Here is a 51,959-nt window from a genome sequence, read left to right as displayed (position 1 = left end):
GGAGGACAATGATTTTAGGATAGATTCGTTTTCATTAAAATATAATAAGATAGATTTGGTATGGAGGGCAATGATTTTAAATTTCCATTATATTTTTTACTTTGCATATTTTTATTTACACTTATAATTTTATCATATTTTATATGTTTTTATTATTTTATACGTGTATCCCTGAACGTATCGTATCTTGTATTTTGGAAAAAATACATATCGACATATCAGATACGTATTGTATCCGACACACGTATCAATATTTGTGCTTTATAGCTTAAAAGAATAAGATTGGAGGAGTAAATCAATTGAAGCCTGTTTTAAACAAAAGAATTGAAACGGAGAATTAGAAGCAAACCATAAAAAGTATTTACTTACTGAGAACTTCGTACGCTGTAAGTCTTTGTTTGGGATCTGAATTCAACATTTTACTTACAAGATCTCTTGCAGGTTCTGAAATTGAAGGCCATGGATCGCTTGTAAAGTCAATGTGACCTCTAAGGATTGCATTAAATATACCATGTTCGGAATCTGTCAAACAAATTGGATTCAGTTTCTAGCTAGAAATATGTTAGGTAACCCTAGCAAAGAATAATATTAGAATTCTAAGAAGCTAAAATATGAAAATAAAGAGATAATAATTTTATTCATACCCTTGAATGAGAGTCTACATTGCTTAAATAGTAGTCTAAATCTATTAATCTATGAATTGATAATTCTAATCTAAATCTAAATAGTAATCTATGGATTGATAATTCTAATCTTAATCTATTTATTTGAAAAGTAAATTTAAAATATAAATATAATCTTCTCCTAAGATAGTCTTTAAATTTAGGAGGAAGTTTTATATCTCTTTCAGGTCTGATAGTAATATCTTTCTTAGTGAGTGTAGGTCCAGACGGCCCAACATTGCTCATCCCTTTGTGAGCAACCTTGTCCTCAAGGTTGGGGTGTAAACATGAGGTCACCTTGCTTGGATTGCCTTGTAGAGCTTGATCTGATAGGTGAAAGTGAATCACCTCGGAGTGGTCTATGTTGTTAGGCACCCAATCGTTATCCACTGGTAATGTAGGCTCAAGTGGTTGAAATTTGTCAGTTGGGTGTTCCATTAGCATAAGTAAAAATTGTTTTGGTTGACAACGATGCCCTGTGATATATTTCTCATCACAATTATAGCATAGTCCTTGAGTTCTTCTTTCTTGCATTTGAGCTATAGTAAGATGTTGGATGGGCGATGTGTTTGTAGTTTTAGTGGTTGTATTAGGAATCCCTATTGTTTATGCATGTGAAACCGCTACATTTGGTGTGATGGGAGCCAACTAGAAGCCTTAGATGTTGCGATTTTGCTCTCTATTAATTTTGTCAGCCATATTGCATGAGTCACAGAAAAAGGTTGTTGTATAGCTAATTCCCTTGCAATTTCTGGATTCAAGCCAAATAAAAAACAATTCAATGTTATCTTTGGTGTTAAACCCACAACCTGATTAGAGAGTCTTTCGAATCTAGCTTGATATTCAATAACAGTACTAGTTTGACTTAATTTAAACAACTCAACTTGTGGATTTTCAAATGTCGAATGGCCAAAACGAATGAGTAGGGCTTTTGTGAATCCCTCCCAACTAGTAAATTGGTTAGTATTAAACATTCACTTATACCAACTTAACGCATTTCCTTTCATTGAGAATGCCACTAAGTCCACATGTTGAAATGGGGCTACTTGGTATAAGTTGAAATATTGTTCGCTTGAAAAAGCCAATCTTGCGGATCTGAACCATCAAAATGTTGTAAATGTAGTTTTGGAGGGTTAATGTTATGTGGTGGTGGAAAATATCCAAATCCATATGTATGGGGGTGTGGGGCTCGTGGTTGAGACACATGAGGAGGTGGTTGTGGCTGAAACTGTGAACTAGCAGTGTTTAATTGAGCTACTATCTCTACTAACCCAATTAACACATTTTCCATCATCTCTTGTCTATCACACATGGAAGAGAGTTTTTCCAACACAGCTACGTTGGAGTGATCATCCATGTTGGATTGCATGGAAGAAGAAGGTGAGTGTTGTGGTTTAGGAGGCATGGAGAACATCAATGAAAGCACCAATGTTAGGGTGTAACCATAACAAAGAATAATATTAGAATTATAAGAAGCTAAAGTATGAAAATAAAGAGATAACAATTTTATTCACGCCCTTGAATGAGGGTCTACATTGCTTAAATAGTAGTCTAAATCAATCAATCTATGGATTGATAATTCTAATCTTAATCTATTTATTTGAAAAGTAACTCCAAAAGGTAGATATAATCTTTTCCTAATCTATTTATTTGAAAAGTAAATTTAAAATATAAATATAATCTTCTCCTAAGATAGTCTCTAAATTTAGGATGAAGTTTTATATCTCTTTTAGGCCTAATAGTAATATCTTCCTTAGTTAGTGTTAGTCCAGACGGCCCAACAAAATATAAATACCAGAAGAGCAATATTTAATTTGCTTTAAGCTCCAATGATTCTTCATAAATTAAATTGCACTAAGCAATAACACTTATATGGAAGCGATATGCCGTTCAACAACTACTATGCAACCATATCATGGTCATAATTGCCATTGTATTTTTTGTTGTTGAAATTTTGCATAATTTTAATGCAATGTAAACATAAGAATCATCTCTAATATTAGAGAAAGAAACTCTTGTTTTTTCTTTTGTTTTTAATGATAAAAATATTATTTCATTGTAATTACATAGATAAATATATAGCAGATTATATTTCTCTTTTTGAAGTATTTATTTCTCCACTGGAGAGGATTCTTATTCAACCCAACAACTACTACCATACAAGTGTATAGTAATTTATTTCTTCAAATTAACGTTGAGCCAAAACTAATTGTTGTTTTAGGAATTAGAGGATGGAATCTAAACCTGCCCAAAATGGAGGAACACCACACAGAAGAATATATAACATGACACCAACACTCCATATATCAACTTCTGGCCCATATCTCCTCTTCAAGACCTCAGGTGCAATGTAATATGCACTACCAACTATGTCCTTGAACATCTCTCCTGTTAAAAAGGTTCAATTAATTCTCCATTAGAATGTACTGCATTTGTATATATAGATGGCAACATTATTCAAGATTTTCCTCTAGCAACTAGGGGTGAGCAGGACCCAGCCCTACCCACTTACCCGGCACGGCCCGATCATGATCGGGTTCGAATAGGGTCGAGTCTGATCGGGTCTAGGCCGAGTTTGGGTTCCAAAAATAGACCCAGTCAATATTTAGAGTCGGGTAGAGACCAAGCATGACGCGGCCCGTCCCGCCCCAGGGTCACTCGCTCATCATGTTTGTATGTGTTTCTACTCAAATGTGTATAGAGTAATTATACCCTTTTGGTCAAAAATATTATTTATTCTTTAATTTTTCCATAATATATACATGATTAATAATACATATACACATATATCATTTTATATATCAAACTACATATTCATAATAATAAATAATACTGAGAAGTCTTTATCTAAAATGAGTATGCATTATATTTAATTGGGTCTAGAGTCGGGTCGGGTTTAAAGGATGACTCGGTCGCTATTTAGGGTCGGGTTAGCTTTGGGTCTAGGGTCGAGTCCGGATTCAAAAAAGTGACCCGGTCAATATTTAGAACCGGGCAAGGACAAGCCTTAACCCGTCCCAACCCGGCCAATGCTCACCCCTACTAACAACCAAGCATATTGATCATTTGAAGGTTTAATACGGGATAAAGATAATGACAAAAACAAAATTTTAAGGGTCTAATTTTTATTTTATTTTTAAATTAAATAATTTAAGAAAGGAGAGGAATCACATTCAATTATAATGGAGTTAAACAATAGTGAAGAGACAAGCTTTTTTTTTATTGTTTTTTTATGCACTTTGCCCTCAGAGGATCCTCATCCAAAACAAACGAGTAAAGAGAGAGAACCTTGCTTGTAGAAAATAGAGAGACCAAAATCTGTGGCCTTGAGGGGTGCATTCTCGTCCTTGCTCAACAATAAGAAATTCTCAGGCTTAAGATCTCTATGAATGACACCCATTGAATGAAAAGTGTGAACAATCTGAACTATGGTTCTCAACAATGAAGCTGCAGCACGTTCTGTATAATGTCCCTTAGCAATAATACGGTCAAAGAGTTCACCACCGGCACATAACTCCATCACCAAATGAACCGATTGCTTGTCCTCATATGCACCTTTAAGCTCAACAATGTTAGGTTGACCCGTTAAATGATGCATGATTTGCACCTCTCTCCTCACATCCTCTATGTCTTCCTTGTGCACAAGTTTCCTCTTTGCTATGGTTTTGCATGCAAATTGCTGACCCGTTACCTTGTTTGTACACAAATGGGTTATACCAAATTGTCCTCTCCCTAACTCCTTCCCCAAGCTGTATGTGGCTCTCACATCCTCCATTGGTCGGCCAAGGACAGGGCCTATGGCCGCTGTCCTTGACTGAGTTGATGGAGGGTGTGAGGCCGATGAGGATGGTGGCTTTGATGTTGATGGTGGGTTTGTGGATGACTCATTGGTGTCTCTATGTTTGATGCTTTGTTGGTTAGTATCTCCCTTGTGGTCGGCGGTGGCAGTGTTATCCGCGGCCGCTACCGGTGCATCGGTGGTGTTGCCGGAGCAACAATTGCCCATGCTTGAAGGGAGGGTGAATATAAAATGTCAGAATGGTGAAGGAATGAGAAAAAAAAAGATATAGAATGGGATTGGCAAAGGTGGCGAATATTGGGTTTTGGGGTCGAAAGAAAGTTTGTTTGGAGTCAGTATCATAATTAGAAGAAAGTTTAACTGCAAAATTTTAAAATCAAATAAAAAGGTAATTAATTGAGGGGTGCCAAGAAAGGAAGTTTGGTTGATTCACAGCTTAGAATGTAGATGAAAATAGAGAAATGTATTGACATGGAGAGATTGTAGGAGGGGTTAGAGGGTGGGTGCATTTTGGACAAGGATATACTCTCCTAAAGCATTTTCCAAATTCTGTCCCAAATCCATCATATTATGTCATATTAGTTAAAAAAATTAAGTATTTATGACTTAATCAATTTTGTTTCATTGTGATTGGGTAAAGACAGATTTCGAGACAGGTTTGGGGACAGTAGATCCCAATACCTAAAGCAGTAGTCCCTGTGGCATGGATTTACTTGATAGATAAAGGTGGGACAGACATCACTTGTTTCCTGTCTACTTTCTTGTCCCGATCCAATAAAATAATATCATTAAATTAAAAAGAAATATTATAAAAATATAAACTTAACATTTTATATTACTTGAATAAAACTGATTGAGTCGAGACATATTTATTTTCGACAAAAGATCGTTACCGATAACTGTGACGAGGGAAAACAAAACAGGTATTTGTAAATTAGAAATGAGTAAAACTTACTACTAAGTGCACCTTGAGTGAATTTTTTTAAATTATTTACGATTTTGGTTTAGATTTGAGAGTGTATTTCAGATGAAACGGTGAATATGGAATGTGAGTTTACTTCATATTTTCCCCCTCTCATAACTGAGTTGTTGTAGTTGGCGAGTGTATTTTAAATTTGTTTTTTTGGCTCCAGTGCTTCAAAAGTCGATACCTCTATACTTTGTATGTTGCAAAGGAAATATCCCAGCTCAAGCGAAAAGACATACTATAAGGTATAAGCCAAAACCAAAGGGCGAAAAAAAGACAGTAGGATACATTTGCATTAATTTTTTTGGTATTACCAAGGGTATTTCATCACCTTGGGTGAGGAACTAATATCTTTCGGGATATCTGAGTGCCCCTCCCAACAAGTATTACTCACAGAAATCGAACCATCAACCTTGGAAATTCAATAAAATCTTATACTACTAAACCAACGCCTCGTTGGCAGAGATTTGCATTGATGAGTAGGGTTTCTCTCAATCAATGATTTCTCAAAATTAAATGAAGAGTGGAATAATTGAATTCCACGTGTGCCATTAAGATAAACACAATCCCACCATAAACGTCTATGGTGACCTCTCCCTTCTTGTAAATAAAAAATTAAAATACATTCGCCAACCACAGCAAAAAATAAAGTGAACTTGTGTTCTATATCCACCACTTAACCTGAAATCAACATTCTCATTTACGATTCCTCAAAAATACATGAAAATCATAAATAATTTAAAAGGTGTATAAAGATTATAATTTTTTAATTAAAATATGCATGCATGGTAAATTGCTGTTTGCAACGTGTGGTTATGAGTTTGTAGTCTATATACATGTTAGCTTGTACCTAGTGTGTGCTTCCGAGCTTATATCAATGTGAAAGTAGTTATTCATGGAAAAAAAATGTGAAAGTAGTTAATTGATTAAATAAATGAGTTTGTTAATATGAGTTCACCCCATTTTATGAAAGATCATGTTAGTAATGTGTATTCAAATATTTGGACAAAAATATCATTCGTTAATTAATTCAATTAAACTATGAAGTCACACACAAAGGCGGATCTTTGTTGTCACAGGTGGGGGCAACTATCCCCCCTCAATTTTTTTAACAAATTTGTTAAACTGTTTTTTGTTTTACTTTTTAGCTATACTAAAATGATATGTTCATACTAACAAGACATTAGTTTAGTGGTGTAAGGCTCTGTTAGATTTCCAGAAAGACCAAAAGGTCTAGAATCGATTATTGGGCAGGCGAACCCTAAAAAGATTAGTTCCTTACCCAAAAAGATGAGGAAATACCCTTGATAATACCAAAAAAATGACGTGGTCATGAAAATACTTAATGAGCTCACATTTTTCTTCAATAGACAATTTGAGTTCATAGTGATTGTGCACTTATAAAACAGATAAGGAATTGAGGTATATTAATAATATAATTTGTTCAGTCATTCTGAAAATTACATATAAGAAATCAAGTTCTCTTACATGTGTAGATATTGATATTACTTATAATACTATAACTTCATTTGAGTTCGTAATAATTTTACACTTATAAAATATATTATGAGGGTTTTGTCTTTATCAAAGTTTGGAACAAAAGTCCTAAGACATAATGATTTTTACAAATTATTTAATATTGATAACATATGTATTTTTGTGCAAAAATTATACTCTATGTATTCAATGAGTAAGATAAGATTAACTTGAGATGTAAATTTCAAATTTTATTGTTGATGTTTTAGTCATTTATGTTTGAAAAAGTCTTAATCATTTCCGATTTAAGTATAACTTTGACAATATGAGGAAAATAAATGCATATTATTTATTTGATTAAGTTTATCGTCTTATCTTAACTATTATGGTTTATCTATTACAAATTTTTTAAGCAACAAAGACAACTAAACAAAATTATATAGTAAGATAGAAGATAAATTTATTACAATCAACATCATAATTTATATTGAAAATGAAATAGGTGAAAATTTTACTTTTATTTCAATCGTCGAAGAGTTTAAAACATTTTAAATGAATCTATGTTTTTCTTTAACTTCTTTAATTGTTGATTATTGTTATTTAAAATTAATATGTTATTTTGAAATTTTGATACACTTATGTTTATTTCCTTATTTATTTTTACTAAGTTGATCTTAGTTATAGATTGTAATAAAATATTGTTGATTCTCCTAAACTTTACATCAAGATCCGCCACTGACTCACACATATTTTATTAATAAATAGACTAAAATAGGATATCCTCCCACCCAAACCCTTCATATCTTTTGAGTGAAAAACATTTCAAGTAAAACCAACTTATTAATATCATGTCTTTAATGATGTTTTGATGGATAATAAAGAATTAAATTTGGGAAGCATGATATGTTAATATTTTTTGGATGAAGAATAAAACAACAAGGAAAAGAAGCTAAGATCTAAGTCTAACGAAGCCAAGAGCATCAACAAGAAGCACATGACAAAGCTGGGATGGACAATGCTCCCGAAGCACAAAGAGATGATCATTAGTAGCACCATACTTAGCAAGCCAATCTGCACCTTCATTACCCTCACGAAGCATATGAGTCAGAGTTAAATTCCAAGGGAGAGAGATAAAATTATTGATTATGCTAATGATTGCAGCATGAGGATGAAACCTGTCGACATCTTTATCAATTAAAGATAAAACCAATTGAGAGTCCGACTCATAAATAATATCCCTGAAACCTGAATCCCAAGCCAACTTCAAACCATGAAAAATTGCAAGTAATTCAGCATGAAGATTAGTAGCAAAACCACAAAAACTTGAGAACCCAAAAATCCACTCACCCACATTATTCCTGATCAAACCACCAAAGCACATTGATTTTGATGCAAAGATCAATAGGAGGAATCCAATAAACCTCTCTTGGAGTTTTATTAGAAATCTGGTTGCCAAAGGAATGAAGAACTAAATCATGAAAATAATAAATACAGTTAAACAACAATCAATCATGACATGTAGAATCTGAAACAGTTTCAGCATTCCTAACCTTCGAAATTCTCCAACAAGCCACAATAAAGAGAGAACCATTAGTATGTTTACTGAAAGTGCTAAGCCAATCATAAAAATCCATAATAAAGAACTGAGCATGGTTAGAGGGCTGAAGAGAATTCCAAATTCGAGTAGCATGAAGACAATCTCTAAGGGCATGAATTCCATTCTCATTAACAGCACCACACCTTTCACAAGAAGGATCATTAGTGATATGTCTATAAACACGAAAACAATTAGTAGGGAGACTACTATGACTAGCAAGCCACAAAAAATACTTGATATTCTCAGGGATAGAAAGCTTCCAAATCCAAGACCAAGTATGTTCAGAATTAGAATGATGAGTAACATGAGGTTGAGTAAGCCAAAGATAGGCCAATTTAGCAGAATAATGTCTTGTATTAACATGTCCCTAAATAAGAACATCATCCAAGCTATCATCAATAAAAAGATTTTGCATTTTTAATTTAACATCCATCGGAATTTGAGTGGCAAGCAAATTCCAATTCCAACAACCATCAAAGAAAACATCTTAAATTTGTAAATTAGAATCTTGAAAATTAACATAAGGAACTAGTTGACACATAAAACCATCATCTAGCCATTTATCATACCAACGAGATATAGCACCCTTCCCAGTTCTACACTTGAAGCCAGTTTTAATGACATTAACATTTTTAACGATAGCCTTCCAAGTAGGAGACATACCTGAAACAAGAGTTGCATCAAGAACAATGGACTCTTTCAAGTATTTAGCCGTAAGCATTTAGACCCACATTTTATCATGATGATGAATAAGACTCCACACCTTCTTACCAAGCATGGAAGTATTAGTCTCCCTAGTTGTGCGAATGCCAAGACCACCCTTATCTTTAGCTTGAGTGATATATTTCCAATTGACCCAATGATTAGAGTTTCCTCCCCAGATAATATGTCTAACACAAGTATCCAATCTGTCACAAGTACCTGATGGAAGCCAATTATTCTGCATAGAATAAATAGAAATAGAAGCAATAACATATTTAGCAAGAGTAACACGACCAACTCTACTCAACAACTTAGACTTCCACCCAGCTAACTTGCTTCCAATCCTATCAGTAAGAAAAAGCAAAGTCACTCTTCTTCACTCTTCCCGTCAACATAGGACAACCAAGGTATTTGCCCATATTAGAAGTATAATCAAAGCTAGTTATAGAGGAAACTCTATTCTTTTTAGCCCTCAAAACATTTTTTGAAGCCAATAATCTTGTTTTCTACACATTCGAGACCAGAAGCCTTACAAAAAGCTTCTAAAACTTCCTTAACCAATCTAGCTTGGGCTGATGTAGCTTGAGTGAAGAGAATGCAGTCATCAGCAAAGAAAAGATGAGAAAAAGTAGGAACATTTCTTGAAATCTTGGCAGGTTTCCATTTGCCATCCTGAACCTTCTCTTGAATAAGCGTGGCTAATTTCTCCATACACATAACAAAGAGGTAAGGAGACATAGGGTCTCATTGATGCAAACCTCTATTAGGTTCAAAATTCTGTAACCTTTCACCATTCCATTTTAAAGCCAAAGAAGAAGTGGTAACACAGTTCATGATTAAAGTAATGATAGAATTCGTAAAACCAAAATCCTTTAAAGTAGATTAAGGAAAATCCAATCAATTCTATCATATGCTTTCTCAAAATAAATTTATAAAAGAAGATATCCAAGTCCACCTTTCTTTTTGTGCATATGATGAACCATTTCTTGAGTAATAATAGCATTATAAGTTGTGCCACGATTAGGAATAAAACTGCTTTGAAGAGGGCCAATGAAACTATCCAAATGAGGGCGAATCCTTCTAACCAGAACTTCGGAAACCAACTTGAGGAGAACATTACACAGACTGATTGGACGAAAGTCCTTCAAACATGTTGGCTTATCAACTTTTGGAATAGGCACAATCAAAGTATCAACAAGGTCATGATCAATTATACCATTCCTAAAAGCTACAACAATCATATGATGGACATCACTACCAACAATGCTCCAATAAGTCTTGTAAAAAATTGGTTGAAAACCATCAGGCCCTGGAGCTTTATAAGAAATGTATAGAGAATAAAGCAGCTTTGACCTCCTCAAGAGAAACCAGTTGCAACAACGAATCATGCAACTAATTACTAATCCTGGAATTAAAATTAAGCACCAAGCTATTAGGATAACAAATATTAGTGGATTGGAACAGATTTTTGAAATAATTAGAAGCGGCAGTTTTCAGCATGTCATCATTCATACACCAAATACAATCAATATTCAAACCTGAAGTTCTATTTCTTCTCCTACGAATAACAGTCTGAGCATGAAAGAATTTAGTATTTCTATTACCAAATTTGATCAAATCCTCCCGTGATTTCTGATACCAGAGAAGTTCTTCTTGAGCCTAGACATGATTGTATTAGTATTGAAGCTCTCGTTCAAGCCTTACCATATCAGAATAAGGATGAATATCAAGCTGTTTATGAACACCAGCAAGACGAGCCTGGATATTCTCTTCTTTTTGAAAATGTTGTCGAAGACATCTTTATTAAAAATGACCGCTCCTTAACTCTAGCCATCTTCAAAATAGCATTTCCATTGGAAGAATTCCAAGAATTCTTAATCAACTCTCCATAATCAGGATGGGAAATCCAAGCACACTAAAAATGAAACAATTTTATTTTCTTGCTCTACACCTTGCTACAACTGAGCAAAAGAGGATTGTGATCAGAATTATGTGGAGGGAGAAGTTCCAAAAGAGCATGAGGAAAAAGAAATAGCCACTCCATATCAACCATGCATCTGTTCAGCCTCTTTCTGACATGACCACTGTGATGCACATTTCTTCTCCAAGTAAAAAAACCACCCACAGTTACAAGATCCATAAGGTCATAGTGAGACATCAAATAAACTAGTAAATTAGTCAGAGAGGTGCAAAAGTTACCACCCATCACTTCATTTGGGCTAAGAATCTCATTCAAATCCCCAATGAGCATCCAAGGACCATTGATTCTAGCATGAAGATAAATAAAGTGATTCCAAAGAATGCTCCTAGCAGAAAAAGTAGGGGAAGCATGAACTGCTGAACAAAACCAAGTAGTATTCCCTCTCGTAATTGAAAAAGTAATAGCTTGGAAACAACTATCAACTAGGGAGAATTGAAGGTTATCATTGGCAGAAAGAACCCAAATCCCACCTGCATGACCTCTAGCTTCTTGAACATGGATGAGATATAACCCAAAGATGACCAAAAAGGATCCACCTTAATAAAGGGACCATGCATCTCATAAAGAAAGAAGATAGACAGATGGTGTAAGTTCACTATATCCCTTATATGACGTTTCTTACTTCGGCTAAAAGCACCACGAATATTCCAAGAAATGATAGATAAATCTTGAAACAAACCCATAAACAAAATGGGGTAAAAGTGAACCAACATAGCCTAAAGGCTATGTTTTGTACTGCTGTTGAGAGTCTGGAACAAACTCTTGGTCCATAGCAAACCGAGTTGAGCAGCCTTCTTCGTCAATAAAATCTGTTGCCTTAGCATTTGTATTGTGATCATGCTCATGAAAAGCCATATGCTTAGAATCAGTCTCAATGTCATGATCAAAACAGAACGGATTTGTCACGATCCATTGGTTGGTTGAAACGTTGTTGATAGATAAGCCCCCAACCTACTTGACTTTTTGGACTGTGACTGCTGCAACAATATTATTTTCAAACACTTCAGTATCTACCTCACTTCTTTGTCTCTTATTTTTTTTCCTGAAGTCAAGACTAGCTTGTTCCCCTTATTCACACTAGGTGGGCCCTTAAGGAATTTTGTTTGGCTATCAAATGGAACTTGAGGACCAATCTTAGTACTATGAGGTTTCTCTATCCTCCCATAATTATTGTAGCCAACCTTTCTTTTGAAACCAGAAAATTGCTTCGGTTTTGCATGATTACTATTTCTACGGGATTTCTTTTTAACCATGACCCAATCACCTAATAACTGCTCCAGATTCTCCTCAATAGGTTTTCACCATTATCACCCATGTTATTCACCATAAATCTCTCCACATTTAAAGCAGTCTTAGTAACTGCTGAGTTGTTAATCCCTGGTGCTTTGAGCAGCGGTACCTCCGTTGGTTGTAGTGGACCTGTAGAAGTATTAGGGGCTGACTATGCTTGAGTTTTCTAGCACTCTCTGGCAAGGTGCCATAACAACCACAAGTGGTGCAAATACGAAACCCTCATATTCTACATGATACTAAGAACCTTTCAACCAAACCTTACCTATAACAGGTTTATTAAGATCGACTTCCACGCAAACCCTTTGTGAAACGCCCCCTCCTCACATCAAGTGTATTATCATTGGTTTTCCAACTGCTACAACCAAAGGCATGAGAATGCTTTCATCCCTCACCTTTGTGCGATCAACCTCTTCCTCAAACTTGACCATATTGTAGTCATTGCCAATATCCATAATTTCAAAGCCTGCCTTCAGTCGCCAAAGTCTTGTTAACCTTTCCTTCATCATATAGTATCTCATAGTTTTACTAAGAAGACTCACAATAAGAGCATCTTGCCATGATTCATATAGACCTTCAAAGACTAAATCATCGATATTCACCATATGCTTCTGAGGATTGTCATCTTCAAACTCCATCGTTGCCAAATTCGCTTGAAACAAATCTATATTCGGTCTTGGGGCTGGGGTTTTCTTAGATCCAAGCACCATATCCTTGAAAGATACTTTAGTTCTCCTCTCCTCATGCATGGCCATGTCCACACCGCCACCCCCATCCGAAGGTTCCTTCTTGGAGGTCGCTTCACTTGTAGAGAAAATAAAATTCACCATTCTCCTTATTTGATATACACTTTTCATGATATGTTAATATAACTCTTACCTCATTGTCTTTTATATGAAAAGTAATTACATGTGAAACACTTTTCTTGTCACATCCAATATTTATATTCTATGAAATATGTATTTGGATGTCAAGTCAAACACGACTAATATCGTTCAAACAAGTTATTGTGTCCATTGGCAATTGCATCCATTGACATTTAAGGTTGTAAAGCCTAATATATTTTTCTTAATGAATCCTACACTCAAGCGAGTTGTTCTACAGAAGAAATTTTACATGTACCCATTTGTGGATGTTAGCGAGTACCTGCGAGTAAAACGGATGCCCACACATTTTAGGTGCTTTAAAAATTGATTTTTTTATGATGATTACTTTTTGGACATTTTAAGTGACATATTTGCTAACCGAATAAAAAGACCGCAAAAACAACATTACTTCAACAAAATCTGAAATATATACTACCAAATTAAACCATACAAATTTAAAAATTCAAATTCAACAAAATACTATACTAATTTCCTATATTGCGGATACCTGCAGGCATGATACTACTATACCCATACCACCATACCCATGCCTGACCATTTATATTACCATTAGTTCGAAGAAACTATTTTTAGAACCTACGAGTACCCATTTGTGATGTATACCCATATGGATTTTATCCATGGATTCAGGTATTTTGCCATCCCTAAGAATATCATATATGGAGACAAATTTCTCTGCTAGATTTGGCTTCAACACTGCCTTGAAATATTGGCTCCAAACCAAGTAGTTATTTTCATTAATTTAGCTGACAAAAGTTGAAGGGTATAAATTGGACAAGAAGATTGAAGGGAAAAACAATGGGTGACGCAGTGAACAAAAGAAGAGAAGATTCAGGATCATTGGCATAATACCATGTAAAGATAGCAAGCGATAAAGATAACAAAAAATTCTCTTTCCTATTAACAAGATCGATCTTATTTACAATTGATACAGATAACTCTATTTATAGAGCTCTAGGTATGATAGCTTAGGCTGCAAGGAAACTAGTACAGTTACAACCTACATGCAGTAGTACAAGACAGTACAAAACGAACTGCTAAGCTAACAAGCTAAGCAACCTACTAACTCTTATTCTCCAAGAGTTCGAATATAAATTCAGTATTGGAGGGGAATGAATGGAATGAGAAGGCTTCACAGCCATGAAATATACTTGTGAGATGACTCTGAAGCCTTCCTTTTCTCTTCTTTCCCTTCCAAAGCTCAACTGGCAAACACACCCTAATAAAATGAATTCAAAATTCCCGTAGGTAATAGTAATCAAAGTTTTACTGAAATTGTGACAATACATCAGAATCCATTGTTTCTGTGCTGTTGGTTGGTGTCAGGATTTCAAAGTTGTTTTTTTGTAACGAGAGCAGGGTCTCTCAATGGACTTTGTATAATTAAACTTTCTTCTTTTCTTCTTCCTGCAAATTGAAGTAAAAAATGAGCTTATGGATTAATAAATGAATTTGAACAGGAAATTGAACAGGTTAGCATTATGTTAAGCTATGCAACACATCTTCTGTCCCACAATGTGTCACTCCATGTGTCATGAGTTGTGATTGGTTGAAGAAAATGTATTTAAGTTAAAAATATAACTATTAATTATTTTCTGACCAATCACAACTCATGGCACATGGAGTGTTACATATTGTGGGACAAAAGATGTGCTCCCGTGAAGCCAGGCTAAAAAAATCATGAATTTGAGAGTTCTTACAAGATTCGATGTCAAACAAGATTTTCTACTGTCAGTTAAATCCGCCTCTTGTGATCTTTCAGGCTGTCGATACAATCTTTGGATAAACTCGTGCAGATGATTATAGATGCTGCAAATGATCATGCCAAATTAGGGTTAGTTACAATGATATTTGCTTGATTGAAAGACTGTATAGAGAATGACATGTCCCGAAATCAGAATAATTATTTGCATTTGAACAAGTGTCAATAGCCAATCCAACATCTAGCCACAAACTTTAAGATTCAAACCACATAAGGAGTGTGATGGGTTAGTGACCAAATCATAAAAGGGAATTGTTGAATTGGAGGGAACAGAGAAAATACAAAATCACTATAATAGGAGATTGACATTAATCTGACATATTCAGGTTAATCAAAAGTACAAAAGATTAATAAAATTCATAGGCAAATAAAACCCTAACATAATTACTCATAATGACAGAAATGATCCCAACACAATTACCTCTAATGACAAAATTAATTAGCTTTTACAGAAAACAATAAGCTCTCCCTCAAATAAAAATAACCAAAAAAACATAAGCTTTGAGCTCCACGAAAACAATGGTAGGGAAAGCAACTCGGAATTTCGAGACGCCAAACTTTGCAAGATAGTTGGAATGATCATCAGCCTCAATGAAATTTATTCCCAAACAATCAAGCACAACAAGCAATTGCCCTTGCATTTGGAATCTTCACCCTACAACGATAGTGACCCAAAAATAATTCAAGTTGAAATTAAGGTTGACAAATGCTTCTAGGATAGAGGTGGAACCAGTGCAACTGCAACTAAGACAAAGACGATCTTAGTGCAATCTTGGACAAAGAGACAGGACCAATGCATCTAGGACAAGGTATGGGGCCAATGCATCTACGACAAAGACAGGGCCAATGTGAGCCATAATCAACATAAGTCATCATCGGAATGATCATCAATGAGAGAGAAGTAATTACTAACAGGATTCATAAGTTGGAGAGTTACCACTAGAATGGCTATAGATTGGAAGAGAAGACACTAGTATGAGAAGAATGACAAGACTGCATGACAACCACATTAGAAGAAACTAACATTAGAGCAGGCCAAACATTATCAGATCTGGGTGTTAAACTAACAAGACATAACCCAAGAGAGCCAAACAACCAGGTGAAGGATAGGTGTTAAAACTGGTAATGAATTAAAGAAAGAATAGGAAGAAATTTAGAGAGAATGGAATGAATTACTTCAAGATCAGGAAACCCTAAATCCTTATTTCATTGATTGAAAAGAATTATAAGGAGGTGAGAATTACAATTTCTCCTACTGATTCCCTGAATCAGTAAGCTACCACTTCTAATATTCTCAAAAACTACTCTTAATGCTTTCTAACTTCTTTTTATTTATTTCCCTCCTTTTTGTAACTAACTTTCAGAAAGTTAGTTATGGAGAGTTAGTTATTCCCTTGGTGCCTTTGGCGCCTTGCATATACTCTAGTAATAGGAGGTCTAGGCCTTTCTCTAATTCTATCATTACTACTCCAAAAGAACCACCTTGTCCTCAAGGGGAAACTGTGGAAAAGCTTCTTGAAGTTGAGCAGCCAATTCCCAGGAGTTTTCACATGAAGGCAACTGATCCCACTAAACCAAAACTTCTAAATTTCCCCAGCATCCTCTCTGCACTACACAATTTCAGCTGGACAAACTTGCATTTCACCTTCTGCATAAAGCATAGGAGGAAGGGGTTGAGGTTGATGCATTGGTATGAGAGACTTCTTCAAGAAAGATACATGAAAAACTGGGTCAATTTTGGCATGAGCAGGCAAATCCAATCTATAAGCCATTGATCCAATCCCTTCCATAATCTGATAAGGACCATAGAATTTAGTAGACAATTTAGCTGTTGGTCTGATAGCTAAGACTTTAGTTTGTAGGGCTGAAGTTTAAGAAACACCTAATCTCCCACTTCAAACTCAACCTGCCTTCTATGATTACTGGCTTGTGCCTTCATTAAATCTTGTGCCCTAAGCAAAATTTGTTGCAGTTCTTGCAAAATCAAATCCCTTGAGATCAACATCTGGTTGACTTCGTCTACCTTAGAGGTGAAAGTGAACCCTTTAATCAAAGTTGGAGGGTCTCTTCCATATAAGGCTTTCAAGGGTGTCATACCTACAGAAATATTGTAAGTAGTGTTGAACCAAAACTCTGACCAAGGCAACCAATCCACCCACTATTTTGGTTTAGGCCCAGCAAAACACCTAAGATATGTCTCCAAGCTCTTGTTTACCACATCAGTTTGACCATCTGTCTGGGGGTGGTAAGCAGTGTATATCAATTTCGTACAAGCCAATCTAAATAATTTTTGCCACAATATGCTCAAAAAAGTTCCTATCTGAAACTATTGTGGTAGGAAAACCATGTAAACGAACTACCTCCTTCACAAAAATGGTTGCCACATCCTTAGCAGTGAAAGGTTGGCCTAATGGGTAGAAGTGGGCATACTTGGTTAGCCTATCCGCCACTACAAATATTGTGTCCTTACCCTGGGACCTTGGTAATCCAGAAATGAAATCCATGAAAATGTCATGCCATACCTGAGTTGGTATTGGCAAAGGCTGCAAAAGTCCTCCAGGGGTCAAGGTTGAATATTTCTGCCTTTGGCATACATCACATGTTTCACATAAGTCCTTATTCCCTCCCAATAGAAGAAACTAGAGACTCTTTTGTAGGTTCTGAAAAATCCAGAGTGGCCTCCAAAAATACTGTCATGGCATTCAGCTAGGATTAAAGGGAGTTTATTAGAGCTTTTAGACAACACCAACCTCCCCTTGTAAACCTGCGAGATTGAAAATGAAACCTGGATGGGAGTAAGGGTTGCAGGCTAGGTCTTGAATCATCTTCTGCCACTTAGGATCTTGTTGGACTTCTTGAAACCAATCATCAGCCTCTGCTAGATTGATCACAGAAATAGCAGCATACATGGTCTTCATTGAAAATGCATCTGCCACTAAATTATCATTTCCTGGTTTGAATTGGATCTCAAAATCTAAGCCAATTAACTTCACTGCCCACTTGAATTGGTCCTCACTAAAAAGTCTTTGATGTGTGAGGAATTTCAGGCTCCTTTGGTCAGTCTTGATCACAAAATGCCTACCAATCAGATAGTGCTTCCATTTTTGGACAGCTTGTACCAATGCCATTAGCTCCCTTTCATAAACAGATTTAAGTTGAGCCCTGGTAGACAATCCTCCACTCTAGAATGCCAAAGGTTTCCCTTCTTGCATCAATACAGCCCCCAATCCCTTGCTAGATGCATCTCTCTCAACCACAAATGTCTTAGAAAAGTCAGGTATTGCTAATAGAGGTAAACTGATCATAGCATTTTTCAGTGTTTGAAAAGCTAAAGTAGCAGCCTCATTCCACACAAAAATATCCTTTTTCAACAACTCATTCAAAGGCTTAGCTATCTTGCGATAGTCTTGTACAAACCTCCTGTAATAGCCTGTGAGACCTAGGAATCCCCTCAAACTTTTCAAATCCTTAGGAACAAGCCAGAAACTCATGGTCTCTACCTTTGATGGATCAGCTACCACCCCTGAATCAGAAATGATATGACCTAAGTATTCCAAACGGATTTGTCAAAACTGCATTTCTTTTTGTTGACCTTCAGAGAGTTGAGCCTCAATGCTTCTAGAACCTCCCTCAAATGTTATTCATGTGCTTCCCAATTTCTGTTGTAGACTAGAATGTCATCAAAGAAAATCAAAGCAAAATGCCTCATGAAAGGTCTCAAAAGCTCATTCATGATAGCCTGGGATGTGGAAGGAGCATCGATTAAGCTAAATGACATCTCCACAAATTCATAGTGGCCTTCATGTGTCCTAAAAGCTGTTTTGTCAACATCAACCTCTTTCATCCTAATTTGATGATACCCTGATTTCAAATCCAACTTAGTGAAAACAGTGGCTCCTCCCAGCTCATCCAACATTTCTTCTATAATAGGGAATTTATTAGGAATGATTATCTTGTTCAAGGCAAGATAATCAACATAGAACCTCCACCCTCCATCGTTTTTCTTAACCAGGATGATTGGACTAGAATTGGGACTAATATTGTGCCTAATTACTCCAGAAGCAAGCATTTCCCCTTCTAACTTCTCTATTTCTGTCTTTTGATAATGAGGGTATTTGTAAGGCCTTAGATTTGAGGCTCCTTCTGTAAGAAGTATTGCATGATCTTGCCTTCTACTAGGAGGAAGCTCCTTAGGATCTGAAAACAAGTCTGCAAATCCTTCCAACAATCTAAGGATATGTACAGACTTAGTCATTTGGGATTCTACATCTCCGTTGTGTGGTTCACACTCAATCAACAATCCCTCTCCTTCCTCCTTGAAAACTTGAATCAAGGCTCCATATGGAAGTTATGTCCTGGCCAGGGCTGGATTTCCAGATATTTTGATCACCCTCTCCCCTTTTTTCAACGTGAGCTCCAACTTCCCATAGTCAGCCTTAATTTCCCCCAAACCTGCCAACCAATCTAACCCTAACACCATATCAACACCCTTCAATGTAAATAGATAAAGGTCATGTGCTTCCTACAACTGTTGCATTTGGAATTTAAGTTGGGCACATTTTCCTTTGCACCTCACTTTATGGCCATCCCCTACCTCTACAAAATAAGGAGGGTTGAAGATGCAAACATGCATGAATGAGAGATTGAAGATGCAAACATACATGAATGAGAGATTGAAGATACAAGCATGCATCACATATATGTTTTGATGAAGACAAAAGACACATGGTTTAATGAAGACAAAAGATTGATAAAGACAAAGGATCGACAACATGGTTAATGTTCAAGGACAAGCTTGAGAGAATGAGCAAATCAAAAATAACAAAGTATCAACTATTAAGTCAAGACTCAAGAGTATACAAGGCAAAACATGCAAAAGAAGATCTAGTATTTTCATATCTTTATTAGGTCTTAAGTTGCTTGCTTAGTAAGAGTCTTTAGGCTAGGATGAATCCCAATGAAAGTCTCACAAGCTAAAATCAATCATATCTAAAATGAGACTTACATGCATACATACATGATTTACATGCACATACATACATACATGATCATATGCTTTGAATGCATTTAAAAAGTGTTTTAAATTATACATCATTCAAAGGCATGCATCATTAGGTTATAAATCAGGTAGGAGGTTCATTCATCATTTGAAATATGTTTTAGAAAACCATTAATCAATTAATAGATGTGTTAATCTATTAATCCTTGGGATGAACACGTTAATCGATTAAATGGTAAGTTAATCGATTAAGGTGGTTACTGATTCTATTTTCTGTTATTTTCAAGAAACTCGTTAAGCGATTAAGGTTCAGTATAATCAATTAACTTCAGTTAAAAACATAATAGTATATTAACCCAAGGTTTTCAAATTGCTAAAAAATGTTCATAGGTAGAACACATTATGGAAACAGAGTTTTACACATTATTCAGAAGATCTTAAGCTCAAACTTTCATATCTTTTAGAAAGATTTTCTAAGTGTTCTTTTGAGAAAAGAAAATGGCGAATCTTTACAAGATACCCGTTGAGCTTCATTGTTATATCTTTGTGAAAAAGAAACCTTGCATCGCATGTATTGTATTATGTAAATTGTGAGATCTTTTAGAATGGTTCTTAGATTCTGAGAAGAGTGTAAAATCTTCACATTGAGGTGCATATGTAACTTGAAGAAATTGTTAGACTTAGGCATTGACACATTCTCTTGGAGTGTTGTATCACCATAGAAAGAGAATAGGTTTGGGAAAACCCTATCTGCGGTTAGGTACGTGTCTTCACGAGAAGCAAGAAGTCTTGATTGTAAGCGATACTTAGGCTGGGGCTAGAGTCGTGAGATATCCTAGTAGGCGAGCTTTGCAGTCAAACCAAAGTGGGGTTTAAGATCCAAGAAAGGAGCGTCTTGCGTCTTGTATTGGAAGTGTGTTTGTAATAAACATTGAATTTTCATAGTGAAGAAAAATCTCCCAAGATCAGAAGGGGAGGCCTGGATGTAGTTTGCAAGTAGACCCGCAAACAAAGCAGGATAAAAGCCGAGTCTCATTCTTCTTTTCTCTTATCCTTTTACATTTCTGCATTACTTGATTTACTTAACTTGACATGCATATAATTCTCTGATACTTGCATATTCTGTATTGTGCATTTACTGTTCTTAACTGTCTGTAATAAGTGCATGTAAGTTTGATTGAATCTTGGTAATCTTGGAAGATTGAAAGAAAGTTGTTTTAACTATAACTGAACAACATAATCGATTAAGTTTGTCTTTAATCGATTAAACAGTGTGTTAACTAGTATTTCTTCTTTGCTTATCGAGCGACGGTAATTGTGTACCGTATCACCTATTCACCCCCTCTAGGTTAGTGGCAGAGCCCCGTGGGACCCAACAGGGGTATCCACCACCGCCAACTGCAATTTCTCCACCAGTTCAGAAGCTATGAAATTGTGGGAGGCTCCACAATCAATCAATATGATCACTGACTCCCCCTCTAGCCTTCACTCCTTCTCCCCCTTGGTTCATGTTAGAACTTCTGATGGTCTCATTGCTACCTGAACTTTCCCCTCTCCTATCCCCACTTGTCTTTGATTCCACTATGATAGTCTTTGTAGAGGGACTATGCCTTGTAATTCCATAAGGTCTGGGATTGTAGTTGGAATTACTCTTCTTACTAAGGAGCACATTCTTCTGCTCAATCAGCAATAATTTTTGAATAATTTCAGACAAAGAATTCAATTCATACAATTTTACCTCTACTTGAAGCTCCTCCTTCAGCCCATTCAAGAAAATTCCTCTCACAAATTCTTGATCTATAGATTTCAATGCCCCAACATACTTCTCAAAATCCTCCACATATTCCTCTACATACCTGTTTGTTTGAGGGAAAGTAATTGCTCAAAAGGGTTTTGGATCATGGAAGGTCGAAACCTTCGAATTACAGCTATTTTGAAGCCCTCCCAATTCAGGCTTTTATTGCACTTCTCCCACCAGTGATACCAACTCAATGCCTTCCCTTCCAGAGCCATAACTGTGGCCTGCATCTTTTCTTCTTCTGTAACTTCTTTCAAGAGAAAGTATCATTCTAACCTATGTGTCCATCCAAATGCATCTTCCCTAACAAAAATGGGGATTTCTAGTTTCCTCCCTTTCTCATTGTGACTCAACTCTTCAGTTCATCCTCCATTGCTCCCCACTCCTTCATGGATAGGGCTATTGTAGTTACGGTTTTGGCCAACCCTAGCCACCAGCTCGCAATTTGATCCTCATGCTTCTTTGCTAGAGCTTCTCCGAATTCTAGCCTAGTTTGCATCTCTTCCCTTTCCTGTTACCAATCATCATTGGATCATGCCATACTCCTCGTCCTCATATGCAGCACCAAGATTGCGTGGATTTTCAAGGCACCAAAAGTGGTGCTCTGATACCAGTGTTAAAACTAGTAATGAAATAAAGAAAGAATATGAAGAAATTTAGAGAGAATGGAATGAATTACTTCAGGAAACCCTAAATCCTTATTTCATTGATTGAAGAGAAGAATTACAAGAAGGTGAGAATTAAAATTTCTCCTACTGGTTTCCTGAATCAGTAAGCTACCACTTCTAATATTCTCAAAAACTACTCTTAATGCTTTCTAACTTGCTATTTATTTCCCTCCTTTTTATAACTAACTTTCAAAAAGTTAGTTATAGAGTTAGTTATTCCCTTGGTGCCTTTGATGCCTTACATATACTCTAGTAATAGGAGGTCTAGGCCTTCCTTTAATTCTATCAATAGGTTTGACTAGAAATATAACAAATACAATATACTTAAACATTTAGGAAGAGGTCATATCCATGTAGAGGGGAGAATAGAGACTACTGCACAAGAAGAGGTGGCAGCATAGTAGTAGGTGGCGGCATACTGAGGTGCTGGAGAGACGACGCAAACAACGTAACAAAGGGATGTTACTAATTGTTGATCCACATTTTTGGGAAATCGAGAGCAAGAATAGTGACAGGACAGGTTGTGGAGGATGGTAACACTTTCATACCATGTTGAATTGGGAGCGATAGGTAAGGAGGAAGATATAGAATCATAATAAAAGAACATTTATATTAATATGTTATGCGGAGGTTAATCAAAAGTACAAAAGATTGGTCCTATTTATAGACCAATAACAAAAGACAGAGAATCCTAACATAATTACCCATAATGACATAATTGATCCTAACATGGTTACCTATAATCACATAATAAATCCTAATCGATTCCAAGATATGATAAAATAATGAGATATTTATAGATATTCTAACAAGAATGGAACAGGAAAATGGGCTTAACAACAACAAAGGCTTCCTAGCATAAGAGAGGAAGTAAAAAGAAGGGCAAGGAGTGAAATACAGTAAACAAGTCATTGAAAGTTTGGATCAGATGGGGAAATCATAATAGAATGGCTAGCTGCCAAGAGGGGAGTGAGGAAGAGGAATTGGAGGCCGGTGAGTGCAATGATTTGGGAAAATATACGGGAGAGGGGCTGGAAGGTGTGAGGACTATCTGACATTTTGAGAATTGAGTGAGGAAGGTTCATTACTCTAGTGATAATTCCTTTATTTTGTTTACTTGTTCTACTAGTTGTTTATTCTTCTTTCACGACTGGTTTCAGCACACATTCTGGATGGTGGGGTCATTTTTCTGCTATTTTCTGTTTTCTTGTTGCTGTTTTTGGGTTAACAGAATATTGTCCTTCTATAAGGAGCTGAGCTGCAGTTTCCAATATAGCATCATTCGATATTTTTCAATTTTCCATCAGTGTCATGGCTAGAAAAAGTGAAATTCTAAGCCACTGTTCTAGACATATAATTCCTACACTGAAAGGTTCTTAGGGAGAGAGATAACCAGAAACGCAAAACAGACGTAAAGAGAGGGAGAGAAAGAGAGTGAGAGAGAGGGAGAGTGAGAGAGTGAATTACTGCGTAATATAATCGGTCACAAGGAGCTAAACTCCTCCAACGAAAAGTCCCTTACAACTGAGCAATACTCTGTTAATCTCAGCTATAACTGAATCAATAATTCCTCTATTGGTTACATCTCTCTTATTTAACAACCTATCCAACGGAATAAGTAAATTTACAAAACAAACTTTGAAGTCTAGCTATTAGGGCCCTTGATAGGGGCAAATCCAGGGGCCCTATTACAAAGGTCTATGTTAGGAGAAATAGGAAGCAGAATTAGGCAGGCAGTTACTTTAATATTCTGTTGCTTGGGTAGTTAGTAAGTATAAATAAGGAAGGGTGAGTTTGTATTTGATAGCTTTGGAAATACTTGGAAGGGAAGTAACTGAATTGGAGCAATTCAGTTACTAGGGCAAATTCTTTATCACTCTTGTAATCCTTTCTATTCTTCTTACAATTCAATAAAGTTCTGCAGATTCAAGATCACATTGATCTTGAATCCCAAGCATTCTTCAATTTCCTCTTAATCTCAATTTTCTTAGATACCAGTTCTGATAGGCCTCCAATTAAGAGGGTGTTTCAGAGAAAGAAATGGAAATGGCTGGACAGTTAGGAATAGGAAAGGGGTTGCAGTTTGGGAAAAAAAGGAAGTGAACAGTTAAGGGGAGTTAATGGGTGGGCAGTTACGGTTTTGAGGGGAATAAATAGGGAGAAGGGGGCTAGTTTTCGACAGGCATTCAAATTGGGAACTAACGGGTGACTGTTGTCACAGGGTAGAGGATCTTGCTGTTTTGTTTTCTTTCTTACTACACTGCACTAGTTTTCTATTATTCCTTGTAATCTTGCATTTCATCAATATAATTTTGCTAGAGCATTTTATCTACTGTTGTTTTGCTGTCAAATTCTTAAGATATACTAACAGGTTTCTATCAAGTTGGTATCAGAGCTCCCGATCTTGGGAGCATTTGGATGGTTTCAACAAGAATGGAAAATAGATTGGAAAATATGGAGAAGAGATTGGAGGGGATGTAGGCGTCGTTTCAAGAGGCATTAAGACAACAAATGGAAGTCTTGATGAGAACAATTACCGATCGTTTGGAGGAGACAATGGGGGAAATTAAGGGATTGGGGAGAGAAGGAGCGGAGGATAGTAGTAATCGTGAAGATTACCGAAGGGAAAGGTTACGCAATGATGCAGCGAACCGGAGAGAGGAACGTGTGAAGAAAGTGGAGGTTCCATACTGGAGAGGATCCTCACGGCTGGGTATACCGAGTGGAGCGATATTTTGAAATCAACCACATTCCAGATGAGGAGAAAGTGGATACTGCGGTGGTTTGTCTTGAAGGCAAGGCATTAAATTAGTACCAATGGTGGGAATCACGCATAGTAGCAGCGGTGCGATGGCCGTTATTCCGTCAAGCGTTGATGAGCCAAGTGGCTTCAATAGAAAACCCTTATGAAGCGTTAATGGGGCTGAGTCAAAGGGGAACGGTAATGGAATACAGAGAGCAATAGGAAGCAAAATTAGGCAGGCAGTTACTTTAATATTCTGTTGCTTGAGTAGTTAGTAAAAGAATAGTATAAATAAGGAAGGGTGGGTTTGTATTTGACAGTTTTGGAAATACTTGGAAGGGAAGTAACCAAATTGGAGCAATTCAATTACTAGGGCAAATTCTCTATCACTCTTGTAATCATTTCTATTCTTCTTACAATTCAATAAAAGTTCTGCAGATTCAAGATCACATTGATCTTGAATCCCAAGCATTCTTCAATTTTTTCTAAATCTCAATTCTCTTAAATACCAGTTCTAACACCCCTTCCTCCTCCTAGAGTAGACCTACCACACTTTATTCATCTCTTCTTGCAGCCTAGCATGTACTATAAGTGCTGAATTTCAGCATAATATATAAAAAGCAAAAATGTTTTGCAATATAGCATAACTCCCAACATTTAGGAGACTGTATTGCACTAACAACTACATAAGAAGGAGACTCGTGAAGAAGGTCAGCAAGCAAAGAGCAAAGTTTCAGACTTCACATTTTGAGACGAAAAGTTTCAGACTTGACATTTTGAGACAAGCGAAGTTTCAAACCAGCAGGGTTATTGCATTTTTTTAAACTATCGTTTTGCCTTTAAAACTAATAAAAATAGAAAAAATGAAAAAGGCTTAATCTTCAACAAAATGTTTCCGTAGAGGAACAAACACAGTACCACCTTTGATTGTATCTGTAAAACGTGATCTACCACTAGGACGCACTTTTTGATTTGCCAAGTGTTGTAAACAAAAGTATTTATTACCTTCCTTATTATTTTTTCAACATTAATATTAGTATAATATATATGTATATTTAATTTCATCGGTATGTTGTTTAAATAGTGAACTAACGATTAAATCATTATATCACTGTAACAATATCCTAACCAATTTGATGATCAATGGTATTAATAACACCGCTTAAAAGTAATAGTTTATATATCATGAAATCATGATTATAAATTTAAATTAAATCACATTTCACACCTATAACTAAATATTAAGTTTAAAAAAGGGCAGCCAAGTGCACGAGGGTCCCTCCTAATGTCCCTCCTAATGGATTCTAGGGAATAAATTAACTTTATGAATTTAAAATTGAAAACCAATAAGAACATATTTCCCAGTATCTTCCATTTAGCTTAGCAACAATAATCACATTAAAATATATAATATTTGGGCTACATTTATTTATATATAATAAATAGGGGGAGTAAAATAACCAACAGATAAATCAAGTGATAAATAAAAGAGGCAGTAGAAGCACTAACAAATAAACAAAATGATAGTGCAGTCGGAAAAAAAAAATAGTGAAGTGAAAGTAAGGATGAGTGAGTCCTGCTCATGCCAGTTGAAAGCAGTGTGACTGACTAGAAATAATAATAACAATAATAATGATAATGATGAAGTAAAGAAAAGGGTAGTTGTGTGTGAGGTTGGATTTGGAGAGAGGAGCAGTTTGAGTGCTCCACATAAGCTCAGTGTGAGCTTATTTCATAAGCTTGTCCTGTGGGCTTATGGAAATAAGCCGAATATGGCTTATGGTAGTTTACAAGCTGCTGTTATAAGTTGCCCTACACACATATATAAGTACTTACTATTAAGCTAAAAGCTCAACTAGAAAATATGCTCTTCCAGACACCACCTTCATTTCATTTTTCTTAAACTACACAAATTTGATTTTCTAGCTTTCTTTTCTTTTATACCGGACAAATATTTTTCTAACCATTATCTTTTCTTCCTTTTTATACTTTAACTTTTCAATCGCTTAGTTTTCTCTCCCCCGGCAATCAACAACACCTTAAGAATGAGAAATCATAAATAATTATTGAACAAGCCACCTCATGAGTCATGACTATGTAATAACAGAAAAACCTTCTACCCCTCATTTAAATCAAGCATAAAAAATAAAAGCCTTCACCTGAGGCATATCTCAAAGCGCAAATGCTTAAGTACAAGATAATAACTGTAGAATAATCAGGCTTAACTACACACCAAATGCGATTTCATGGGAGATGGAATGACCAAGTTATTATAAATGGTTATTGGCTTATATTGTCATCCAATGTGGGACATTGGTACTTTAACATACCCCTCACGCCAAGGTATGACTCGTTTGGAACATGGAATTATGGAAGAATGAACTTTTGTGTGTGGCCCAACATCGGATAGGACTCGATATCATGTTAAAATAACTTGGCCTTACTCCATTCCAAAAGGTAGCTCATAGGGGTAAGGTTGTATTATACATGGCCCTTGGATCAAATTGCCATCCAGTTTAGGACTTTGATACTTTAACACACCCCCTCATGTGCAGGTATGACTCATCCTATAGGCATTTGGGATAAGCCATCAACTCATAGTGACTAGCCGTTACAGCTTTTAAAAAATGGGGAGGCTATGTTCAATTTAAAAATGATGAAAAATCAAAGCCATATGACATGAAAGTAGAGATGACATCTACACTACTAATGTTACACAAACATCAAGAGAAAAGCATAGTTAATAAAACGCATGAATCAGAACTTCAAAATTATATGCTACAATATCAGAGGTGAAAAAGCAATTTCATTTCAAACCAAAAGAAAGATAAAATTGGTGGGTTCAGTGTTCCCCTTCAAACATATATCATCATAAGTATATACAAACAAAAATATATCATCAGCACAATGATAAAGCCATCACAATACTTTCTTCAGTTTAGAAATTTTGGCCCCTGTGTACCATATGATTTGGGTTTCTCTGTGATGAAGTACATGGCCTATTTTGCACAAAATCTCTATACATAAAGCACTGACTTAATTTGTAATACTAATCTTCTTCGTTCTGCCACTAATTACAAGTTTGTCCTTGAAGTTTAATTGTCCAAACATCAATCTAACCGCTCATGCTACCCTTAACTGTAATATTGATCATATGATTAAAATGGCAAGAACAAATGCTCAAGATTTCCAGAAATATAGGTCAACCATCACACAACCAACATTTACATGGCATGATATCATTTCATTCTCTTTCAATGTAAATGAAGTATAAGCATACCTTAGTCGATGCCGATTGCAGGCTGTGAAAAAGGCAACAAACCCATACAGTATACTCTTGAGAGCACGGAAAATCTGGTAAATAAAACATAAAAAATCTACCAATGAGAGACTGATTTGATGAAATCACCTTCATCACATAATTCATTGATATATCATCTTACAACCTGGGAAAAAAGGTCATTCCAAAGAGAGCGCCACATAGAAACTTCATAGGTGTTGACTGTTGCCTCGGACGTTGATGCCAATTGGAAAATGCTACTAACAAACTGCCACGTGTTTCCAAGTATATTACAAATGTATGAACATATGAAAGTCATAGAACTGGATAACGCCAGGACTACACGAACAGGAGCATATAGTATTTCCCAGAGAATCCAAAATAAAGGATATAAGATACAAGTAGCTGCAGGGAATTTCAGAAAATAACATGCAGGTCATTAGCAGAAGAACTTGTATATTAGATGACAGTTTATGTTAGCACAATATGGATAACTTAAGAAACAACCAAAACACATGATAACCTACCAATGCTCCAAACCACATTGAGCACAAACCACAATGGTAAAAATAGCAGCTCCAGAACATCTCCCACTAGATTGCAAGAAGTTTCAATCCCAAACCATATGACAGAAAAAATGCTTTCTACTAACTCGAATAAAAAATTCAAGCTTGGGAGAAGAAATCCAAAAATCTCTACCAATGACTCTGCAAGAGGTTGAACAAGAACTGAAAAAAAGGAGCGTGTGGTATGTGTGAAGGCAAGGAACCACCTAACTGCCTTCTGGAAATTATGTAGAAACAGCATTGTCCCTAAGTATTTGACCCTGGAAAGCATCTCCCAAGTTTCAATCCAATCAAAAAGAGGCCCACATATACGAGATGCAGTCGCCTTAAGAACTGGAACATTTTTGTATAAATCATAGAATCCAATGAGGACAGTGACAAATGAGATCAGAACATATAGAAGTCTTGCAAGCGGGCACATCCATGGACGATAAAGATTGCATAATACTGGATATGACTGGAGGAAGAGGACCCAAGATGGAAGGCCTGCTTCTAATAAAGTAAGCAATCGCAGATCAGATACTATAACTTCCCTTAATTTGAATGGGAGGTCATGATGGTTAAACCTAAACAATAGTAGAACATCGCTGTATTGAGTGGTTTCAACTGTATTATCAGAGACACCGCTAGAGCTCTGAGAACAATTCCATGAGTCATGAGTTTCAGCTTCCAAATAGCTATCAATCTCAACTCCAGCACTTAAGGAATTCATTAATTTTCTTCTTTTGTTAGGTCCAGCAGGAGGAGGTGTGTGTAGCATGTCTTTTGTCTCTTCAGTATCGTCAGAATACACACCAACACCAGTTAGAATATCAGTGTAGGTGGTATCATCATTTTCATCATCAATGGATACAGTCCCTGGAAAATCTTCACCAGCGTCATAAAATATTTCCCCTGTTAAAATTGTAGAAAAAGAAGAAAAGATATTGAATACCCATGCTGGTTCAGAAATTACAGATTCACATGTAAAGATACAGCAAACTACAATTAGGGTATCTTAAAATTTGAGAGACGAAATGAAATGGTAAAATAATGAAAAGGGTGGAACAGGAATGGCAAGGACTATCAGCTTATAAATACAATACAGCATCTGGGTGAATCTCACTGTGCATGTAGAATAGAAGATAAATGGTAAATTTATAAGTTTCAGGTTAAAAATCTTGCCATTCTATTCTCAAATACCCTCCACCACTCCACCCGACCACCCACCCAAAAAAAAAATGAAATAAAAAAAACTAAACAAATGAATAGTTGAGGAAAAGAAAAATGGATGATTAGGGTGATTTAAGTGGGATAAGGTCCCCTTGTCCCTTTATCTTCTATGCTTTCTAACACCCTATTGTCTCTCCCTAATAAACGTCATTGCAACCGATACTTTGTTAAATAATTCACATATAGCAGGCACCAAAAATAAATGAATAAGTCATATAGCAATTGTATACCAGATGTGTATGGTTTGGTGGAAGGGGATGCTTATTATCAAGACTACCCTAAATTTGAATGTGTTACGCATACTCGCATGAAAGTAGTGATGATATTTCGAATTACTACCTGAAGCAGAATCAAGGTGTTCTTTCAAAAGTAGTTGTTCAGATAGTGTTCCTGAGAACCACGAAGACATACAGCTTGCTGCTTGAGCTATACTGTCAAATTCCCATCTTTTCATAAGTTTAGCTTCTATTGCCAGAGAGGTGTCAGTCTGCAAAAACAAATAAAACAACTTAATAAATGATGTTATAGAAAGTAAACCAGTAAAATAAGATAAGATGCAGCATGTTGGAGAAAAGCAGTACTTGAAGCTCATTAAAGTAGTTGATACCACGAACGCTGGTCCAAGCAACTTCAAATACAATAAATCCATACAGAGTCCTATGCAATTCACTGCTGAATTGCAAGGAATTCCTTAGGTTTTTCACGGGAAGTAAAACTCTCTTTCTTGATAACATCACTGCTTTAGTCAACGAGAACCATCTCTTAAATTTCTTTGCTTTGGAAGTGCTTGATTGAGAGCAAACTGCCTTTCTGTCCTTTCTCTCTCTTCGAGCTTTGGTGCATGCAAAAGGAGATAATCTTGACTGCAAGTAAATTAATATAACTTTCATTCTAGAACAAAAAAAGAGTGACCCAGTGCACTAGGCTCTCACCTAGTGCCGTCTGGAGAGGGTAGATACCACAACCTCTCCCCCTCGCAAGCAAATAGGCTATTTCCAGGATTTGAACCCGTGATCACTAAGAAACAACCTTAATTTACTTAAATGAAAATTAATGCAACTATTTATGGTGTGGAGCAACCTTGGTAACCATCAACTGCCAAATGTGTGCTCCTCGTGAACCAAGGTCTCTCAACCATGGTCTGTTGTCAACCAAAATATACATTATTTTACTATCATTGGCAAGAAAAAGGCTAAGATCTGCAAAATAAGATTGCAAGTCTCTGCAAAATATATCACAAAGATGCATTTGATCAGAATAAGAAATACAAAATAACATTGTTAAAACTTTGTTGTTGAACAATAAAAATCTATAATCTCCCACAAATCCTGTTCCTACTTGGAAAAGAAGAGAAGAAATAAATGTTAAAGTTGTCACTATTCTTTTTTGTACTACCAAGGTATCCCTAACCTATGTCCTATGTGTAAGGAATGAACTAATCCCTTTCGGAATTTGTGTTTGCCTCTCCCAACAAGTGTCACTGCTAGGAATTTAATGGTGGACCTTTTTAGTCTTTCTGGAGATCTAGCGGGACCTTCACTAGACCAATGCCGACCAATTAAGTTGTCATACAAACATCATTGGTTCAAATTTATGTTGTCGAATCCGGATTGAACCTAAACACATGGGACAACATGAACGTTTTTTACTAGGTGCAAATATAATTTCCCTGAATAACTTTTATACCTAGCCATGTTAAGAAAGTAAAAGATCAATTAAGAGGATTTTATTCTTCCTTACCCAATTTGCAAACTTGTAAGAGAAAAAATGCATCGTCCTTTATCAACTTTCCCCATCAAGCATAACAACTTTTAAGCAGTTATTATCACCAAGATCTTGTCTATGTTTTCCTCTAGCACCTGATTTAAAAAATAATTAGTAACCATAATTCTCCACGTAAATTCGCACCAGAATTGTAGACTAAAAGATGCATAGAAAGAAAGAGGACCTGAAAAGTGGATATTCCATAAAAACGGAGAATAAAACAAGGAGAGGGTAACTTCATAACAGAAAAAGAAGAGAAGAAGAACATAAAAAGGGTAAAGAGATAAAAGGGATAGATAAGAATGCATCAATAAATATGGGTAATATTTATTTGTCAACTGGATTCAACAGAGCGATTTCAACGTGTGTCACCGATTTTATGTTGGCGATAATGCTATATTCAATTTGTTTTAGATAAAGTTGAGGCTATTTGAAAACTCGTGTGGTCCACGTTTTTGTCCCTCTTTTTATCGATAGATAATCCGTCATTGTAACATGTAGAACTTTCAGAAATTGAATTCTTAATATTTTATTTTTTTAAGATCTAACGAGTTCTAATATTACTACATCAATATCATGATGGTTATAGTTTTTGTTTAGGTAAAAAAGTTAATACCTTAAAAATAGAAAGGGTTGTGGCAAGGGTAGATTAGTAAATACAAAATAAGTGGAGGGTAAAAGAGTTTATGATTTTCGCCACCCGAAAATAATTGTTTACTAAGAATGTCCTTGCGACCACGATTGAGTTTTAATCTATCCTAAGAAAGAGAAATTAACAGTTTTTTAAGTTTCTACCAATAAAATATTTTTATAGAAACTAGGAAGAGATATTGAAAGGAAAATATGAGAGGCGTGATTACATTTTTATACTAATAGTTCCTAGGACAATTATAGATGGAAATTTTGATGTTTACTTATAGTACTAGCATCTTCACCTCTCAGCCTAGATTCTTATTACGTTTTAACATTTCTTGAAAAGTGTAAATTTTCCTATAAATTATACTCGACTCAACTTGGCACACAAAAAATCTCATCAATCAAATATATGAAGACCAATGAATAAAAGCAATAATTCTTCAATCATTATATATTTTCTTTCTATATTTTTTTTACATTTGTGGCTCCTTGATTTTTAGTTGCACCATGATCGATGGGTTTGGAGTCGCTCTATATTTATACAATCAAAGTGTAGAAAATATTTTTTTGTCCACTTCTTGGAACATATTGATCTTTGATTTTAAAATTCAGATTCAAGACCCAGTTAGTTACTGATTGTGGAAAATATTAATATCACATTCTTTCATACTAAACGATACCAACACTAATTTTATACTCATAGTACTTTTATTGTTTTATTTAGTAAAGCAAAAATATTTTTTATTTCTTTTATATTATATCTGACAATATAAGATCTTGCTCATACGTATCCCCGTAATAAATATTACGGAATCAAGAGTGTGTAGTTCTTTGGTAAAAAATGTTTGTTGGTTTATTTTACTTTGATTTTTTCAAAGAATTGATGCTTAATCCTAACATGTTATTCATACTTAAATGAGTGAAGTACAACCCTAATGTCTAATATTGCATCTCATATTAAGGATAGAAAAGCTTAATTAATAATCTCATTTTTAACATTTAAGGTTTTTTAGATTTATTATAAGATGTGAGTTTATGACTATTTATTTATTAATTTATCCATCATTCTTAAGAAAATGAAGTGTACTCTTACATTGACACTGTATCATGTCTTAAAATTGTGGTATATATGACTTATTATTATATTTCATTGCTTTTTTATTGTTTTTTTAAATATTCCTTTTTATTTTGAAGTAGTCAATTATTTATTTAAAATAAGAAAAGTAGTCAATTATTTATTTAAAATAAGGTAATAATGGAGGATCATTTAATTTTATACATTTATTTATTATTTAAAAAAGTTCGTATTAGTGTTTTTATTTTATTATTAGATTTATTATATTATCATTATTAAAACTATTAAGATTACTAATATAAAAAGGAAAAGAAAGAATGCTAGAATCCAAGGAAGGACTGTCACATGGCAAGGCCGCAAGCGAGCTGAAGCATGAAAACTTTTTTATAGTTCTGTGTATTGAGTTAGTAAGGAATCACTTTTTTGCAAAGCATGAAAACTGTTTTTTAAAGAGTAACCACTAGTATAATTGATTAACATATTGATTATAATCGATTAACAGAACTATCCTTAATCGATTGACCCTGTTCATAATCGATTAACTACAACAACTTTGTATTATGCCAAATATCAGAAAAGTGGGGTTAGTGATCCGCTACACCTATTCACCTCCTTCTAGGTGTAATCTTACCTCAGTGGTACCCAACAAGTGGTATCAGAGCTAGTACGATGGTGTTAGCTTGGCCACTAAATTCATTGATCCAAGGAATTAATCACTATGGGTTCCACTAACCCTTTCGGCGGTGACGGCGTATCCATCAATCACCCTCTGATCTTCAGTGATGAGGGGTACGCCTACTGAAATGTGCACATGCGAATCTTTATAGAGGCTATAGACACAAATATTTGGGACTCTGTTGTCTACATGCCTTTCACTCCACTTCACTTAGTGGATGGTGAACCCAAAGAAAAACCATAAGGATTGTGGGCTGATGAAGAAAGACATAAAGTCCAACGCAATCTCAAGGCAAAGAACATTATAACCTCTGCCTTATCATACGATGAATTCTTTCGGGGTGTCATAGTGCCTAAATGCAAAAGAAATATGGGATACTTTGCAAGTAACCCATGAAGGCACAAGTGAGGTTAAGCGCGCAAGATTGAATGCATTAACACATGAATATGACCTGTTTCGTATGTTTCCAAATGAATCAATTAATGAAATGCAGAAACAAGAGTTTTGCTATTGGTGAACTTACTAACAAAGTGTTGCATTGTCTTGATTGGAAATGGCAGTCCAAGGTAACTACAATTATGGAGTCGAAAGACTTCGACACAATGCCACTAGCAACTCTCTTGGAAAACTCCAGGAACACGAAATGGAGTTAAGACGCTTAACAATACATGAAGATTCAGACCGAAAGAAAAAGGGGATCTCTTTGAAAGCTATATCCTCATAATCACAGGAAGAGAGAGACAATGATGATTCAGGGTCTGAACTAAATGATGAAACCTTAACCCTCATGGTTAGAAAGTTTGGCAAGTTTCTCAAGAAGAAATGAGGGTTTAAACACTTTCAAAAGAAAGAGACAACTGATTCAACCAGATGTGGCAAAGCTCCCAAAGATCGCCTCATTTTCCATGAGTGTGGCAAGCTGGGCCATATGGAATACCAATGCCCGAGGCGCCTCAAGAAGGTTGAACATGATAAAAGCCTCCCCCGTAACTTTAAATCCAAGAAGGCATACATAGTATGAGATGTTTTGGATGACGAGACAACAATTATCCAATGAAGATGAGACAACCAAGTTGTGCTTAATGGCAAACACTAAAGAAATTGGCAGCACAAGTGATCCGGATGACACAAGTGAGGTACATTTTTTGATTCTTGTTCGTGTTCCGATGAGTATCATACTTATGATGAATTATATAGTGCATTTGTTGAGTTGCATGAGGAACTTAAGAAACTAGTGAAAGTAAATGTAGATAGAGAACGAGTCATCATGTTACATGAAATTAAGATAACCACAATGCAAGAGGAGTTAAATGAATTGAAACTGGAAAATGAAACTCTAGATCTTATTTAATCTTCCGCCTTATGTAGTTGCGCCAATAAATTCATTGAACCCCCTATATGTGATCAATGCGATATATTAAATGCTGAAATTTTTGATTTAAAGGATAAATTGGCTAAGTTCACATATAGTAGTTATAACCTGAACAACCTACTTGCTACATCTAGAAATGTAGGTAATCAGAGAGGCCTTGGCTATAAATCAAAGAAAAATATAAGACCATATAGGAGGCAAGTAGACTACATGCATAATAGGAATAATCATAAATTTTCTACTTGTTTTTATTGTGGTAAACATGGTCATACATCTATATCATGCTACATTAGGAAATATGGCATACCTAGTGGTGGATATGTATGGATACAAAAAGGGCAAGAGTCTTTGATTACTAACAAGAAAGGACCCAATATAACTTGGGTACCTAAACAATGCAAGTAAAATTGTTTTGCAGGTATGCCTTCGGACTCAGGGACAACACTGGTACATGGAAATTGGATGTTCGAGACATATGACAGGTGATAGATCAAAGTTCTCGGATCTCTCACCAAATGGTAAAGGTTATGTCACTTATGGAGATAACAATAGAGGGAAGATACTAGGCGTTGGAAGAACTGGAAATGCTTCACAAGCCGTAATAGAAAACGTGCTATATGTCGAAGGACTAGAGCACAACCTACTAAGCATTAGCCAGCTGTGCGACAAAGGTAATAAGGTATCTTTTGATTCAAACTGTTGCATCATTCATGATAGGGTAAATAATAAGGTTAAGTTTATAGGGCAGCGAATAAATAACATTTATATGATCGATTTGGATGATGTCACCATTATGTTTTCTAAACGTTTTATCGCTGAAGAGAGTGACATTTGGATGTGGCATAGACGAGTAGCACACATTCATTTGAAACATATATCTAAGTTGTAATCACATGAGTTAGTAGTAGGATTACCAAAGATGGATTTTAAATCAAAAGACTCTTGCAACACTTGTCAAAAGTGTAAACAAGTGAAGAGTTCATTTTCAACTAAGAATGTGATATCCACAACAAATCCTTTGGAATTACTCCTTATGGATTTGTTAGGACCATCACAAATTATGAGCTTTGGTGGTAGCAACTATGCGTTAGTAACTGTTGATGACTACTCTAGATTTACGTGGACTTTGTTTCTCGCTCTAAAAAGCGATGCTTTCAAATCTTTTAGAAATCTGGCCAAACAACTTCAAAACCAATTTGATCATAAGATAGTGTATATTTACAGGGATTATGGTGGAGAATTTGAAAACCATATATTTGATAAGTTTTGCGAAAAGCATGGGATCCTACATATGTATGCGGCTCCTCGAACCCCTCAACAAAATGGAGTTGTTGAGATGAAAAATTGAGTACTAGAGGAGCTACATAGGACAATGCTAAATGAAAGTAAGGTGCCTAAGTATTTTTTGGTTGATGCGGTGCATACTGCTTGCTATGTAATTAATCGAGTACTACTTAGGCCTACACTCTTAAAAATGCCATATGAATTGCTAGAAGGCCGAAAACCAAATATTTCACACTTGCATGCTTTTCGATGTAAATGCTTTATATTGAATAATGGTAAAAGATTACTACGTAAATTTGATTCGAAAGCTGACGAGGGAATATTTTTGGGGTACTCTATTAATAGTAAAGCATATCAAGTCTTTAATAAATATACTATGCATGTTGAAGAGTCCGTCCATGTAAAATTTGATGAATCTTCTCCGAAAGAGAAGAGGAAGGTTGTGTGTGATGATGTTTTAGGTGCACTAGAAAGTGCATACACAAAGAACATGTATATTGAGAATGAGTATCAAGATTATCAAGAGAAAAATGAAGATCATCAAGAAATGCCTTTGGTGTGGAAGACAAAGAAATATCATCCACTCGACAAGGTTATAGGTGATATCTTAACGGAAGTGGTAACCCGAAATTCACTACGAAAGTTTTATAAGTTTGTAGCATTTGTGTCTCAAGTCGAAACTAAGACCATAGACGAGGCCTTAGAGGATGAATACTAGGGTATAACTATGCAAGAAGAGCTAAACCAGTTTGAGCGTAATAACGTATGAGACTTGGTCCCTAATCCTAAATATCATCCCGTAATAGGCACAAAATGGGTCTTTAAAAATAAATTGGACGAATCTGGTTTAATTATACGTAATAAGGCACGCCTTGTTTCAAAACGGTATAATCAAGAAGAGGGCATCGACTATGATGAAACCTACGCCCCTGTTGTGAGGCTGGAGGCTATTCGAATGTTACTAGCCTTTGCATCGATTATGAACTTCAAACTCTTTCAAATGGATGTAAAGAGTGCATTCTTGAATGGATATATTCAAGAAGAAGTGTATGTGAATCAACTGCCTGGTTTTGAAAATCATAAATTCCCTAATCATGTTTATAAACTTAAAAAGGCTTTATATGGTTTAAAACAAGCTCCTAGAGCTTGGTATGATAGATTGATTAGTTTCTTATTAGAAAAGGGATTTGAAAGGGGCAAGGTTGATACAACTCTTTTTACATAAAAGTCAGAAAATAATGTGTTACTAGTACAAATTTATGTAGATGATATAATATTTGGTGCTACTAACGATTTGTTGTGTACAAAATTTTCTGAACATATGAAAGGGGAGTTTGAAATGTCGATGGTGGGCGATTTGACATTCTTTCTAGGCCTACAAATCAAACAAATGAGCAGTGGGATATTCATTCACCAAAAAAGTATTGCAAAGAACTTTTGCAAAGATTCAATATGGATAAATGTAAAGAAGTGACAACTCCTATTGCATCATCGTGCTATCTCGATAAAGACGAAAAAGGTAAAGAAATTGAGGTAACAAAAATCGTGATATAATTGGTTCTTTATTGTATCAAACTGGTAGCCGCCCCAATATAATGTTTAATGTATGTATGTGTGCAAGATATCAAGCCTCACCGAAGGAATCATATTTTAGTGCTGTAAAACATGTTATGAAATATCTTAAAGGAACAATATCTATGGGTTTATGGTATTCTAGGGATGCACCTTTATCCCTAATAGGATATTCCGATTCTGACTTTGTGGGATGCAAGTTAGACCGGAAGAGTATAGCGGGACTTGCCACATGTCGGCAACTCACTAGTATCATGGCATAGTAAGAAGCAAGTTTGTCTTGCTTTGTCTTCTGCCGAAGCAGAATATATTGCCGTAGGCGTGTGTTGCGCTTAGATTCTATGGATGAAGCAACAACTATCAGAATTTGGCTTAAAACTAGTTAAAATTCCTATAAAATGTGATAAAACTAGTGCCATAAATCTATTGAAAACCCCAATTCTGCATTCTAGAACTAAGCATATAGAGATTCGACATCACTTTTGAAGAGATCATGTACAAAAAGGTGACTGCATACTTGAATTGGTTGAAACCTCGAAGCAATTAGCATATATTTTCACCAAGCCCCTTCCACGAGATACATTCTTTGTCTTACGCAAAGAACTTGGCATACTTGATGAAAAATATCTAAACTAAATTGCCTGGAGTTATTATGTGCCTTTGCTTGATATTTGTTATATGCTTATGAACGATACCTGTTATGAATGCATGTTTGCTTGTTTAGATTATCTTCATGAATGTTTTAGGCTCTCTTAGTGTGTCAAAATCCTTTAGGTTTATGTCTTAGCAATAAAACTCCACTCATACTCTAGATATATATAAACTACACTAAAATCTATGATAAGTGCTATCAATAATCGATTTTTCTGTGCCGTAATCGATTAATTTGAGTTACAGAAGCCAAAATAAATTTTCATCTCGCAAAGTGATCGATTAACACAAATTTTAATCGATTACCTGGGCTCAATTTTTTGAAAATTTGAAAATTATCTTTTGATTAATCGATTAACGCCTAAACTCAATTGATTACATGGGCTCCAAAATTTCAATTTTGAAAATCATTATGTTGGTTAATAGATTAAGATACTGCAGATAATTGATTAACGATAGTGCTATATCAGATTAAAGTGACGTTTCTGGGTCATTTCTCACTTAGAACCCTAATCCTCTTTGCTTCCCCCCTTTTGGATCTTTTCCCAAAATTGAGTGTTCCTCAAGAGTTCATTAGAAAATTCGGTTCCTACCTTATAGTTCCATCTCTCTAAAACCTTAAATCTCTAACCAATCTGTATTTCACGGTTTTCCCCTCTTTAGAAACCCTAAACCTCAAATTCGATAAATAGATTATCAAATCGACTAAATCACTATTAGACCTGTAAGATGAGTGAACCTAGGAGCATGAGAGTGAAGCACACTGCAAAACATGCTAAATGCGGAGAAAAAGGCTCTTCCTCGACTCAAGGAGGACGAAAGAGTCGCGAAGACCCTTACTACTGTCCCATTCTTCAAGAGGCTAGATTGATTAAGTTTGAAGGCTAAGCAAACCTACATTCTGTATGCGGATGTAGAATGGCATGATGCTCGAGGCTTTCAATTCCCGCATGGGTTGGAGACCCAAGGTGTTAACAAATTTGTGGAATTGAAAGGTAAGATGTATCCTTCACTCATTAGAGAATTCAATAGAAATTTTAGGTATAAGGATGAGGTGTATTCAACAATGGTAATGGGGAAGATGATTGTTATGGATGAAGAGTTATTTTTGGATTTTGGAGGTCTTGAATGTGATGGACCTATGCTAGGTGATTGTAGCAATGAGTCGTGGGACTCATTCGTTGCTATTCAAATCTACAAATCCTGTTTGAGAGGACCTCAACTATTTATGCAAGGGGAATTGACCAAGACTAGGTCATTGTATGTGGAAAACTGTCTCTTACACTATTTGATTACATACATATTGGTTCTGAGAAATACTAACCATGCTCAACCCACCATCAACGATCTGAAACTGATGTTAGCCATTCGGTTAATTGGCCTTTGGAGATTCTAAAAGTTATGCCTGGCATAGCTTCATCTTCATCAAGATTGCTCGCCTATGAGATATTCATCTCTCGTATCATTGATTATTACGAGATTGACACCACTTATGTGGACACTATCATGACTAACTCCTGAGAGCATCTTGTTGGTGATATCCTGATTCATAAAATGGGCATCTATAATCGATTATTTAGTAATAAAAACAGATTATGGCATAATTGATTGCGAGATTTATCTAGTTGTGTAAATTCAACATGAAATCCATAGGATGATCAAAGATAATGATGTAGCAATATTCAGAATATATCAATCATTCAACATAAGATATGCACATTAGATAACATCAAAGGATAACGCAATAATTTGCAAACCTAATCCAAATTAACATCAAAGTTTTACAACATATAAAAGTAAGTGCAATAAACGAGTACAAATTGTTCAAAATAGAAAGTATAGCAAAATACAACCATAACATAAGCAACACCAAAATTCCATCACCAAAACATAATAACGACACACCCTAGACACACACTAGACATTCCTATCTAGGCTAATCTTGTATAGGTGGTGATGGAGATGAGCCACAGGTAGCACACACTAAGAAAATGATACGTTCTAGGTCATCGGAAAGCCTCTGTTGCTGCTGCTGAAATTCAACGACCATGGAATCCCTCATACTCTGAAAATGTTCATCTATACGTGCATTGAGGCGCTGTTCCATCGCATCCAAGTGAGCAAGCCCAAACGATGGTTCTTGAGGCTAAACAAATGCCTCGGCAGGTGGTTTCTCTGGAATGGACTCACTGGGATTTGTAGCATTACCTTCAGGTGGTATAACCTCATTCACTCTAGCAATATGGTCTTCTGGATATTTCCATTCGTTACCAAATTTATAGATCCTCGAGCACAATCTTCTCTTTCCCTATCTCTTTAAGATTCAGTCTTTACCGCTTTCTGTGTTGAAATTGCCTTCTGTGATTAAGTGTTAATTGTTGTTAATCTGTTGATAATCACAAATCAATATTGAGTTAGTAAAGATCAAGATTCATCACTGTTTTCCAAAGCAAGAAAACTACTTTTCAAAAGAATAACAAACAGTATAATCGATTAACATGCTGATTGTAATCGATTAATTGAACTGTCCTTAATTGATTAACACAGTTGATAATCGACTAACTGCAATAGCTTTGTATTCTGCGAAAATATCAGAAAAGAGGGATTAGTGATCCACTATACCTATTCACCCCCCACTTGGTGTAATCTTACCTCACTGACAGCCAACAAGTGGTATCAGAGCCATAATAATCGACCTACGAAGTTGTGATGAATACAAGATCTTACATGTAAGGTTGAAGACATGGACATCTCAACAAACAACATACCAAGAACTCAAGTTCATTGTCATAGAATCTAGAATTGCTTTTTAAGTTCTAGAGTCCTAAGATGATTGCCTAGTATTGTGTCTTAGGGTAGGTAAACCCAAGATGGAAGTGTCTCACAAAGAGTCTAAAATAAAAATCACATAAAATGAGGCATAACATCAACATATAAATATATGATAATTAACACCCATGCATTTGCATTTAGTATACATGATTTTATGCATAAAGGTTTAATCATTTCTATAATCATGATTGCATGATCATTCATCATATAAGGTGTTTACAATTTAAAATTGAAAAACCATTTTTAACAATTTTAATTGATTAACTCAGTTTGTAATCGATTAAGTCCTGATTAAATCCTTAATGGTTAAGGAAAGTCATAATCGATTAAATGGAGTAACAATAGCTAACCTCGCAGGATCTATTTCTTAATCGATTAACTAATCTTTTAATCGATTAAGCCATAACTGAAAATCTTTTTTAAAAATCACGTTAATCGATTAACATGACAATTTAATTGATTAATATATGCTGTGTCAGTTATGAGCTAATTCTGTTATTTTGCAACAAAATCAAAATCAGTTTTAAAGCAATGCTTTTCACACTTTCATAGAGTTATCCTTTAAGATCATTATGAGATCGATACATTAGTGAGAAAAAATAAAAACAAAGATTCATGGTGCTAAACTTTTCAAAGCTAATGTGTTGATTCTTTGAAGTTTTTCTTGCAAATATTTTTGAGTGGAAAGAGAGAAAAGAAAGAGAGTTATTTTCATTGTGCTTACATATTTCATTCATTTGAAATACCTCGCATGACTTCTACACTTAGTTCTTAGGGCTGTTTGTGAGATCATTCTGTCAAGGGTTGTAGAAGAACCAATTTAATTTTTGTTATCAGCACAATCTTGAGTGCAAAGTAACTCGACAAAATTCAGTAAAGTTGAGGATAATTCTCGTGCTGTGTGATATTATCACAAGTTGAGAATTAGGGGCCTTCAGAAGACATGGAATCTTGATTCGAGCAAAGAGTGTCAGTTGGGGCTAGATTGTGCGAACAAAGTGATATTCGAGTATGCATAGATAGAGGTCAAACCGAGCTTGGTGGATCAACGGTTTCAAGAAGCAAGTTTCTGTCTACTGGTATCAGGGCAAGATCCCTAGTGGTAAATAGTCATAGGAATAGAAACAAGGAATTGAAATGGCAAATAGTCAAAGGATGCCATTGTAACCGACATACAGAGTTTTGATGAAGAGAAGATCATACATGGAAGCTTGAAGACATGGACATCTCAACAAACAACATACCAAGAACTCAAGGTCATTGTCATAGAATCTAGGATTTTTTTTTACATTCTAGAGTCCTAAGAGGATTGCCTAGTATTGAGTCTTAGGGTAGGTAAACTCAAGATGGAAGTGTCTCACAAAGAGTCTAAAATAAAAATCACATAAAATGAGGCATAACATCAACATGTAAAGATATGATAATTAACACTCATGCATTTTCATTTAGCATACATGATTTTATGCATAAAGGTTTAATCATTTCTAATATCACGAGTGCATGATCATTCATCATATAAGGTGTTTACCATTTAAAATTGAAAAACCATTTTTAACAATTTTAATTGATTAACCCAGTTTGTAATCGATTAAGTCCTGGTGAAATCCTTAATGGATTAAGGAAAGTCATAATCGACTAAATGGAGTAACAATAGCTAACCTCCCAGGATTTCTGTTTATTAATCGATTAAGTAATCTTTTAATCGATTAAGCCATAACTGAAAATCTGTTTTAAAAAACCCGTTAATCGATTAACATGACAATTTGATCGATTAATATCTGTTGTGTCAGTTATGAGCTAATTCTGTTATTTCACAAAAGAATCAAAATCAGTTTTAAAGCAATACTTTTCACACTTTCATAAAGTTATCATTGAGGATCATTGTGAGATCGAAAAATTACTGAGTGAAAAGAAAAACAAAGATTCATGGTGCTAAACTTTTCAAAGCTAATGTGTTGATTCTTTGAAGTTTTTCTTGCAAATCTTTTTTAGGGGAAAGAGAGAAAAGAGAGAGAGTTATTTTCATTGTGCTTACACATTTCATTTATTTGAAATACCTTGCATGATTTCTACACTTAGTTCTTAGGGCTGTTTGTGAGATCATTCTGTCAAGGGTTGTAGAAGAGCCAATTTAATTGTTGTTATCCGCACAATCTTGTGTGCAAAGTAACTCTGCAAAATTCAGTAAAGTTGAGGATAATTCTCGTGGTATGTGATATCATCACAAGTTGAGAATTAGGGACCTTCACAAGACATGGAGTCTTGATGCGAGCAAAGAGCATATAATCTAGCTTATTATATGTTCATGCATTAATCATACATGTTATATATGCATATTAGGCATAATATAATTGCTAAAACATGTATAGGAGTCAAGCATAACATATAAGGAGTTTACCATTTAATCAAACCATTTAATCACGTATTGTAATATGCTGGTTAATCGATTAACGTGGTGACTTAATCGATTAACGTGTCTATTTTCTATTTTAATTGCGTAACTGAAAATAACAGTTTGAAGAGCCAAACCTGTTTTGTATAAGTTCTGGCAAATTGTAGAAACGTGTAGCATTGCATATTATTGTTTAGAAACAATTAGAGAGCATATTTTTCGTGATTTTCTGCATTTTAGGCAGAAGAGAGATGCATGTGTGAGAAAGAGAGATTAACATGCTTAGTTCATATTGTTCATGATCTATTGCATTTTGTTTTCATGTGCTTAATCTCATTCATTCTTTCTTGCATGTTCGTGCATTCTTTTTATATATTTTAGAGAAATATTATGTGTTATATGTTTTGTATTAACTCGCATACATTCATGATGGCTTGTGTTACTTGAGTGAAGGTTAATCTTTGAGTTTTCATTGTTGTAATTTGAGAATTTTAGTGCTTGGTAAAACTCTATTTTTTGTATACTGTTTTGTACTTTGGGTTTTATCTCTTGGTGTCTTACCACCATTGAGATTGAGTGAATCTTCACCAAGACTTGGAGGTCTTGAATTTAGAGTGAGAATCTTGGTTGGGGCTGGATCGTGAGAAAGGTTTTCTTGGGCGATAGGGATAGTCAAACCAAGGTTAGAGGTTCTTGAAATTCAAGAAAGAAGCGTCTAGAGTCTTGTAATTGAATTGGTGTATGTGACAATACAAAGTTTTCAATATAGTGAAGAGAAAATTCCCAATATCAGAAGGGGAGGCCTGGATGTAGTTTGTAAGTGGACCCGCAAATGAACCAGGATAAAAATCCATTTGTGCAAGCTGTTCTCTCTCAATCTCTTTTATAATTCAAACTGTTTTAATTCGTGTTTGAAGCTGATATTTTGCATACTGATACTTTGCCATATCCTTGTTAATTGTGCATAAAAATATCTACTGTATCTCTGCTTGTCTGTTGGTAAATAACTCAGCAATAAGCCAATCTGGTAATTCTATTTCTGTTACGAGTTAATTGATTAAGCCTACTAGTTAATCGATTACCTGGGCTGTTTTCCGGAATTGGGTTTTGGTGCGAGAAGCGGTAATTGATAACCGCTACACCTATTCAACCCCCCTTCTAGGTGTGTCTATATCACTGATATCTAACAAGTGGTATCAGAGCTAGTACAACATGCTAGCTCAACTATATCCGCGTGATCCTAAGGGAATTGAAATGGGTTCCACCAACCCCTTTGGCGGTGATGGTGCATCTATTAACCGCCCTCCCGTATTCAGTGGCAAGGGATACGCCTACTAGAAAGTCCGAATGAAGATTTTTATTGAGGCCATTGATTGGGATATTTGGGAATCCGTAATGAATGGGCCATTCGTCCCACTTCACTTAGTGGATGACGAACCGAAAGAAAAACCTAAAAGCGTGTGGACCGTTGAGGAGCACAAAAAGGTTTAGTACAACCTACGCGCTAAGAACATAATTACATTGGCGCTATCATATGACGAATTCTTTCGGGTATCTCAGTGTCAAAGTGCCAAGGAGATGTGGGACACATTACAAGTGACACACGAGGGCACTAGCAAGGTCAAGCGCGCCAGGCTGAATGCGTTGTCACATGAAAACGAATTATTTCGTATGTTAACAAGTGAATCTATTAGCGATATGCAAAAATGATTGACTCATATTGTAAATCATCTTGTTGCACTTGATAAGATTTTTTCCAAAGGAGAACTTACTAACAAAGTTTTACACTGTCTTGACAGGAGATGGCTACCTAAAGTAACTACAATCATGGAATCTAAGGACCTTGATTCCATGCCTTTTGCAACATTATTCGGAAAGCTTCAAGAGCACGAGATGGAGCTTGGACTCCTGATCATGCATGAAGTGTCATACCGCAAGAAGAAAGGCATATCTCTTACAACAACAATACCACAACCTATTGAAGAGATAGATAATGATGACTCTGACTCTGACATTGATGAGGAAACGTTAAACTTTCTCGTATGAAAGTTTGGGAAATTCTTGAAGAAGAAAGGAGGTTTCAAACGTTTTCAAAAGAAAGAGGCGCGAGAATCAACAAGAAAATGCAAGAATAAAGAGCGCTTCCATTGCCATGAATGTGGTAAGCCGGGTCACATGAAATTTCAACGTCCCACTTACCTGAAGAAGGTTGATTCAGAAAAGAGCACTCCCCGAGACTTCAAATCAAAGAAAGCTTATATTGTCTGGGATGTACGGGAGGAAGAGACGACATCAAGCACCTCGGATGAAGAGGAGACCGCCAAGCTATGCCTAATGACTATAACAGATAAGGCTTGTGGAATAGGTAGTACAAAGGATGTTGATAATGATTTATATTATGACACATCATCATCTTCTGATGATTCTCCTTCGTATGAGGTTTTATATGATACGTATGTCGAAATGCATGAAGAACTAAAGAAATTAGCTAGAATTAGTGCCGATAGAAAAAGGGTAATTATGCTAAATGATCAAAAAATATTACAACTACAAAAAGAATTAGATGAGCTGAAATTAGAAAATGAAACTTTAGATCTAATTTTTTCTTGTAATTCATGCGATTGCTCTAACGATAAATTATGTCAAACAACTGTCTGTGAGTCTTGCGAGGACATGAAAAATGAGATTTTTAAACTAAATGAAAAACTCGCAAAACTTACAGATAGTCAAAACTAATTAGATACCTTGCTAAGTAAAACAAGAAATGTTGGTGACCACACTAGATTAGGGTATATCCCCCATTACGTAGAAATAGACCATATAGGAAACCTGTAACTCATACTAATAAAAGGTCTTATAATAAAAATAGAGTTCCTACATGTTTCTATTGTGGCACACATGGCCACACCTCTTACTCCTGTTACATAAGGAAATATGGGATACCGAGTGGTGTTTACGCTTGGGTGAAAAGAGAGATAACTCAATGGTTACTAACAGAATAGGACCCAATATAATTTGGGTACCTGAAACCAGCAAGTGATCTATTTTGCAGGTATGTCTACTAACACATGGACAACATTGGTATCTTTACAGCGGGTGTTCGAGACATATGACATGAGATAGGTCAGAATTCCTAGACTTATCATTGAAGAAAAAAGGTTTCGTCACATACGGAGATAATAACAAAGCAAAGATCCTAGGCACCAGAAAAATTGGCAACTCAACTCATGCTGTAATCGAGAACGTTCTATACGTCGAAGGTCTGGAACATAATCTTTAGAGTATTAGCCAACTCTGCAACAAAGGTAATCTTGTGTCATTTGATTCTGAATGTTGTATAATCCGTGACGTTTTATCTAATAATGTAAAGTTTGTCGGCTATCGTGTTAATAACATATAAATGGTTGACCTGTAGGATGTCACTTCTATTTTCTCAAAATGTTTTATTTCAAAAGAAGATGGCATCTGGCTTTGGCATAGACGAGTCGCTNTAGGATGTCACTTCTATTTTCTCAAAATGTTTTATTTCAAAAGAAGATGGCATATGGCTTTGGCATAGACGGGTCGCTCACATTCATGTGAAGCATCTAGAAAAATTATCTAAAAATAATTTGGTTATCGGTCTGCCAAAACTTGATTTTAAAACTCAGGATTCTTGTGACATGTGTCAAAAACGTAAACAAGTTAAGAATTCTTTTGGTAAAAAGAATGCGATATCCACTACTAGACCTTCGGAGCTTCTCCATATGGACTTATTTGGACCATCGTAGATCATTAGTTTTTGTAGAAGTTTTTACGCTTTGGCAATTGTTGATGATTTTTCTAGATTCACATGGACCCTATTTTTGGCATCTAAGAGTGATGCATATAAATCTTTTAAATGTCTAGCCAAACAAATTCAAAACCAGTCTAACCTTAAATTTTTTTACACACGATCCAACCATGGCAGAGAATTTGAATTTCATAAGTTTAATAAATTTTGTAATAAGCATGGCATCATGCGTCGGTTCTCGGCTCCCCGTACCCCTCAACAAAATGGAGTTGTTGAGAGGAAAAATAGAGTTCTAGAGGAGCTCGCAAGAACCATACTAAACGAGAGCAAGGTTCCCAAATATTTCTGGGCTGATGGAGTACACACTGCCTGTTATGTGATGAATCGTATACTTTATAGACCTACTTTTTCAAAAACCCCATATGAGATTTTAAAAGGTCAAAAACCGAATATTGCTCATCTTCATGCATTCGGGTGCAAATGTTTTACTTTGAATAATGGAAAAAGAATTTTGGGAAAATTTGACTCGAAGGCTGATGAAGGCATATTCTTAGGGTATTCATTACATAGTAAGGCTTTTCGTGTGTTTAATAAGTATTCTATGCAAGTAGAAGAGTCTATTCATGTTCATTTTGATGAATCTTCTCCAAAAGAGAAGAGAAAGGTCTTTCCTGATGATGTTTCAGGTGTGCTAGAAAAAGCTTACTTAAGGGTCATAAACTAGAACAAAGAAGAAGATACATAACAAATAGTTCAAGATGAGCATCAGGACATGCCGATTGCATGGAAGACCAAAAAGGACCATCCATTAGACACGGTCATAGGTGACATATCTACGAGGGTGGTAACTCGTAGTTCTTTATATAATTTCTGTAATTTCATTGCATTTGTGTCTCAAATTGAGCCAAAGACCATCGATGAAGCCATCGAGGATGTACACTGGGGTATAGCTATGGAAGAGGAGCTAAACCAGTTTGAGTGTAATAATGTTTGGGACTTGGTCCCTAAACCAAAAGAACATCTAGTGATTGGTACGAGATGGGTCTTTCGTAACAAGCTAGATGAATCTGGCTTGATAATTAGAAATAAGGTTCGCTTAGTGGCCAAAGGCTACACCCAGGAGGAGGGCATTGATTATCATGAGACCTACGCTCCTGTAGCCAGACTTGAGGCCATTAGGATTTTATTATCCTTCGCATCTATCATGAATTTTAAGCTCTTCCAAATGGATGTTAAGAGCGCATTTTTAAATGGCTATATTCAAGAGGAGGTGTACGTAGACCAACCACCAGGGTTTGAAAACTTCAAATACCCGAACCATGTATATAAACTCAAGAAGGCCCTTTATGGCCTGAAACAGGCTCCCAGAGCCTGGTACAATAGATTGAGTTTGTTCCTATTAGAAAAAGGGTTCAAAAGAGGTATGGTCGACACCACTCTCTTTATCCGTAGATTAGATAATCATGTTTTACTTGTTCAAATATATGTTGATGATATAATCTTCGGATCTACTAATGACAACCTATGTAAGGAAATTTCTGAGATGATGCAGGGCGAGTTCGAGATGTCGATGATGGGTGAGCTGACCTTCTTCCTTGGGCTTCAGATTAAACAAATGGAAAGTGGCATCTTCATTCATTAATCGAAATATTGCAAGGAAATACTAAAGAAATTTGATATGGAGCAATGTAAAGATCCATCTACTCCTTTGACGTCCTCATGCTATCTAGATAAAGATGAAAAGGGAAAAACTATCGAGGTAACCAAATATCGTCAGATTATCGGCTCATTATTATATTTTACTACAAGTCGCCCCGATATTATGTTTAGTGTTTGTATGTGTGCTAGATTTCAAGCTTTGCCTAAAGATTCACATTATACTAAACGCATCATGAGATATTTAAAAGGAACAATAAATATGGGATTATGGTATCCTAGGGATGCCTCATTATCCTTGGTAGGTTACTCAGATTCCAACTTCGCTGGATGTAAGTTGGATCAAAAGAGCACTAGTGGGACTTTCCATCTATTATGCAGTTCCTTAGTGGCATGGCACAGCAAAAAGCAAGCATGCGTTGCTTTGTCCACCGCAGAAGCGGAATACATCGTCGTTGGCGTGTGTTGCGCTCAAATCCTTGGGATGAAGCATCAACTTAAGGACTTTGGGCTTAAACTAGAAAATATTCTCATTAAGTGCGATAATACGAGTGCTATCAACCTTTCCAAGAATCCCGTTTTGTATTCGAGAACCAAGCATATAGAGATTAGGCATCACTTTTTACGTGATCATGTTCAAAAAGGCGATTGTGTGCTAGAATTCATAGAAATCTCTGATTTTGAAAGAGACTCGGTTGCTCAAGTTTCAGGGAAGAAAGCCTACGTACATAAGGTATGCCAACTTTGATTTTCCGCATGGAATGCAAGCACAAGGGGTTGTCCCCTTTTTGGAATTGAAAGGTAACATTTTACGCTGCTCTAGTTAGGGAATACTATGCTAATTTTAGATACAAGGATGGGAAGTACTGGTCTATGATATATGGAAAACTATTTCAGCTGAGTGATGACATATTCATGAATATGGGTGGATTATCGAGTAATGGTGCTAGTTTAGGAAATTGTGACTGAGTTAACAACTCTTTTGATACTGCTGAAGTGTATAAGTCGTGGTTGAGGAGACCTCAATTATATGTTCAAGGTGAATTGACAAAAGCTGGGTCATTATCCGTAGAGAATAGGCTCTTGCACTATCTGATTTCTTACATACTGATTCAAAGGAACACAAATCATGCACTCCTACCGTGAATGAGTTGAGGTTCATGTATGCGGTCAAGGAAAATGTGAGGATTAATTGGCCTGAAGAGATCCTGAGGGTCATGTATAGTGTCTCTACATCGCAATCAAAGTTGCTTCCCTACAATATTTTCATCTCATGCATTATTGACTATATGAATATTGATGTTTCCGATACTATTGTTGTGGAATGTTCTGATAAAGATCACCTGATTGGTGAAAATTTGATCCATAAGATGGACATCTACAAGTATGGCAATACTAGGAGGATTTCAACACTGTGAACCTCGACCCATCTGGTGAGGATGATCAAGATGAAACACATGAGCCAAATGCTACTACTCAGGGGGAGTCTTCTGAAAATGCAATTCAAGAACAAACCTTTGGACCAGCTCTCTTGGATGCTATGGAACAACGACTTAACAACATGGTGGATCTTCATTTTCAGTCTTTGAAGGACACATACCATACGAATTTAGAGAACTTTGAGGAGCGTCAGATTGCCTACATAGATAATCATTATCAATCCCTGAGGAACTTCGTTTAGACAACTGCTGATTCACAAAGCAAAAGGTTGTGTGCCGAGTTCAACAAGTTGAGCACCCTCATCAAGGATGGTGGTGGCACGATCATTCCTGGTGATAAAGACCCTCCATTTCATCCCTAGTTAGGAGACCTTATATCCTTAGGTTTATCCTTCCTAGTTTATGGATTATGTTGATCCTTGTCTTTCCTTTTGAGAACCTTATTTTCT

At 35.8% G+C, this 51,959-nt stretch overlaps 2 protein-coding genes across 7 annotated transcripts in view; both read right to left on the bottom strand.

The window, feature by feature from the left end:
- The window catches only part of LOC109330022 (calcium-dependent protein kinase 2-like), a 12,476-nt gene extending 7,673 nt beyond the window's left edge, over positions 1-4,803 (bottom strand). The window contains exons 1-3 of the mRNA XM_019563982.1: positions 3,951-4,803; positions 2,907-3,050; positions 370-522 (exon numbers count right to left, since the gene is read on the bottom strand). Coding sequence (XP_019419527.1) covers positions 370-522; positions 2,907-3,050; positions 3,951-4,668 — 1,015 coding nt within the window. The 5' untranslated portion in view covers positions 4,669-4,803. The remainder of the gene's footprint in view (positions 1-369; positions 523-2,906; positions 3,051-3,950) is intronic.
- LOC109330020 lies at positions 14,581-32,552 on the bottom strand. 6 transcript variants are annotated; one of them, XM_019563975.1, is made up of 10 exons: positions 32,338-32,551; positions 32,130-32,248; positions 31,470-31,611; positions 30,971-31,252; positions 30,729-30,876; positions 29,139-30,071; positions 28,778-29,016; positions 28,612-28,685; positions 15,062-15,170; positions 14,581-14,768 (listed from the first exon to the last, which is right to left on the bottom strand). In XM_019563975.1, the coding sequence occupies exons 2-10, from the start codon at positions 32,183-32,185 to the stop codon at positions 14,745-14,747; spliced, it is 2,007 nt and encodes a 668-aa protein (XP_019419520.1). In that variant the 5' UTR covers positions 32,186-32,248; positions 32,338-32,551; the 3' UTR covers positions 14,581-14,744. The 6 variants fall into 6 exon arrangements, with proteins under 6 accessions (XP_019419520.1, XP_019419522.1, XP_019419524.1 ...); XM_019563977.1 differs by having other exon boundaries at positions 31,470-31,530; XM_019563979.1 differs by lacking the exon at positions 31,470-31,611.

The sequence above is a fragment of the Lupinus angustifolius genome, chromosome LG16 (genome assembly GCF_001865875.1).
Source record: "Lupinus angustifolius cultivar Tanjil chromosome LG16, LupAngTanjil_v1.0, whole genome shotgun sequence".
NCBI lineage: Eukaryota > Viridiplantae > Streptophyta > Magnoliopsida > Fabales > Fabaceae > Lupinus > Lupinus angustifolius.
Note: the sequence above shows the minus strand (reverse complement) of the source record. Positions and strands in the feature narration are given on the sequence as shown.

Bases quoted from the DNA above. Each gene is read 5' to 3' on its own strand.
- LOC109330020 (XM_019563975.1), bottom strand. From the start codon at position 32,185: ATGGGGAAAGTTGATAAAGGACGATGCATTTTTTCTCTTACAAGTTTG. The intron at 30,072-30,728 runs GTAGTAATTCGA...CAATTTTAACAG, and splicing joins ACACCTTGATTCTGCTTCAG to GGGAAATATTTTATGACGCT. The intron at 15,171-28,611 runs GTATGCTTATAC...GATCATTTGCAG, and splicing joins TGCAATCGGCATCGACTAAG to CATCTATAATCATCTGCACG.